This window comes from Hordeum vulgare, chromosome 3H (assembly GCF_904849725.1).
Source record: "Hordeum vulgare subsp. vulgare chromosome 3H, MorexV3_pseudomolecules_assembly, whole genome shotgun sequence".
Lineage (NCBI taxonomy): Eukaryota > Viridiplantae > Streptophyta > Magnoliopsida > Poales > Poaceae > Hordeum > Hordeum vulgare.
In genome coordinates this window covers 543,431,320-543,503,408 of record NC_058520.1, presented here as the reverse complement: position 1 = coordinate 543,503,408, position 72,089 = coordinate 543,431,320, and the positions used below count along the sequence as shown (strand labels likewise).

At 43.7% G+C, this 72,089-nt stretch overlaps 2 protein-coding genes across 2 annotated transcripts; one reads left to right on the top strand and one right to left on the bottom strand.

Annotated features, from left to right (window-relative positions):
* The first annotated feature begins 51,971 nt into the window (after window positions 1-51,971).
* On the top strand, window positions 51,972-58,847 carry LOC123444861 (auxin transporter-like protein 1). The gene is made up of 7 exons (XM_045121727.1): window positions 51,972-52,427; window positions 52,591-52,870; window positions 52,970-53,155; window positions 53,661-53,773; window positions 53,902-54,183; window positions 56,093-56,558; window positions 58,229-58,847. The coding sequence occupies exons 2-7, from the start codon at window positions 52,670-52,672 to the stop codon at window positions 58,457-58,459; spliced, it is 1,479 nt and encodes a 492-aa protein (XP_044977662.1). The 5' UTR covers window positions 51,972-52,427; window positions 52,591-52,669; the 3' UTR covers window positions 58,460-58,847.
* Window positions 58,848-60,549: 1,702 nt separating this feature from the next.
* On the bottom strand, window positions 60,550-66,971 carry LOC123444860 (nuclear pore complex protein NUP62). Its single transcript, XM_045121726.1, has 9 exons — window positions 65,490-66,971; window positions 65,138-65,225; window positions 64,952-65,033; window positions 64,685-64,807; window positions 63,585-63,662; window positions 62,218-62,321; window positions 61,993-62,080; window positions 61,828-61,926; window positions 60,550-60,889 (listed from the first exon to the last, which is right to left on the bottom strand). The coding sequence occupies exons 1-9, from the start codon at window positions 66,883-66,885 to the stop codon at window positions 60,797-60,799; spliced, it is 2,151 nt and encodes a 716-aa protein (XP_044977661.1). The 5' UTR covers window positions 66,886-66,971; the 3' UTR covers window positions 60,550-60,796.
* Between the last annotated feature and the right edge of the window lie 5,118 nt (window positions 66,972-72,089).

Below are 72,089 nucleotides of genomic sequence, written 5' to 3'. Positions count from 1 at the left end.
TCAAATGACACCACTAAAGGAAGTAACAACATGCATATCATCAAAATATTGAACGGATACCAACTTTATATGATTAGTTATAATCATACTTCTCCCATGTCCTCACGAATAATAATAAATACTCACACCTCATCAACATGTTCAACATCACATATATAATAATAATAATTACGGATTTGAACATAATGTCTTCCACCAAGTAATCCAACGAGAATCAACTACAAGATGTAATTAACACAACTAGCAACCCACAGGTACCAATATGAGGTTTTGAGACAAAGATTGAATACACGAGATGAGCTAGGGTTGGAGATGAGATGGTGCTGATGAAGATGTTGATGAGGATTGGTCCTCCCACGAAGGAGGAAGAGTTGGTGATGACGATGGCTTCGATTTCCCCCTCTCGGAGAGGAATTCCTCCGGCAGAATCGCTTCGTCAGAGAGCAAAGGGGTCTCTGCCCAGGTTTCCGCCTTGAGACGGCGGCACTTCGTCTCAAAAGTTATCTCTTGATTATTTTTTCTAGGGTAAACCAAGCCATATAGGAGAAGAAGGGTGTCGCAGAGCCGACAGGGGCCCCACAAGCCATCAGGGCGCGGCCTAGGGGCGCCCTATTGGCTTGTGCCCAACTGGCTGCCCCTCTCCAGTTTATTTTTGGCCCAATAATTCTTATATATTCCAAAAAATCTCCGTGAAGTTTCAGGTCATTTGGAGCAACTTGATTTTGTGCCTTTTTCTCGGTTTCTTAGTCCAGAATTCCAGTTTTGAGATACTTCCCTCTCCATGATGTACCTTGCATATTCAGAGAGAAAAGGCATAAGAATTACATAATAACAAGGAATAATGAGACAATTATCAATAAAGATTCATGATGCAAAATGGACGTATCAAGGAGCCACGTAAAACTTGCAACAACAAAGTAGACGACGTCTAACTTGTTTATGCACGGTATGTTGTGATGTGATATGTCCAAGACGTGATTTGATATATGTGTTGTATGAGATGCTAATGTTTTGTAATAGTTATCACGACTTGCATGTCGATATGTACAGCGACCAGCACTAACCATAGGGTTGTCTTGAATTTATTTTATGCCATTTTCTTTACTTTATCGCTATGAGTTAGCAATAGTTGTTGAAAAAATAGTTGGCGTGATAACCACATGACGACATGATGATGGAGATCATGGTGTCATTCCATGCTTTGAAGATGGAGATCGAAAGCACAAGATGATGATGGCCATATCATGGCACTTATTTGATTTGCATGTGATTTTTTCTTTTATGCATCTTATTTTGCTTAGGAAGACTATGGCATTATAAGATAATCCATCACTTAATTTCAAGATAAAATTGTGTTCTCTCCAAGTATGCACCATTGCGAAAGTTCGTCATTTCGAATTTGCTCATGATGATCACGTCTGATAGATTCTGCGTTCACACACAACGGGTGTAAGCCAGTTTTGCACATGCAGAATACTTGGGTTAAACTTAACAAGCCTAGCATGAAGATACTTGTCCTCGGAACACAAGAGAACAAAAGGTCAAACATGAGTCATATAGGAGATATGATCAACATGGAGATGCTCACCATTGAAGCCACCTCATCTCACGTGATGATCGGACTTGTCTTGGTGAATTTGGATCATGTCACACCTAGACAACCTGAGGGATGTTGATTTAAGTGGGAGTTTGTTAGTAATTTGATTAACTGAACTCATTATCATGAACTTAGTCTAAAATTTTATTTGCAAACTATGTTGCAGATAGATGGCTCGCGCAGTAGCTCCCCTGAATTTTAACGTATTCCTAGAGAAAGCTTAGCTGAAAGATGATGCAAGTAACTATACGGATTGGGTCCGTAATATGAGGATCATCCTCACGGCAGCACAAAAGGCTTATGTCCTTGATGCACCGCTTGGTGCACCACCCCCTCCATCATTGTTTGCGGATGTTGTGAACGTCTCGCACGCATAGGCTAATGACTACTCTATAGTATAGTGTGCCATCTTGTACGACATACAACCGAGGCTCCAAAGACGTTTTGAGCACCATGGAGCATATGAGATGTTCCAAGAGATGAAACTGGTTTTCCAAGCTCATGCGTGGGTCGAGATGTATGAATCCTACGACAAGTTCTTTAGCTGCAAGATGGAGGAGAAAAACTCGGTTAGTGAGCATGTGCTCAGAATGTATGGGTATTATAACTACTTAAGCCAATTGGGAGTTCATATTCCGGATGAGGTAGTGATTGATAGAGTTCTCCAGTCACTACCACCTAGCTACAATAGTTTTGTGTTGAACTATAACATGCAATGGATGGAGAAGACGATCCTTGAATTGTTCACGATGCTTAAATCCATGGAGGTAGAAATCAGAAAGGTGCATCAAGTGTTGATGGTGAATGATACGTCTCCAACGTATCTATAATTTTTTATGGTTTCATGCTATTATCTTGTCATACTTTGGATGTTTTGCATGCCTTTTATATATTTTTGGGACTAACTTATTAACTCAGTGCCAAGTGCAAGTTCCTGTTTTTTCCATGTTTTTGACCCCTTTCGGAGGAGATTTTGAAACGGAGTCCAAACAGAATAAAATCCTCGAAAAGAATTTTTCTGTAACGGAAGAAGATCAGGAGGCTTGAGAGCCAAGGCAGGGGAGCCCCAGGGGCCCCACAAGCCCTCACCCCGTGGCCAGGGGTGAGGCCGCGGCCCACAGGCTTGTGGGCCCCCTGGACGCCCTTTGCCCTAGGGATTGCGCCTATATATTCCCTAAAAATCCCAAAAAATCAGGAGATCATCGGAAGTACTTTTCCTCCGCCGCAAGCTTCTGTCTCCGCAAGATCCCATCTGGGGCACGTTCTGGTGCCCTGCCAGAGGGGGGATTCGGATTCGGATATGGAGTTCTTCTTCATCAACACCATGACCTCTCCGATGATGCGTGAGTAGTTCACCATAGACCTACGGGTCCATAGCTAGTAACTAGATGGCTTCTTCTCTCTCTTGGATCTTCAATACAAAGTTCTCCATGATCTTCATGTTGATCTATCCGATGTAATCTTCTTTGGCGGTGTGTTTGTCGAGATCCGATGAATTGTGGATTTATGATCAGATTATCTATGAATCTTATTTGAGTTTCTTATGATCTCTCTTATGCATGATTTCATATCCTTGTAATTCTCTTCGAGTTGTGGGTTTCGTTTGGCCAACTAGATCTATGATTCTTGCAATGGGAGAAGTGCTTGGTTTTGGGTTCATACCATGCGGTTACCTCACCCAGTGACAGAAGGGGTAGCGAGGCACGCATCGTGTTGTTGCCATCAAGGGAAAAAAGATGGGGTTTTCATCATTGGTTTGAGATTATCCCTCTACATCATGTCATCTTGCTTAAGGCATTACTCTGTTCGTCATGAACTCAATACACTAGATGCATGCTGGATAGCGGTTGATGTGTGGAGTAATAGTAGTAGATGCAGAAAGTATCGGTCTACTTGTCTCGGACGTGATGCCTATATGCATGATCATTGCCTTAGATATCGTCATGACTTTGCGCGGTTCTATCAATTGCTCGACAGTAATTTGTTCACCCACCGTAATACTTGCTATTTTGAGAGAAGCCTCTAGTGAACACTATGGCCCCGGGGTCTAATCCACACCATATTTTCAGCCTTACACTTTTTACTTCGTTGCACTTTCCGCCTTCACATCTCACTTTCCAAACAATCTTGAAGGGATTGACAACCCCTTTGAAGCGTTGGGTGCAAGCTTGTTTGTGTTTGGGCAGGTACTCTGGACTTGACGAGACCCTCCTTCTGGTTCGATACCTTGGTTCTCAAACTGAGAGAAATACTTACTGCTCTTGTGCTGCATCACCCTTTCCGCTTCAAGGGAAAAACCAACGCAAGCCCAGCCTCCGTCAACGTGTCAATTTCTGGCGCTGTTGTCTGTTGCCGTAGCAGTGAACAAGACCACTAGTTTCAAGAAAGGCAAGGGCAAGGAGGGAAACTTCTATAAGAACAACAAGCCAATTGCTACTCCCGTGAAGAAACCCAAGGTTGGACCGAAGCCTGAGATTGAGTGCTTCTACTGCAAGGGAACTGGCCACTCCAAACGGAACTATCCGAAGTACGTAGCTGATAAGAAGGCTCGCAAAATCAACAAAGGTATATTTGATATATATGTTATTGATGTGTACCTTACTATCTCTCGTAGTAATGCCTGGGTATTTGATACCGGTTCGGTTGCTAATATTTGTAATCGAAACAGGAACTACAAAATAAACAAAGGCTGGCAAAGGATGAGGTGAAGATGCACGTCGAAAATGGCTCCAAGGTTGATGTGATCATCGTCGGCACGCTCGCTCTTCGATTACCATAGGGACTAGTTTTGAACCTAAATAATTGTTACTTGGTGACTGTGTTGAGCATGAACATTATATATGGATCTTGTTTATTGCGGGATGGTTATTCATTTAAATCACAAAATAATGGTTGTTGTAAATCTTTTATGGTCACGAACCCAATGTGAATGGTCTATTCTTGTTGAATTTTCATCGTAATGATACACATGTTCATAACATTGATGCCAAAAGATGCAAAATTAATGATGATAGGGCCACTTACTTGTGGCACTGCCGCTTAGGTCATATTGGTGCAAAATGCATCAACAAATTCCATGTTGATGGACTTTTAGAATCACTCGATTTTGAATCACTTGATACGTGTGAATCATGCCTCATGGACAAGATAACTAAAACCCCGTTTTCTAGCATAGTGGAGCGGGCAAGTGACTTATTGGAAATAATACATACTGATGTATGCAGTCCAATGAGTGTTGAGGTGCGCGGTGGATATTGTTATTTGCTTACCTTCACTGATGACTTAAGTAGATATGGGTATATTTACTTGATGAAACACAGGCCTGAAACTTTTGAAAAGTTCAAGCAATTTTAGAGTGAAGTAGAAAATCATCATAACAAGAAGATAAAATTTGTGCGATCTGATCGTGGTGGTGAATATCAGAGTTATGAGTTTGGCACATAGTTGAGACGATGTGGAATCGTTTCACGACTCATGCCACATGGAACACCAGAGCGTAATGGTGTGTACAAACATCATAATCATAGTCTATTGGATATGGTGCGATCTATGATGTCTCTTACGATTTGCCACTATCATTTTGGGGTTATGCATTAGAGACAACTGCACTCACTTTAAATAGGGAACCATAAAAATCCGTTGAGACGACGTTGTATGAGTTATGGTTTGGCAAAAACCTAAGTTGTTGTTTCTTCAAGTTTGGGGATGCAATGCTTATGTACAAAGCCTTCAACCTAAGAAGCTTGAACACAAAGCAGAGAAGTGAGTCTTCATAGGATACCCTAAGGAAACAATTAGGTACCGTCGGGGAACATTGCATGGGAAACAAAAAAAATCCTACGCACACCCAATATCTATCTATGGAGATGTATAGCTACGGGAGGGGGAGTGCATCTACATACCCTTGTGGATCGCAAAGCAAAAGTGTTAAGAAACATGGTTGATGTAGCTGAACATCTTCGTGATCTAGTCCTGATCTAGCGCCAAACGGATGGCACCTCTGTGTTCAGCACATGCACGGCTTGAAGACGTCTCCACCTCCTCGATCCGTCAAGCGTTGGTGGGGTAGTAGCTGAATTCTCAGGCAGCACGACGATGTGGTGACGGTGGTGGTGGGGCGATCTCGGCAGGGCTTCGCCAAGCATCATCGCGACGCGATGGAGGAGAAAAACTACTAGAGAGAGAGGGAGGGCGTTGCCATGGATTGGTGTGTTGGTTGCCTCCCTCTACTCTCATATATATATATATAGGGGGGAGTATGAAGGTGTGGCTGCCCTAGGGTTAGGGCGGTGGCCAAGGGGGCTGCCTTGGCCCCCAAAGAGAGGGGAGGACGGCCATCCATGGGACAACACAAGCGCTTGGCCGCATGTGCATTTGGTGGAAGGGGCGGCCAGCGCACCAGGGGTTGGTGCACCACCACCGTCAGCCCATGGTGCCCTCCGGGGCAGGTTGTGTTGGGGAACGTCGCATGGGAAACAAAATCTTCGTACGCGCACGAAGACCTATCATGGTGATGTCCATCTATGAGAGGGGATGAGTGATCTACGTACCCTTGTAGATCGTACAGCAGAAGCGTTAGTGAACGCGGTTGATGTAGTGGAACGTCCTCACGTCCCTCGATCCGCCCCGCGAACAATCCCGCGATCAGTCCCACGATCTAGTACCGAACGGACGGCACCTCCGCGTTCAGCACACGTACAGCTCGACGATGATCTCGGCCTTCTTGATCCAGCAAGAGAGACGGAGAGGTAGAAGAGTTCTCCGGCAGCGTGACGGCGCTCCGGAGGTTGGTGATGACCTTGTCTCAGCAGGGCTCCGCCCGAGCTCCGCAGAAACGCGATCTAGAGGAAAAACCGTGGAGGTATGTGGTCGGGCTGCCGTGGAAAAGTCGTCTCAAATCAGCCCTAAAACCTCCGTATATATAGGTGGGAGGGAGGGGAGGAGGCAGCCTCAAAACCTAAAGGTTTGGCCGAAATTGGAGGTGGAGGAGTCCTACTCCAATCCTACTTGGAGTAGGATTCCACCTTCCCACTTGGAAACTCTTTCCACCTTGTGTTTTTCCTTCTCAAACCTTATGGGCCTTAGTGGGAACTTATTCCAGCCCACTAGGGGCTGGTTTATCTCTTCACATAGCCCATGAGACCCCTTGGGGCGTGACACCCCTCTCGATGGTCCCCGGCACCCCTCCCGGCACTCCCGGTACACTACCGATGAGCCCGAAACTTTTCCGGTAATGCACGAAAACCTTCCGGTAACCAAATGTGGTCATCCTATATATCAATCCTCGTTTCCGGACCATTCCGGAAACCCTCGTGACGTCCGTGATCTCATCCGGGACTCCGAACAACATTCGGTAACCAACCATATAACTCAAATACGCATAAAACAACGTCGAACCTTAAGTGTGCAGACCCTGCGGGTTCGAGAACTATGTAGACATGACCCGAGAGACTCCTCGGTCAATATCCAATAGCGGGACCTGGATGCCCATATTGGATCCTACATATTCTACGAAGATCTTATCGTTTGAACCTTAGTGCCAAGGATTCATATAATCCCGTATGTCATTCCCTTTGTCCTTCGGTATGTTACTTGCCCGAGATTCGATCGTTAGCATCCGCATACCTATTTCAATCTCGTTTACCGGCAAGTCTCTTTACTCGTTCCGTAATACAAGATCCCGCAACTTACATTAAGTTACATTGCTTGCAAGGCTTGTGTGTGATGTTGTATTACCGAGTGGGCCCCGAGATACCTCTCCGTCACACGGAGTGACAAATCCCAGTCTCGATCCATACTAACTCAACGAACACCTTCGGAGATACCTGTAGAGCATCTTTATAGTCACCCAGTTACGTTGCGACGTTTGATACACACAAAGCATTCCTCCGGTGTCCGTGAGTTATATGATCTCATGGTCATAGGAACAAATACTTGACACGCAGAAAACAGTAGCAACAAAATGACACGATCAACATGCTACGTCTATTAGTTTGGGTCTCGTCCATCACATGATTCTCCTAATGATGTGATCCGGTTATCAAGTGCCAGGAAACCTTGGCCATCTTTGATCAACGAACTAGTCAACTAGAGGCTTACTAGGGACAGTGTTTTGTCTATGTATCCACACAAGTATTGTGTTTCCAATCAATACAATTATAGCATGGATAATAAACGATTATCATGAACTAAGAAATATAATAATAACTAATTTATTATTGCCTCTAGGGCATATTTCCAACAGTCTCCCACTTGCACTAGAGTCAATAATCTAGTTCACATCACCATGTGATTCCAACGAATCCAACACCCATATGGGGTCTGATCACGTCTTGCTCGTGAGAGAGGTTTTAGTCAACGGTTCTGAAACTTTCAGATCCGTGCGTTCTTTACAAATCTTTATGTCATCTTATAGATGCTGCTACTACGTGCTATTCGGAAATACTCCAAATATCTACTCTACTATACGAATCCGTTTCACTACTCATAGTTATTCGGATTAGTGTCAAAGCTTGCATCGACGTAACCCTTTACGACGAACTCTTTAACCACCTCCATAATCGAGAAAAATTCCTTAGTCTATTTAGTTACCAAGGACAACTTTGACCGCTGATCAGTGATTCAATCATGGATCCCTCTGTGTACCTCTTAACAGACTTGCTGCAAGGCACACATCAGGTGCGGTACTCAGCATGGCATACTTTAGATTCTACGGCTAAGGCATAGAAGACGACCTTCGTCTATTCTCTTTATTCTGCCGTGGTCGGGTTTTGAATCTTACTCAAATTCACACCTCACAACGCAACCAAGAACTCTTTCTTCACTGATCTATTTTGAACTCCTTCAAAAACTTGTCAAGGCATGCATTTTATTGAAACTTTCATTAAGCGCTTTTGATCTATCTCCATAGATCTTTGATGCTCAACGTTCAAGTAGCGCAATCCAGGTATTCCTTTGAAAACTCCTTTCAAACAACCTTATATGCTTTACAGAGATTCTACATCACTTCTGATCCACAATATGTCAACCACATATACTTATCAGAAATTCTATAGTGCTCCCACTCACTTCTTTGGAAATACAAGTTTCTCATAAACCTTGTACAAACCCAAAATCTTTGATCATCTCATCAAAGTGTATATTCCAACTCCGAGATGCTTGCACCAGTCCATTGAAGGATCACTAGAGCTTGCATACTTGCTAGTACCTTTAGGATCGACAAAACCTTCTGGTTGTATCACATACAATGTTTGCTCAAGGAAACCGTCGAGAAAACAATGTTTTGACATCCTACGTGCAATATTTCATAAATAATGCATCAACAACTAACATAATTCTAACAGACTTTTAGCATCGCTACGAGTGAGAAAGTCTCATCATAGTCAACTGCTTGATCTTATCGAAAACATCTTTGCGACAAGTCGAGCTTTTCTTAATAGTGACTTATCACCATCATCGTTTGTTTTCCTTTAAAGATCCATCTTTACTCAATAGTCCTCTGACCATCAAGTAGTTCTTCCAAAGTCTACACTTTGTTTTCATACATGGATCCTCTCTCGGATTTCATGGCTTCCAGCCATTTGTCGGAATCCGGGCCCACCATCGCTATCTCGATAACTCGTAGGTTCACTGTTGCTCGACAACATGACCTCCAAGACAGGGTTACTGTACCACTCTGTAGTAGTACGCGACCTTGTCAACCTACGAGACTTGTAGTAACTTGATCCGATGCTCGATGATCACCATCATCAGCTTCCACTTCAATTGGTGTAGGCGCCACAGGAACAACTTCCTGCACCCTGCTACACACTGGTTGAAGTGATGGTTCAATAACCTCATCATGTTCTACTACCCTCCCACTCAATTCTTTCGAGAGAAACCTTTCCTCGAGAAAGGATCCGTTTCTAGAAACAAACACTTTGCTTTCGGATCTGAGATAGGAGATGTACCCAACTGTTTTGGATATCCTATGAAGATGCATTTATCCGCTTTGGGTTCGAGCTTATCAGACTGAAACTTTTTCACATAAGTGTCGAAGCCCCAAACTTTCAAGAAACGACAGTTTAGATTTCTCTAAACCTCAGTCTATCCTGTGTCATCTCAACGGAAATACGTGGTGCCCTATTTAAAGTGAATGCGGTTGTCTCTAATGCATAACCCATAAACGATAGTGGTAATTCGATAAGAGACATCATAGTATGCACCATACCAAATAGTGTGTGGCTATGACGTTCACACACATCATCACACTATGATGTTCCAGGTGGCATGAACTGCGAAACAATTTCCACATTGTCTTAACTGCGTACCAAAACTCGTAACTCAGATATTCATTTCTATGATCATATCGTAGACAGTTTATCCTCTTGTTACGACGAACTTCACTCGAAACAGAATTGAACTTTTCAATATTTCAGACTTGTGATTCATTAAGTAAATACTCTAGTATCTACTCAAATCATCATTGAAGTAAGAACATAATGATATCCACTGCGTGCCTCAGCACCCATTGGACTGCATACATCAAAATGTATCACTTCCAACAAGTTACTATCTTGTTTCATCTCAATGAAAACAAGGCCTTGCTCATGTGGTATGATTTGCATGTCACTAGAGATTCGAAATCAGGTGAGTACAAAGATCCATCAGCATGGAGCCTCTTCATGCAATTTATACTAACATGACTCAAGCGGCAGTGCCACAAGTAAGTGGTACTATCATCATTAACTTGTATCTTTTGGCACCAATATCATGAACATGTGTAACACTACGATTGAGATTCAATAAACCATTGAAGGTGATTATTCAAGCAAATAGAGTAACCATTATTCTCTTTAAATGAATAATCGTATTGCAATAAACACGATCCAATCATGTTCATGCTTAACGCAAGCACCAAATAACGATTATTTAGGTTTAACACCAATCCCGATGGTAGAGGGAGCGTGCGACGTTTGATCATATCAACCTTGGAAACACTTCCAACACGTATCGTCACCACGCCTTTAGCTAGTCTCCATTTATGCCGTAGCTTTCATTTCGTGTTACTAATCACTTAGCAACCGAACCGGTATCCAATACCCTTATGCTACTAGGAGTACTAGTAAAGTACACATCAACATCATGTATATCAAATATACTTCTTTCGACTTTTGCCAGCCCACTTATCTACCAAGTATCTAGAGTTGCTCCGCCTTAGTGACTGTTCCCCTCATTACAGAAGCACTTAGTCTCGGGTTTGGGTTTAATCTTGGGTCTCTTCATTAGCGCAGCAACTGTTTTCCCGTTTCACGAAGTATCCCTTCTAGCCCTCGCCTTTCTTGAAACCTAGTAGTTTTACTAACCATCAACTATTGATGCTCCTTCTTGATTTCTACTTTCGCAGTGTCAAACATTGCGAATCGCTCAAGGATCATTGTATCTATCCTTGATATGTTATAGTTCATCACGAAGCTCTCACAGCTTGGTGGAAGTGACTTTGGAGAACCATCACTATCTCATCTGGAAGATTAACTCCCACTTGATTCAAGTGATTGTCGTACTCAGACAATCTGAGCACACGCTCAACGATTGAGCCTTTCTCCTTTACTTTGTGGACAAAGAATCTTGTTGGAGGTCTTGTACCTCTTAACAAGGGAACAAGCATGAAATCACAATTTCATCTCTTTAGAACATCACTTATGTTTCGTGACGTTTTACAACGTTTTCGGCGCCTTGCTTCTAAGCCATTAAGTATTTTTGTACTGAACTATCGTGTAGTCATCAGAAACGTGTATGTCGGATGTTCACAGCATCCACAGACGACGCTCGAGGTGCAGCACACCGAGTGGTGCATTAAGGACATAAGCCTTCTGTGCAGCAACGAGGACAATCCTCGGTTTTACAGACTCAGTCTGCAAAGTTTGCTACTATCAACTTTCAACTAAATTTTCTCTAGGAACATATAAAATAGTAGAGCTATAGCGCAAGCTACATCGTAATTCGCAAAGACCATTAGACTATGTTCATGACAATTAGTTCAATTAATCATATTACTTAAGAACTCCCACTCAAAAAGTACATCTCTCTAGTCATTTGAGTGGTACATGATCCAAATCCACTATCTCAAGTCCGATCATCACGTGAGTCGACAATAGTTTCAGTGGTAAGCATCTCTATGCTAATCATATCAACTATACGATTCATGCTCGACCTTTCGGTCTCATGTGTTCAGAGGCCATGTCTGCACATGCTAGGCTTGTCAAGCTTAACCCGAGTGTTCCGCGTGCGCAACTGTTTTGCACCCGTTGTATGTGAACGTTGAGTCTATCACACCCGATCATCACGTGGTGTCTCGAAACGACGAACTGTAGCAACGGTGCACAGTCGGGGAGAACACAATTTCGTCTTGAAATTTTAGTGAGAGATCACCTCATAATGCTACCGTCGTTCTAAGCAAAATAAGGTGCATAAAAGGATTAACATCACATGCAATTTATAAGTGACATGATATGGCCATCATCACGTGCTTCTTGATCTCCATCACCAAAGCACCGGCATGATCTTCTTGTCACCGGCGTCACACCATGATCTCCATCATCATGATCTCCATCAAAGTGTCTCCATCGGGGTTGTCGTGCTACTCATGCTATTACTACTAAAGCTACGTCCTAGCAAAATAGTAAACGCATCTGCAAGCACAAACGTTAGTTATAAAGACAACCCTATGGCTCCTGCCGGTTGCCGTACCATCGACGTGCAAGTCGATATTATCTATTACAACATGATCATCTCATACATCCAATATATCACATCACATCGTTGGCCATATCACATCACAAGCATACCCTGCAAAAACAAGTTAGACGTCCTCTAATTTTGTTGTTGCATGTTTTACGTGGTGACCATGGGTATCTAGTAGGATCGCATCTTACTTACACAAACACCACAACGGAGATATATGAGTTGCTATTTAACCTCATCCAAGGACCTCCTCGGTCAAATGCGATTCAACTAAAGTTGGAGAAACCGACACTTGCCAGTCATCTTTGATCAACGGGGTTACTCGTAGCGATGAAACCAGTCTCTCGTAAGCGTACGAGTAATGTCGGTCCAAGCCGCTTCAATCCAACAATACCGCGGAATCAAGAAAGAGTAAGGAGGGCAGCAAAACGCACATCACCGCCCACAAAAACTTTTGTGTTCTACTCGAGAAGACATCTACGCATGAACCTAGCTCATGATGCCACTGTTGGGGAACGTCGCATGGGAAACAAAAATTTCCTACGCGCACGAAGACCTATCATGGTGATGTCCATCTACGAGAGGGGATGAGTGATCTACGTACCCTTGTAGATCGTACAGCAGAAGCGTTAGTGAACGCGGTTGATGTAGTGGAACGTCCTCACGTCCCTCGATCCGCCCCGCGAACAATCCCGCGATCAGTCCCACGATCTAGTACCGAACGGACGGCACCTCCGCGTTCAGCACACGTACAGCTCGACGATGATCTCGGCCTTCTTGATCCAGCAAGAGAGACGGAGAGGTAGAAGAGTTCTCCGGCAGCGTGACGGTGCTCCGGAGGTTGGTGATGACCTTGTCTCAGCAGGGCTCCGCCCGAGCTCCGCAGAAACGCGATCTAGAGGAAAAACCGTGGAGGTATGTGGTCGGGCTGCCGTGGAAAAGTCGTCTCAAATCAGCCCTAAAACCTCCGTATATATAGGTGGGAGGGAGGGGAGGAGGCAGACTCAAAACCTAAAGGTTTGGCCGAAATTGGAGGTGGAGGAGTCCTACTCCAATCCTACTTGGAGTAGGATTCCACCTTCCCACTTGGAAACTCTTTCCACCTTGTGTTTTTTCCTTCTCAAACCTTATGGGCCTTAGTGGGAACTTATTCTAGCCCACTAGGGGCTGGTTTATCTCTTCCCATAGCCCATGAGACCCCTTGGGGCGTGACACCCCTCCCGATGGTCCCCGGCACCCCTCCCGGCATTCCCGGTACACTACCGATGAGCCCGAAACTTTTCCGGTAATGCACGAAAACCTTCCGGTAACCAAATGAGGTCATCCTATATATCAATCTTCGTTTCCGGACCATTCCGGAAACCCTCGTGACGTCCGTGATCTCATCCGGGACTCCGAACAACATTCGGTAACCAACCATATAACTCAAATACGCATAAAACAACGTCGAACCTTAAGTGTGCAGACCCTGCGGGTTCGAGAACTATGTAGACATGACCCGAGAGACTCCTCGGTCAATATCCAATAGCGGGACCTGGATGCCCATATTGGATCCTACATATTCTACGAAGATCTTATCGTTTGAACCTCAGTGCCAAGGATTCATATAATCCCGTATGTCATTCCCTTTGTCCTTCGGTATGTTACTTGCCCGAGATTCGATCGTTAGCATCCGCATACCTATTTCAATCTCGTTTACCGGCAAGTCTCTTTACTCGTTCCGTAATACAAGATCCCGCAACTTACATTAAGTTACATTGCTTGCAAGGCTTGTGTGTGATGTTGTATTACCGAGTGGGCCCCGAGATACCTCTTCGTCACACGGAGTGACAAATCCCAGTCTCGATCCATACTAACTCAACGAACACCTTCGGAGATACCTGTAGAGCATCTTTATAGTCACCCAGTTACGTTGCGACGTTTGATACACACAAAGCATTCCTCCGGTGTCTCTGAGTTATATGATCTCATGGTCATAGGAACAAATACTTGACACGTAGAAAACAGTAGCAACAAAATGACACGATCAACATGCTACGTCTATTAGTTTGGGTCTAGTCCATCACATGATTCTCCTAATGATGTGATCCCGTTATCAAGTGACAACACTTGCCTATGGCCAGGAAACCTTGACCATCTTTGATCAACGAGCTAGTCAACTAGAGGCTTACTAGGGACAGTGTTTTGTCTATGTATCCACACAAGTATTGTGTTTCCAATCAATACAATTATAGCATGGATAATAAACAATTATCATGAACTAAGAAATATAATAATAACTAATTTATTATTGCCTCTAGGGCATATTTCCAACAGGTTGACCCTCCCGATGGACCCCCGAAACTCCTTTTGCCACTTATGAAGTAATCTCGCAAAATACGAAACTATTCTAGAATCCGAATACCAACTTCCCATATATGAATCTTTACCTCCACACAATTTCAGAGCTCCCTGTAATGTTCGGGATCTCATCCGGGACTCTGAACAACCTTCAGTCACCAACATACTTAACTCAACAATATTATCTCGTCGTCGAACATTAACCATGCGAACCGTGTGGGTTCGAGAACTATGCAGACATGACCGAGACGCCTCTATGGTCAATAACCAATAGCGGGACCTCGATGCCCATATTGGTTCCTACATATTCCATGAACATCTTTATCGGTCGAACAACGATGCCAAGGATTCAATCAATCTCATATTTAGTTCCCTATGTTCAGCGGGATGTTACTTGCCCGAGATTCGATTGTTGGTATCTACATACCTAGTTCAATCTCGTTACCGGCAAGTCTCTTTACTCGTTCTGTAATACAAGATCATGTGACTAAATATTTAGTCACATTGCTTGCAAGCTTCTTGTGATGTTATATTACCTACTGGGGCCATAGATACCTCTCAGTCATACAGAGTGACAAATCCCAGTCTCAATCCATGCCAACCTAACAAACACCCTCGGAGATACATGCACAACATCTTTATGATCACCTAGTCACGTTGTGATGTTTGATACTATTGGGGAGCATTGCATGGGAAACATAAATATTCCTACGCTCACCAAGATCAATCTAGGGGATTCACATCTACGAGAGGATAGATTATATCTACATACCCTTGTAAATCACTAAGAGGAAGCGTTAAAGAACGTGGTTGATGTAGTGGAACGTCTTCGCGATCCAATCACGATCCATCCTACGAATACCCGATCGAGTGTCGAACGGACGGCACCTCCGTGTTCAGCACACGTGCATCTCGATGACATCTCCGCCTCCTTGATCCAGGAAGTGAGGGCGGAGTGGTATATGAGTTCCTCGGTAGCATGACAACGTGATAGTAGTGGTGGTGGAGCTATCCCGGCACGGCTTCGCCAAGCACTACCAAAACAATCTAGAGGAGATAAACGATCTAGAGGGAGAGGGAGATGCTACGCCATGGCTTATGGTACTGCAGCCCTCCCTCCCCTCTCATGTATATAGGAGGAGAGGACGGGCCGGTCAGCCTAGGGTTCCCCCCTAGGGGGCACTGGCCAAGGGGAGGGGCGGCGGTCCTAGAGATGCCTTACCACCCAAGGCAAGGGTGGTCGGCCCCCCTTGTGGGATTAACCTGCCACCTCATGCCGCATGGACCTTCGTGGGAGGAGCGGATGATTGGCACTCTCTGGCAATGGCTACACGAATGATATTCTCGATTGCTCAACAATTAGAAATTGTCTTGCAATAACCCACCAGCGCGTGGGATCGAGGCAGTTTTCGAGGGTAGAGTATTCAACCCAAATTTGTTGATTCGCCGGACAGGAAGTGAGAGTATACTCTCAAGTATTAGCAGCTGAATGTCTCAGATTCAACCACACCTGAAAGATTAATATCTGCAAGCAAAGTATCAACAGCAAAGTAGTAGCAGGGCGAGTAACAGCAGCGGCAACAGTAGCAAGTAATAGCAGTAGCGAGTAGCAACAGTAGCAAGTAACAGCAGCAGAGCAAAACAAGTAACAACAGCAGTGGGACAAACTCGTAGGCAATGGATTGGTGATTTGTTTGGATGATATTCATCATGCAACAGTTATAACACGAAGAGATATGTCGCTAGCTCCCGTTCGTCAATGTGATGTAGGCATGCATTCCGTGTGTCGTCATACGTGCTTAGGGAAAAGAACTTGCATGACATCTATTGTCCATCCCTCCCGTGGCAGCGGGGTCCAAAAGGAAACTACGGGATATTAAGGTTCTCCTTTTAATAAAGAACCGGACCAACGCATTAGCACTTGGTGAACACATGAACTCCTCAACCTATGGTCATCACCGGGAGTGGTTCCGGTTATTGTCACTCCGGGGTTGCCGGGTCATAACACATAGTAGGTAACTACAACTTGCAAGACCGGATCTAAAACACACATAAATTGGTGGCAACATAATAATTTCAGATCTGAAATCATGGCACTCGGGCCATAGTGACAAGCATTAAGCATGGCAAAGTAGTAGCAACATCAACCTCAGAACATAGTGGATACTAGGGATCAATCCCCGTCAAAACTAACTCGATTACATGATAGATCTCATCCTACTCATCACCGCCCAGCGAGCCTACGAATAGATTACTCACGAACGACGAAGAGCTTCATGGAATTGGAGAGGGAAGAAGGTTGATGATGACGATGGGAACGATTTCCCCTCTCGGAAGCCCAAAACGGACTCCAGATCTGCCCTCCAGATGAAGAACGGGATGTGGCGGCGCCTCCGTATCGCAAACGTGACGAAATCTTCTCTCTTGATTTTTTTGGGACGAAAGTGAATTTATAGAGCTCAGATTGGGGCGGCAGAGCCACGTGGGCCCCACAAGCTTGCTAGCCGCCACCAGGTGGTGGCGGCTACAGGGCTTGTGGCCCAGGGGGCCATCCCCTCGGGTGGATCTTTGAGCAGGTATTTTTCATATTTTCCAAAATATTCTCCGTAAATTTTTAGGACATTTTGAGAACTTTCAATTCTGCACAAAAACAACACCAAGGCAATTCTACTGAAAACAGCGTCAGTCCAGGTTAGTTCCATTCAAATCATGCAAATTAGAGTCCAAAACCAGGGCAAAAGAGTTTGGAAAAGTAGATACGATGGAGACGTATCAACTCCCCCAAGCTTAAAACCTTGCTTGTCCTCAAGCAACTCAGTTGACAAACTGAGAGAGAAAGAAAAACTTTGACAAACTCTGTTTGATCTTGTTGTTGCAACTATGCCTAACTCATAACCACAATTTCAGCAAGATCACAAGTTAACCACATAAGCAAGTGACTCAAAGGTCTCACGGTAAACTAATATCAATGGCATAATCAGCTAACGAGCAAATAATAATGAGTTTCAAATACCAACACTTCAATCAAAACAAGCATGAAGCAATATGAATAGGTGGTATCTCGCTAGCTCTTTCTGAGACCGCAAAACATAAATGCAGAGCACTTTCAAAGATCAAGGGCTGACCAAACATTGTAATTCATAGCAAAGAAGATCCAGTCATAGTCATACTCAATATCAATCAAAAGCAAAGCATAAAAATGACAGAGGTGCTCTCTAATTGGTGCTCATAAAAGAAGAGGATGACTCAACAGGAAAATAAATAGACAGGCCCTTCGCACAGGGGAAGCATTGATTTGCAGAGGTGCCAGAGCTCAAGCTTTGAAAACAGAGATAATAATTTTTGGTGGCATGCTTTCATTGTCAACGCAATGACCAAGAGTTCTCAATATATTCCATGCTACTCATGCTATAGGCGGTTCCCAAACAGAAAAGTAAAGTTTTAACTCCCCCACCACCAATCAATCACACTCCACGGCTAGCCGAATCCTCGGGTACCGTCCATACTAACATCAACCTGAGGGGAGTCTTGTTTTATAATTATGTTTTGATTTAAGCGTGGAACTGGGAATTCCAATTACCGGTCCCTTTCCCGTGAATGACAGTGAATAAAAACATGTCGAGGATAACACTCCTAGCATGGACGATACCAATAGCCCCCTGTCACCACATGAGCGGTTCGGGCATGCAAAACAGATTATTTCTTGAAGGTTTAGAGAGTGGCACATGCAAATTTACTTGGAACGACAGGTAGATACCACAAATAGGTAGGTATGGTGGACTCTCATGGAAAAACTTTTGGGTTTATGGAAGTGGATGCACAAGCAGTATTCCGCTTAGTACAGGTGAAGGCTAGCAAAAGACTGGGAAGCCACCGACTAGAGAGCGACAACAGTCATCAAGATGCAATGAGTTTGACTAACATTGAATGCAAGCATGAACAAGATATAAATCACCATGAACATAACATCATAGAGGCTATGTTGATTTTGTTTCAACTACATGCATGAACATGCTCCAAGTCAAGCCACTTGAATCATTCAAAGGAGAATACCATCCTATCATACTACATCATAGTCATCTCAAAATCTATGTTGGCATTCAAGACAAACCATTATAAGCTCTCAGCTAGTTAAGCATGGCATCAGAAACTATGATCTCTAAGTTGTCATTGCAAACATGGTTCTCTCACAACAAAGCTGAATCAGGCATGACAAGCTAGTCATATTTACAAAAACAAAATAGATAGAGTTCATACCAGCTTTTCAGTCTCGGTCACTTCATCATGTATCATCATTATTGCCTTTCATTTGCACGATCAAACAATGTGAACAATAATAAGAGAGCTCGTGCAATGGACTAAGCTGAATCTGTAGGCAAACACAAAGGAGAAGACAAAGTAATATGGCTCTTTGAAAGCTAAACTAGTATGCATGCAAGAGCCACTAAACATTGTAACCAATATCTTCTACCTTGACCCAAAGAAAAATAAAATTATTTACACGGGAAAGCTCCCAACAAGCAAAAGAAGAAATAAAAATATTTTTGGGTTTTCTCAAGAGGACACAAAACAAGAAAACAAAAATAAACTAGCATGGATAATACAGTGGCAAAGTGTAAACACCGACTAACAAAGTGAAAGCATAAGCATGAATGTAAGGTTGGTGAGAACACATACTCCCCCAAGCTTAGGCTTTTGGCCTAGCTTGGTCTACTCCCATGAATGGTCCTGGCGAAACCCAAAATCATAATGGGTGTTATACGGGAGTGCTGCAGCCACTGCCTGAATAGCTGCCTCACGAAGTCGAGCAGCCGTCGCCTCCCTCTCATACTCCTCTGCCTCTCCTATGGTTATGTAGTATCTTCGTTTTACCTGAAAGTCAAAGAAAGCAGGAGCAGGAAGGGTAATATGGAAAACACGCTGCCGGTCAAATATCAAGCGGTATAGGAGGGATCCATGATCCTCTCAAGGAACTCGTAGCGTGTTAGAGCGACACGATCAAGGTAGGTTGTACGGAGAGGAGGGTCTTCTGAACGGATGGATACTCCAAGAAAATTTGCTAAGCGTGTAGCATAAATTACACCAAAGAAATCCCCCTCGATGGCATTATTATTCAGCCTCCTTGCTATTATAGCTCCCATATTGAAGCTCTTGTCACCTGTTACTGCGCTCTTAAGGATACTAAGGTCGGAAGCACATAGGTGACAGTGTGCACCCTTGCCGTTAATGCACCTACCTATGAAGAGGGCAAAGTAGTGCAAGCCAGGGAAATGAATGCTTCCTATGGTGGCTTGCGTGATATCTCTAGTTTCTCCAACAGTTATACTGGAGACAAAGTCTCTGACCGAAGACTTAGAAGGATCATTAATACTACCACCATTGGGTATCTTGCAAATCCTATTGAAATCCTCCAAATCCATGGCGCACGATTTATCATACAGATCAAATAGTATGGATGAGTCACGGCCAACTGAAAATTTAAATGTACGCACGAAAGAGGCAGTGAGCATAGCATAGTGTTCACATTTATCTGAGAGGAATTCTTCTAACCCGGCATTGTGGACAAGTGTATCAAACTCATCCTTGAAACCTGCTTCGATCATGAACTCATCGGAAGGCCATTCACATGGTTGTACCGGTGCGTCCCTTAGTTGATAAGGTTCGGGCTCCCGAAAAGAAAGACGGGTACCCTTCTTACTTGAGGAACCACCATGAAACTTCCTCCTGAACATAATTTCCTTTTGCTGAAATTTTTGAAGTTCAAGAGAAAAGTGAATGAAGGCCAACCACACCTTGTGGCAACTACTCCTACTAGTGCCTAGAGACCGTATCACGCGCTAAAACTACTTGGAACCAGCTAAAAACAACATTTCTAGCTCAAGAACAAGGTCACCAAGGTAGCAAGAATACGCGAAGGATAAAGCACTAGAGCAAAAACTAATTGGACCAATGGAGGAGTCACTTACCAAGGAGTAATTTCCCCAAAACGGTTCGGAGAATGATGCTTTGAGCAAGGAGATCGAAAATCACAGCCAAATGAGCAAGGAACACGGGTTTGAGCTGCGAAACAATTTTTTCTAGAGGTGGAAGAAGAGGATGGGAGCTGGAATGAGTGGAGGGGCTCCCTGTGGGCCCCACAAGCTTGCTAGCCGCCACCAGGGGGTGGCGGCTGCAGGGCTTGTGGCCCACTGGTCTGGGGGGCAGGCCATCTCTCAGGCCCAGTATTTTTCAAATATTCGAGAAAAAATCATACTAGATTTTCAGGACCATCGGAGAACTTTTATTTTCGGGATATTTTTCTCCGGGACGCTAAAACAGAGAACAAGAAAAATTAAACTAAATCTACCATTTTTATTCTAAGCAACCGAAAGTGAAAGCTTAAAACAGAGGTATGTGACTCTTTGATTCATCCATTTCATGGTCATCGAAAGAAATCCGTCAATGGGGTTGATCAAGTCCTCATGACAAAACCCTCTCGAATCGCAAGAGAGAACGGAGAATTTTCGAATAGCCACTAAGTCGCCTCAATGGGGATATGTATCTCCCCAACAATCAAATCATACTTCATCTTGACACGAGGAATAGTGCATTCAAAGCCCCCAATAAGAATCGATGAAGTCTTTTCGATAGCATTGATGCAATGTAATTGATATCGTTTCTGTGGAAAGTGCACTGTGTGCTCATTACCATTGACATGGAAAGTGACATTGCCTTTGTGGCAATCTATAACAGCCCCTACAGTGTTTAAAAAGGGTCTTCCGAGGATGACGGCCATGGCATCGTCCTCGAGAATATTCAAGATAACAAAGTCTGTTAAGATAGTGGTGTTAGCAACCACAACAGGCACATCCTTGCAAATGCCGATAGGGAAAGCAGTTGATTTGTCGGCCATTTGCAGAGAAATTTTGGTGGGTGTCAACTTATCCAATTCAAGTCTACGATAAAGAGAGAGCGGCATAACACTAACACCGGCTCCAAGGTCACATAAGGAAGTTCTTACGTAGTTTCCTTTAATGGAGCAAGGTATAGTGGGCACTCCGGGATCACCAAGTTTCTTAGGAGTTCCTCCTTTGAAAGTGTAATTGGCAAGCATGGTGGAGATCTCAAGATCTGGTATCTTTCGTTTATTAGTCACGATATCTTTCATGTACTTGGCATATGGAGACATCTTGAGCATATCAGTTAACCGCATCTGCAGAAAGATGGGTCTTATCATCTCAACGAAGCGCTCAAAATCCTCATCATCCTTTTTCTTGGATGGCTTAGGAGGAAAGGGTATAGGTCTATGAACCCATGGCTCCCTTTCTTTACCATGCTTCCTAGCAGCAAAGTCATTCTTATCATATCTCTTAGGTTGTGGGTTATCAGGATTAACCGTAGGTTCAATCTCCACATCCTCATCATTGCTAGGTTGAGCATTATTATGAACATCGCTGTCCATATTATCACCAGGTTCATGTTCATCACCAGATTGCGTTTCTGCATCAGACGCAGAAATATCATTAGGTCCTTCAGGCGTGACAGTATTTGGTGAACTGGCATGTAGGTTTCTATCTTCCTTCTTCTTCTCCTTAGGATGACTGGGTGTATCAGCATTAATTCCTTGAGTATCTTGATCAATTCTCTTAGGATGACCTTCAGGATACAAAGGTTCGTGAGTCATTTTGCCTCCTCTAGTAATGACTCTGACAGAGTTGTCATTTAATTCATTGAGCAAGTCATTGTGAGCTTTAAGTACTTGTTCTACCTGAGTAGTAATCATAGAGGCATGTTTACTCAGAAGCTTCAGATCATTGACATTTCTGTCTACACAAGCACTTAAATGGCTAAGCATACGAGTACTTTGTTCCAAATGCCTGCTAACATAATCATTGAAACTCTGTTGTTTGGAAACAAAGTTGTCAAATTCATCAAAGCGTAGGCTAGCAGGTTTGTCAAAAGTAATATCACTCTCATCAAACCTACGCAGAGATTTCACTTCTACTACTTCTATCGGGTTATCGAGACCATGGATCTCTTTGATAGATGGCAGATTTTTGACATCTTCAGATCTAATGCCTTTCTCTTGCATAGATTTCTTGGCTTCTTGCATATCTTCGGGACTAAGGAATAGAATACCTCTTTTCTTCGGAGTTGTCTTAGGAGGTGGTTCGGGAATAGTCCAAGCATTATCGTTGATCAAGATGTTATTCAGAAGGATCTCAGCTTGTTCTACAGTTCGTTCCCTAAAAACACAACCGGCACAACTATCTAGATGGTCTCTAGAAGCATCGGTAAGTCCGTTATAGAAGATATCAAGTATTTCGTTCTTCTTAATAGGGTGATGAGGCAAAGCATTTTGCAGCTGGACGAGCCTCCCCCAAGCTTGTGGGAGACTCTCTTCTTGGAGTTGAGCAAAGTTGTATATTGCTTGCAAGGCAGCTTGCTTCTTATGGGCAAGTAAATATTTCTCACAGAAGTAATAGACCATATCCTGGGGACTACTCACACATCCAGGAGCAAGAGAGGTGAACCAGGCTTTAGAGGCATCCTTTAGAGAGAAAGGAAACAACTTAAGGATATAATAGTGGCGGATCTTCTCCTCACTAGTGAAAAGGGTGGCTATATCGTGTAGTTTGGTAAGATGGGCTACGACCGTCTCAGACTCATAACCGTGGAAAGGATCAGATTCGACTAGAGAGATTATCTCAGGGTCGACAGAGAATTCATAATCCTTATCGGTGATAAATATAGGGGAAGTGGCAAACTTTGGGTCGTATTTCATCCTAGCTTTCAGAGATTTTTCCTTCCACTTGAGAAGTAATTTCTCAGCGTCATAGGCATCCTTACACGCAAGAAAATCCTCAGCTATCTCTCCTTCCATAACGTAACCCTCAGGTATATCAGGCAATTCATATCTAGGAGAGCTAGATCTAACAGGAGAAAAGGTAGGTTCTATCTCAATAGTATCGGCAGTTTCAGAAGCATCACGAGCATTGGCAGTAACTCTAGCAATATGAGCATCAAGGAATACCCCTAGTGGAACATCAGGCAAAGTAGTATCTCTAGCAGTATCAAGCATAGCATCATCAGGCAAAGCATCTCTAGCAATATCACGCATAGCATCTCTAGCAGTATCACGCAAAGCATCTCTAGCAGTATCAGGCATAGTAGTATCAGGCATAGCATCTCCAGCAGTATCAAGCATAGCATCTCTAGTAGTATGAGGCATAGCAGCATCATAAGCATCATCAAGCCCAGGCGACATATCAAGATTTCTAGCAGACGGTGATGTCGCAAACTTACTCATAACTGAAGGTGAATCAAGTGCAGAGCTAGATGGCAGTTCCTTACCTCCCCTCGTAGTTGAGGGCAAGACTTTGGTTTTCGGATCCTTCAGATTCTTCATAGTGATCAGCAGATATAAATCCCAAGTAACTCAGAGAATACAGCAATACCTCCCCAGCAACGGCGCTAGAAAAATGCTGATTGGCACTCTCTGGCAATGGCTAGACGAATGCTATTCTCGATTGCTCAACAATTAGAAATTGTCTTGCAATAACCCACCAGCGCGTGGGATCGAGGCAGTTTTCGAGGGTAGAGTATTCAACCCAAATTTGTTGATTCGCCGGACAGGAAGTGAGAGTATACTCTCAAGTATTAGCAGCTGAATGTGTCAGATTCAACCACACCTGAAAGATTAATATCTGCAAGCAAAGTATCAACAGCAAAGTAGTAGCAGAGCGAGTAACAGCAGCGGCAACAGTAGCAAGTAACATTAGTAGCGAGTAGCAACACTAGCAAGTAACAGCAGCAGAGCAAAACAAGTAACAGCAGCAATGGGACAAACTCGTAGGCAATGGGTCGGTGATTTGTTTGGATGATATTCATCATGCAACAGTTATAACATGGAGAGATATGTGGCTAGCTCTCGTTCGTCAATGTGATGTAGGCATGCATTCTGTGTGTCGTCGTACGTGCTTAGGGAAAAGAACTTGCATGGCATCTATTGTCCATCCCTCCCGTGGCAGCGGGGTCCAAAAGGAAACTACGGGATATTAAGGTTCTCCTTTTAATAAAGAACCGGACCAACGCATTAGCACTTGGTGAACACATGAACTCCTCAACCTATGGTCATCACCGGGAGTGGTTCCGGTTATTGTCACTCCGGGGTTGCCGGGTCATAACACATAGTAGGTAACTACAACTTGCAAGACCGGATCTAAAACACACATAAATTGGTGGCAACATAATAATTTCAGATCTGAAATCATGGCACTCGGGCCATAGTGACAAGCATTAAGCATGGCAAAGTAGTAGCAACATCAATCTCAGAACATAGTGGATACTAGCGATCAATCCCCGTCAAAACTAACTCGATTACATGATAGATCTCATCCTACTCATCATCGCCCAACGAGCCTACGAATAGATTACTCACGAACGACGAAGAGCTTCATGGAATTGGAGAGGGAAGAAGGTTGATGATGACGATGGCGACGATTTCCCCTCTCCGGAGCCCAAAATGGAATCCAGATCTGCCCTCCAGATGAAGAACAGGATGTGGCGGCGCCTCCGTATCGCAAACGCGACGAAATCTTCTCTCTTGATTTTTTCTCGGACGAAAGTGAATTTATAGAGCTGGATTGGGGGCGGCACAGAAACGTGGGCCCCACAAGCTTGCTAGCCGCCACCAGGGGGTGGCGGCTACAGGGCTTGTGGCCCACTGGCCCATCCCCTTCGGTGGATCTTTGCGCAGGTATTTTTCATATTTTGCAGAAATATTCTCCGTAAATTTTCAGGACGTTCTGAGAACTTTCATTTCTGCACAAAAACAACACCAAGGCAATTCTGCTGAAAACAGCGTCAGTCCAGGTTAGTTACATTCAAATCATGCAAATTAGAGTCCAAAACAAGGGCAAAAGTGTTTGGAAAAGTAGATACGATGGAGACGTATCAGCGGACAACCCACTAAAGGTTGGTGCAGTCCTTCTCACAGCCTATGAGGCCCTCCGGAGCAGGTGGACCCTCCCGGTGGACCCCCGGAACAATTCCAGCATTCGTGTCACAAAATCGACATGTTCCGGAACTTTTCCAAACCTCGAATACCAACTTCCCATATATCAATCTTTAACTCCGGACCATTCCAGAGCTCCTCGTGACGGCCGGGATCTCATCCGGGACTCCGAACAACTTTCAGTTACCATCACACATAACCCAATAATACCAAATTGTCATCAAACCTTAAGTGTGCATACCCTGCGTGTTCGAGAACTATGCAGACATGACCGTGACACTCTCCGGTCAATAACCAGGGACCTCGATGCCCATATTGTCTCCTACATATTCTTTGAAGATCGTTATCGGTCGAACCATGATGTCAAGGATTCAATCAATCTCGTATAGAGTTCCCTTTGACCATCGGTATGTTACTTGCCCGAGATTCGATCGACGGTATCTCCATACCTAGTTCAATCTCATTACCAGCAAGTCTCTTTACTCGTTCCATAATACAAGATCACGTGACTAACTCCTTAGTCACATTGCTTGCAAGCTCATTATTATTTTGTATTACCGAGTGGGCCGTGAGATACCTCTCCATCACACAGAGTAACAACAACGAGTCTTGATCCAGCAATCTCAATAGACACCCTCGGAGATACCTGTAGAGCATCTTTATAGTCACCCAATTATGTTGTGATGTTTGATACACCCTTGGAGATACAAACAATGTTGTCTATGTACACACACATGTATTTGAGTTTCCAATCAATACAATTCTAGCATTGATAATAAATGATTATCATAAACAAGTAAATATAATAATAACAACTTTATTATTGCCTCTAGGGCATATTTCCAAGAGTCTCCTACTTGCACTAGAGTCAATGATCAAGCTCACATCAGTATCTGATTTACATTGTAATGTATCTAACACCCATACAGTTCTGGTGTTGATCATGTTTCACTCATGGAAGAGGATTAGTCAATGGGTCTGTGACATTCAGATCCGTTTTAACTTTGCAAATATTTATGTCCTCCTCCTTGATGTAATTGCAGATGGAATTGAAGCGTTGCTTTATGTGTCTTGTCCTTTTGCGAAACCTGGGTTCCTTGGCTAGAGCAATGGCACTAGTGTTTTCACAAAAGAGGGTCACTGAATCCAGTGCACTGGGCACAACTCCAAGATCCGTCATGAAATACTTCATCCAGACACCTTCTTTAGCCGCCTCCAAGGAAACTATGTACTCTGCTTCGCATGTAGAATCAGCTACCACGATTTGCTTGCAACTGCACCAGGTTACCGCTCCCCAATTGAGAATATATATGTATGTGGTTTGAGACTTAGAGTCAACCAGATCAATGTCAAGCTTGCATCAACGTAACCCTTTACGAGGAGATCTTGATCACCGCCATAAACAAGAAACATTTCCTTAGTCCTTTTCAAGTACTTAAGGATATTCTTCACCGATGTCGAGTGTTCCATTCCTGGATCACTTTGAAACCTTCCGGCCGTACTTATGGCAAGGATGACAAGTGGGCTTGTGCACAAGATTGCATACATGATAGAGCCTATGGCTGAAGCACACGGGAGAACACTCACATTTACTTTGTCTTCTGTAGTCACTTGGCATTGTATCTTACTCAGTTTCACACCTTGCAATATAGTTAAGAACCCTTTCTAGGACTGATCCGTTTTAAACTTCTTCAAAACTTTGTCAAGGTATGTGCTCGGGTGAAAGTCCTATTAAGCATCTCGATCTATCTCTATATATCTTGATGTCTAATATGAAAATGGCTTCTCGTAAGTCCTTCATTGAAAAACCCTTGTTCAAATATTCCTCAATGCTTCCCAAAAATTCTATATTCTTTCCAATCAGCAATATGTCATCCGCATATAATGTTAGAAAAACGCTATAGAGCTCCCACTCACTTTCTTGTAAATACAAGCTTCTCCATAAACTTGTATAAACGCAAACGCTTTGATCACCTCATCAAAGCGCTGATTCCAACTCCGAGATGCTTGCACGAGTCCATAAATGGATCGCTCGAGCTTGCATAATTTGTTAGAATTCTTTGGATCAACAAAACCTTCTGGTTGCATCATATACAATTCTTCCTTAAGGAAACCATCAAGGAATTCTGTTTTGACATCCATCTACCAAATTTCATAATTGAAAAATGCATCTATTGCTAACATGATTCTCATGGACTTGAGCATCGCTACAGGTGAGAAAGTCTCATCATAGTCAACTCCTTGTACTTTTGAAAAACCTTTTGCCACAACTCGAGGTTTATAGACGGTGGCATTACCGTCCGCGACCGTCTTCTTCATAACAATCCATATCTTTTGAATGGCCTTTAGACCTTAAGGTAATACTTTGTTTTCATACATGGATCATATCTTGGATTTCATGGCCTCTAACCATTTGTTGGAATTCGGGCTAACCATTGCTTCTTCATAGCTCGTAGGTTCATTGGTGTCCAACAACATGATTGTTAAGACACGGTTACCATACCACTCAAGAGCTCTGCGTGCCCTTGTAGACCTACAGGTTTGATAGTAAATTGATCCGAAGCTCCATGATCATAATCATTATCTTCCTTTTCAACTCATGTAGGCTCCACAGAAACATCTTTTTGCCTTGTGCTACTCCCTGTTTGAAGTAAAGGTTCAACAACCTCTTCAAGTTTTATCTTCCTCTCACTCAATTCTTTCGATAGACATCATAGAACGCTCCATATCTAATAAGATTCGATTACGAAATTTGAACACACCATTACGGTGTGGTGTTCTAGGCAGTGTCAACTATGAAACAATTCCACATTGTCTTAGGTGAGTGCCAAACTCATAACTCATATATTCTCCTCCTCGATCAGGTCGTAGGAATTTAATCTTCTTGTTACGATGATTCTCAACTTCACTCTGGAATTGTTTGAACTTTTCAAACATTTCAGACTTGTGTTTCGTTAAGTAAATATACCCATATCTACTTAAGTCATCGGTGAAGGCGAGAAAATAACAATATCCACCATGCGCCTCAATGCTCATCGGACCGCACACATTAGTATGTATGATTTCCAGTAAGTCATTTGTGCACTCCATTGTTTCAGAGAATGGAGTCTTAGTCGTCTTGTCCATGAGACATGGTTCAAATGTGTCAAGTGATTCAAAATCAAGTGACTCCAAAATTCCATCAGCATGGAGCTTCTTCATGCGTTTTACACAAATATGACCTAAGGGGCACTGCCACAAGAAAGTGGTACTATCATTATTAACATTACATCTATTGGCATCAATCTTATGAACATGTGTGTTATCACTATTGAGATTCAATAAAAATAAACCCCTCACATTGGGTTCATGACCATAAAAGATATTACTCATATAAATAGAACAACCATTATTTTCTGATTTAAACGAGTAACCGTCTCGCATCAAACAAGATCCAGATATAATGTGCATGCTCAATGCATGCACTAAATAACAATTATTCAGGTTCATCAATAATCACGATGGTAATCGAGCGAGCATACCGAGAGCGATCACATCAACCTTGGAACCATTTCCCACGCGCATCGTCACTTCATCCTACACCAACCTCCATCTATTCCGTAGTTCCTGCTTTGAGTTGCAAATGTGAGCAACCGAACCGGTATCAAATACCCACGCACTACAACGAGAGTTGGTAAGGTACACATCAATAACATGTATATCATATATACCTTGTTTGGTGTTCGCCTCCATGACAGTTCCGCTTCCAGTGGCCAGTCCCCTTGCAATTAAAGCACCCAGTTTCTGGCTTTGGTCCAGCCTTGGGTTTCTTCACGGGAGGGGCAACCGATTTGTCACTCTTCTTGGAGTTACCCTTCTTCCCCTTGCCATTCTTCTTGAAACTAGTGGTTTTATTAACAATCAACACTTGATGCTCCTTGTGAATTTCTGACTTAGTGAATTTCAGTCGTACGATCTGTCTTGCAGGATGCATCTGAAAAGAAGGTTCAAGGATGTCAAATCACAGTGTGTGTAATATTTGATCAGAAGAACAATAGTAGATATTCTAGCTCCCCGGGTTGATGTGATTACGAGAACCTAATGTTAGAGTTATCAAAACCTTTAACCCGAAAGAGAAGAGAGATTAGAACCCACAGTATAGAAGAGGAGTAAAAAATACTAATACCACCCGATAGAGATGTGGGCCCGAAAGCCACACAACAATCTTAGTAAAGTTTTTTCCAAGTACTAGACTAAACTTCGGCCAAGGAGTTGGAAAGGGGGCTACCTACACGCAGTCGGCTCTGATACCAACTTGTGACACCCTGATATCTACTACGCAACCTTCTCCTTGTAGACGTTGTTGGGCCTCCAAGTGCAGAGGTTTGTAGAACAGTGGCAATTTTCCCTCAAGTGGGTGACCTAAGGTTTATCAATCTGCGGGAGGCGTAGGATGAAGATGGTCTCTCTCAAGCAACCCTGCAACCAAATAACAAAGAGTCTCTTGTGTCCCCAACACACCCAATACAATGGTAAGTTCTATAGGTGCACTAGTTCGGTGAAGAGAAGGTGAAACAAGTGCAATATGGATGGTAGATATAGGTTTTTGTAATCTGAAATTACAAAAACAGCAAGGTAACAATTAACAAAAGTGAGCACGAACGGTATTGCAATGCGTGGAAACAAGGCCTAGGGTTCATACTTTCACTAGTGAAGTTCTCTCAACAATGATAACATAATTGGATCATATAACTAGCCCTCAACATGCAACAAAGAGTCACTCCAAAGTCACTAATAGCGGGGAACAAACGAAGAGATTATTGTCCGGTACGAAACCACCACAAATTTATTCTTTCTGATCGATCTATTCAAGAGTCTGTAGTAAAATAACACGAAGCTATTCTTTTCGTTCGATCCATCATAGAGTCCATACTAGAATAACACCTTAAGATACATATCAACCAAGACCCTAATGTCACCTAGATACTCCATTGTCACCTCAAGTATCCGTGGGTATGATTGTACGATATGCATCACACAATCTCAGAATCATCTATTCAACCAACACATAGAACTTCAAAGAGTGCCCCAAAGTTTCTACCAGAGATTCAAAACGTGTTCCAACCCCTGTGCATAGGTTCCCAATGTCACAAACCCGCAAGTTGATCACCAAAACATACATCAAGTACTCACATGAATCCACGTGTGCCAACCCATATGCATAGGTTCCCAATTGTCACAAACCCGCAAGTTGATCACAGCAGATAGACACGCGCAAGACATACATCAAGTGTTCTCAAAGACTCAATCCGATAAGATAACTCCAAAGGGGAAACTCAATTCATTACAAGAAGGAGAGGAGGAAGAACATCATAAGATCCAACTATAGTAGCAAAGCCCATGGTACATCGAGATCAAGACATCTCAAGAACACGAGAGAGAGAGAGATCAAACACATAGCTACTGGTACATACCCTCAGCCCCGAGGGAGAACTACTCCCTCCTCATCATGGAGATCTCCGGGATGATGAAGATGGCCACCGGAGATGGATTCCCCCTCCGGCAGGGTGCCGGAACGGGCTCTAGATTGGTTTTTGGTGGCTACACAGGCTTGCGGCGACAGAACTCCCGATCTAGGTTTCTTTTTGGGGGTTTCTGAATTTATAGGAATTTGTGGCGGTGGAATTACGTCGGTTGGGCCCAATGGGAGGTCACAAGCCTGCCCTGCGCCACCTAGGGGGTGGTGGCAGCGTCAGGGCTTGTGACTCCCTCGTGGCTCTTCTGGCCTTCTTCCAAAGCTTCGGGGGTCTCTTTTGGTCCAAAAACAATCATCGTAAAGTTTCATTCCATTTGGACTCCGTCTGAAAATGGGCCAAAAACACGGAAAAAACAGAAACTGGCACTTGGCACTGAGTTAATAGGTTAGTCCCAAAAAAGATATAAAATAGCATATTCATGCATATAAAACATCCAAAGTTGACAAGATAATAGCATGGAACCATCAAAAATTATAGATACGCTGGAGACATATCAAGCATCCCCAAGCTTAACTCTTGCTCGTCCTCGAGTAGGGAAGTGATAAAGAATGAATTTTTGATGTTGCATGCTACCTAGCATAGTTGTCCTTTGTAACTTCTCTCACGTGACATGAATTTTCAGATCCGTTAGATTCAAAACAATAGTTTGCTATTGATGTGGAGACAATAATACTTCCAGCAAACTAGCAAGGTAATCATGAACTTTCAAAATAACAAGGCCAAAAGAAAGTTATCCCTACAAAATCATATAGTCTGGCTATGCTCTATCATCCTTGCACAACGAATTTAAATCATGCACAACCTCGGTATTGGCCAAGTAATTGTTTTCACACCTTTACTTTCTCAAACTTTTTCAACTCTCACGCAATACATGCGCGTGAGCCATGGTTATAGCACTATAGGTGGAATGGAGTGGTGGAGGTTGTGAGACAAAAAAGGAGAAGATGGTCACATTGACTAGGCATATCAATGAGCTATGGAGATGCTCATCAATAGATATCAATGTGAATGAGTAGGGATTGCCATACAAATGATGCACTAGAGCTAGGGGTATGTGAAAGCTCTTAAAGAAAACTAGTGGGTGTGCATCCAACTTGCTTGCTCACGAAGACCTAAGGCAATTTTGAGGAAGCCCATCATAGGAATATACAAGCGAAGTTATATAATAAAAATTTCCCACTAGCTATATGGTGGTGACAAAACGAGAGACTCTCAATCATGAAGATCATGGTGCTTAATATGCACAAGTGTGGAAAGGTGGTAGCATTGTCCCTTCTCTCTTTTTCTCTCATATTTTTTTATTTTTTCGTGGGCTCTTTGGCCTCTTTTTTTTATTTTATTTTTATTTTGGTGGGCATCTTTGGCCTCTTTTATTTCCTCACATGGGACAATGCTCCATAAATGATGATCATCACACTTTCAACTCAAAACTTAGAGCAACGATGACTCTATATGCAATGCCTTCGGTAGTGTACCGTGACAATGATCTAGCATGGCATAGACATTAATGGAAACATCATGCTAGCTATCTTACGATCATGCAATGGCAATGAAACGTGGTGGCACATGTCATGGTGGTAGTTGCATGGCAATATATCTCGGAATGACTTTGGAAAAGCCATAGTAGGTAGGTATGGTGGCTGTTTTGAGGGAGGCTAATGGTGGGTTTTGTGCACCGGCGAAAGTTGCACGGCACTAAGAAGATAGTGATGGTGGAAGGTGAAAGTGCATCTAAACCATGGACTCAACATTAGTCATGAAGAACTCATATACTTGTTGCAAAAGTTTTATTAGTAATTGATACAAAGCATTCAACGCATACTCCTAGGGGAAGGGTTGGTAGGCATAAACCATCGCGCGATCCCGACCGCCACGCAAAGGATGACAATCAATAGACTAATCATGCTCAGATTTCATCACATAGCGGTTCACCATACGTGCATGCTACGGGAATCACTAACTTCAACACAAGTATTTCTAGATCCACGACACCTTACTAGCATGACTTCAATATTATCAAAACCACAACTCAAAACTAATTGAGATGAATCAAACTTCTCTAAGTATTCAATGCACATGAAGGTGGAAGTTTTCGTATCCCTTTGGATAACCACCCCTTTTGAGACTACTTTCAAAGCATAGATCAACTACCAAGCCACGCACCGCTGTGCTCTAAAAGATATAAGTGAAGCACATAGAGCAAAAGTATCTAGCTCAAAAGATATAAGTGAAGCACATGTGAGCTGAAATATAAGTGAAGCTCGATAAAATCATGGTAAGTGCATGTCTCTCTCTATAAGTGTGCAGCAAGGATGATTGTGACACAACAAAAAATAAAAGACTCCTACGATACAAGACGCTCCAAGCAAACAACATAACATGTGGTGAATAAAAATATAGCCCAAGTAACGTTACCGATGGATTGAAGACGAAAGAGGGGATGCCTTCCCGGGGCATCCCCAAGCTTAGGCTTTTACGGCATCCTTGAATCCCTTGGGGTGCCTTGGGCATCCCCAAGCTTGAGCTCTTGCCACTCTTTATCTCTTTGTCCATAAGAACTTCAGCCAAAACTTGAAAACTTCACAACACGAAACTTAAACAGAAACTCGTGATATCGTTAGTATAAGAAAGCAAACCACCACTTCCTTAGGTACTGTAGCAAACTTAAATTCTACTTATTATGATGTTGGGTTACTGTATTTTCACTTTTACATGGCTAGTATCCTCCGATAATATCCATAGTTTCATCAAAATAAGCAACCAACTCAACAAAAACATAATCTGTTAACAGCAGACCAGTCTGTAGCAATACGTATACTTCGTATACTTATGGTACTTCAAAAACTGAAACATTACGACAGTCTGAAGAAATTGCATAGAAATCATCAGCAAAAAGAATCAACTCAAAAGCTCTTACAGAATAAAAATGAAAATTCTTTTCGTGAGCAGAAAGTTTCTGTCTTTTTCCAGCATGATCAAACAATCATCACCAAGACTAATCATAACGGTTTTGCTTGGCACAAACGCAAAAAGAAACACAAAAAACACAATCATAACAGAACTATGATGGTGTGGAGAAAACAAAAAAAAAAGCAAAAAAGCAAAGAAAAATGTATTCATTGGGTTGCCTCCCAACAAGCGCTATCGTTTAACGCCCTTAGCTAGGCATTGATTTCAATGATGCTCACATAAAAGGTAAGGATTGAAACACAACGAGAGCATCATGGAGCAAATGGCTAGCACATTTGAGTCTAACCCACTTCCTATGCATAGGGATTTTGTGATGAAACAATTTATTGGACCAAGAATCAACTAGCATAGGAAGGCAAAACAAGCATAGCTTCAAAAATTTCAACATATGGAGAGGAAGCTTGATACTATTGCAATAAGTAGAAGGATATGATCTTCTCTCATAGTAATTTTCAGTAGCATCATGAATGAATTCAACAATATAACCAGCACCTAAGGCTTTCTTTTCATGATCTACAAGCATAGAAATTTTACTACTCTCCACATAAAGAAATCTATTCTCAAGAATAGTAGTGGGAGTATCGTAAAAGACTTGAGCACTACAAATTGTGTCCACAATGAAAAAGCAAGGTTTAGCAAAGGGGTTCTCGAGAGTATGACAAGTTTTATCATCCCTATTCTTTAAAGCATTAGTATCCTCACAATAATCATCATAGATAGGGGAGCATGCTTTCATCAAAAAAAAATTATCATTCAAAGATTCAAAGTGGAAGAACTAAAAAGATCATCTTCATCAAATATAGCATCCCCAAGCTTGTGGCTTTGCATATCATTAGCATCATGGGTATTCATAGAATTCATGCTAACAACATTGCAATCATGCTCATCATTCAAATATTCTATGCCAAGCATTCTATGTAATTCTTCTTTCAGCACTTGAGCACAATTTTCCTTCCCATCATGCTCACGAAAGACATTGAAAACATGGAGCATATGAGGCATCCTCAATTCCATTTTTTTGTAGTTTTCTAGCGAAAGAACAAGAAGAAAAAATATTCAATTGCAAGATCTAAAGATATACCTGCAAGCGCTAACCTCCCCGGCAACGGCGCCAGAAAAGAGCTTGATGTCTACTACGCAACCTTCTCCTTGTAGACGTTGTTGGGCCTCCAAGTGCAGAGGTTTGTAAGACAGTAGCAATTTTCCCTCAAGTGGGTGACCTAAGGTTTATCAATCCGCTGGAAGCGTAGGATGAAGATGGTCTCTCTCAAGCAACCCTGCAACCAAATAACAAAGAGTCTCTTGTGTCCCCAACACACCCAATACAATGGTAAGTTGTATAGGTGCACTAGTTCGGTGAAGAGAAGGTGAAACAAGTGCAATATGGATGGTAGATATAGGTTTTTGTAATCTGAAATTACAAAAACAGCAAGGTAACAAGTAACAAAAGTGAGCACGACGGTATTGCAATGCGTGGAAACAAGGCCTAGGGTTCATACTTTCACTAGTGAAGTTCTCTCAACAATGATAACATAATTGGATCATATAACTAGCCCTCAACATGCAACAAAGAGTCACTCCAAAGTCACTAATAGTGGGGAACAAACTAAGAGATTATTGTCGGGTACGAAACCACCACAAAGTTATTCTTTCTGATCGATCAATTCAAGAGTCCATAGTAAAATAACACGAAGCTATTCTTTTCGTTCGATCCATCATAGAGTTCGTACTAGAATAACACCTTAAGATACATATCAACCAAGACCCTAATGTCACCTAGATACTCCATTGTCACCTGAAGTATCCGTGGGTATGATTATACGATATGCATCACACAATCTCAGAATCATCTATTCAACCAACACATAGAACTTCAAAGAGTGCCCCAAAGTTTCTACCAGAGAGTCAAAACATGTGCCAACCCCTGTGCATAGGTTCCCAATGTCACGAACCTGCAAGTTGATCACCAAAATATACATCAAGTACTCACATGAATCCACGTGTGCCAACCCATATGCATAGGTTCCCAATTGTCACAAACCCGCAAGTTGATCACAGCAGATAGACACGTGCAATACATACATCAAGTGTTCTCAAAGACTCAATCCGATAAGATAACTCCAAAGGGGAAACTCAATTCACTACAAGAAGGAGAGGGGGAAGAACATCATAAGATCCAACTATAGTAGCAAAGCCCATGGTACATCGAGATCAAGACATCTCAAGAACACGAGAGAGAGAGATCAAACACATAGCTACTGGTACATATCCTCAGCCCCGAGGGAGAACTACTCCCTCCTCGTCATGGAGATCGCTGGGATGATAAAGATGGCCACCGGAGATGGATTCCCCCTCCGACAGGGTGCCGGAACGGGCTCTAGATTGGGTTTTGGTGGCTATAGAGGCTTGCGGCGGCGGAAATCCCGATCTAGGTTTCTTTTGGGGGGTTTCTGAATTTATAGGAATTTATGACGGTGGAATTACGTCGGTTGGGCCCACGAGGAGATCACAAGCCTGCCCTGCGCCACCTTGGGGGTGGTGGCGGCGTCAGGGATTGTGACTCCCTCGTGACTCTTTTGGCCTTCTTCCAAAGCTTCGGGGGTCTCTTTTGGTCCAAAAAATCATCGTAAAGTTTCATTCCATTTGGACTCCGTCTGAAAATGGGCCAAAAACACGGAAAAAGCAGAAACTGACACTTGGCACTGAGTTAATAGGTTAGTCCCAAAAAAGATATAAAATAGCATATTCATGCATATAAAACATCCAAAGTTGACAACATAATAGCATGGAACCATCAAAAATTATAGATACGTTGGAGACGTATCACGCCCTCGATTTGATCTTATGCTAATCATACACGCAAATGCATACGACCAAGCTCAAGGACTCACGGGAAGATATCACAACACAACTCTAGACACAAATAAAAACATACAAGCTTCGTATTACAAGCCATGGACCTCAAGGGCCTGAATACAGAAGCTCGAGAAACACACGAGTCGGCGGAAGCAAACAAAATATCTGAGCACAACCATAAAATAAGGTAATGCCTTAGAGAAGGCTAGCACAAAAGATACATAGACCGAACGAGGTGAGGCCTCCTGCATGGGAGCCTCATGAACTACTCGTTCGCGGCGGCGGCCTCCATGTAATAGTAGGCACCCTCGGGGTAGTAGACGTTGGCGGCGGGATACACTATCTCCTAGGCTCCAACATCTGGTCGTGGCAATCGTATCAAGGGGAAAAGGGGAGCAAAGCAACGGTGAGTGCTCATCGAAAGTACTCGCAAGACTAACATTAGAACATGCTAAGCATGCATCAATATTAAAGGAATGGTGTTATATGTGGACTGACAGTAGCAATGCGATAATAGAGAGAAGGGACTAGTCCTATCAAAGACTAGCATCTTGAGGTCCTTGCAACAATAGACAAGAGTAGAGCAAGTAACACAAATATATAGTCATACTGTTGCAGCAAATTTAGTTAAGTCACGCCCAAAGATTCTTCCCGGATTCCGTGTGATAAAGAAACGTCGGAGCAAATATTCCGGTTAAGTAACAGTTCAAGTTGTATAAGATCCTGATACCATTCCAAGTCGTCTTGTAACTGTGGAAACGGTTATTCGAATAGTTAATTTTCTTCCATGGAGATGTGCACCACAGTACCCAACATGCTCGATCACACTGTCGCCGGACACACTTTCCTGGGTCATGCCCAGCCTTGGAAAATTGACACGTCGCAGCCCTACCTAGGCTCAACACAGAGGCCAGTCTGCTGGTCTAAATCCTAACCGCGCAGGGGTCACGGGCCCATCACCCTTTGCGCTCCTGCACGATGCGTGTGTTGGGGAACGTCGCAAGGGAAACAAAAATTTTCCTACGCGCACGAAGACCTATCATGGTGATGTCCATCTACGAGAGGGGATGAGTGATCTACGTACCCTCGTAGACCGTACAGCAGAAGCGTTAGAGAACGCGGTTGATGTAGTGGAACGTCCTCACGTCCCTCGATCCGCCCCGCGAACAATCCCGCGATCAGTCCCACGATCTAGTACCGAACGGACGGCACCTCCGCGTTCAGCACACGTACAGCTCGATGATGATCTCGGCCTTCTTGATCCAGCAAGAGAGACGGAGAGGTAGAAGAGTTCTCCGGCAGCGTGACGGCGCTCCGGAGGTTGGTGATGACCTTGTCTCAGCAGGGCTCCGCCCGAGCTCCGCAGAAACGCGATCTAGAGGAAAAACCGTGGAGGTATGTGGTCGGGCTGCCGTGGAAAAGTCGTCTCAAATCAGCCCTAAAACCTCCGTATATATAGGTGGGAGGGAGGGGGCCTTGCCTTGGGGTCCAAGGACCCTCAAGGGGGTCGGCCGAGCCAAGGGGGAGGACTCTCCCCCCCCCAAACCGAGTTGGACTAGGTTTGGTGGGAGGGAGTCCTCCTCCCTTCCCACCTCCTCCTTTTTTTTCCTCTTGATTTTTCTTCTCTTGGCGCATAGACCACTTGTGGGCTGTCCCACCAGCCCACTAAGGGCTGGTGTGTCTCCCCAAGGCCTATGAGCTTCCCCGGGGTGGGTTGCCCCCCTCCCCCCCGGTGAACTCCCGGAACCCATTCGTCATTCCCGGTACATTCCCGGTAACTCCGAAAACCTTCCGGTAATCAAATGAGGTCATCCTATATATCAACCTTCGTTTCTGGACCATTCCGGAAACCCTCGTGACGTCCGTGATCTCATCCGGGACTCCGAACAACATTCGGTAACCAACCATATAACTCAAATACGCATAAAACAACGTCGAACCTTAAGTTTGCAGACCCTGCGGGTTCGAGAACTATGTAGACATGACCCGAGAGACTCCTCGGTCAATATCCAATAGCGGGACCTGGATGCCCATATTGGATCCTACATATTCTACGAAGATCTTATCGTTTGAACCTCAGTGCCAAGGATTCATATAATCCCGTATGTCATTCCCTTTGTCCTTCGGTATGTTACTTGCCCGAGATTCGATCGTCAGTATACGCATACCTATTTCAATCTCGTTTACCGGCAAGTCTCTTTACTCGTTCCGTAATACAAGATCCTGCAACTTACACTAAGTTACATTGCTTGCAAGGCTTGTGTGTGATGTTGTATTACCGAGTGGGCCCCGAGATACCTCTCCGTCACACGGAGTGACAAATCCCAGTCTTGATCCATACTAACTCAACTAACACCTACGGAGATACCTGTAGAGCATCTTTATAGTCACCCAGTTACGTTGCGACGTTTGATACACACAAAGCATTCCTCCGGTGTCAATGAGTTATATGATCTCATGGTCATAGGAATAAATACTTGACACGCAGAAAACAGTAGCAACAAAATGACACGATCAACATGCTACGTCTATTAGTTTGGGTCCAGTCCATCACGTGATTCTCCCAATGACGTGATCCAGTTATCAAGCAACAACACCTTGTTCATAATCAGAAGACACTGACTATCATTGATCAACTGGCTAGCCAACTAGCGGCATGCTAGGGACGGTGTTTTGTCTATGTATCCACACATGTAAATGAGTCTTCATTCAATACAATTATAGCATGGATAATAAACTATTATCTTGATACAGGAATTATAATAATAACCATATTTATTATTGCCTCTAGGGCATAATTCCAACAGCGTGGGCGGCCAATGTCAGTCCTCACTCCTCTTATACAAGATGATGCTTAAGCGGACCATTAGGGTATGCGCCGCTTCATTGCTGACGTGTTAAGAGCTTCGGCTGATACCACGACGTCGAGTACCCATAACTTCTCCCACGTGGAGGTTAGTGCGAAAATGGTCTCCGACCAGCTCAGATCAAATACCCAAATCTCATTAGCATTTTAATTAACACTACGGCGACGATCATCAATCCATGATATGTGGTCCCGTCGCCCTATCTCAAGGATGTGTGGCAAGGGCCAAGAATGCCCGGCCACGCCTCGTCACAACCACGCGGGAATCCACCCGCAACACACCTCATCCTTTGAACATTAGAGTTGAGGCTTGCGAATTTACTTGGAACGGTGTTGAAATACCGCATATAGGTAGGTATGGTGGATTCATTTGACACAACTTTGGGTTTTCGGTTTGGATGCACAAGCATTATTCCCGCTTAGTACAAGTGAAGGCTAGCAAATAGATTGAGAAGCGACCAACCAAGGAACGAAAATCATCATAAGTGAACATTAAACATAACTAACGCCGAATAATACAACCCAAGTAGGATGTAATTTCATAGCATAATTATTGATTTCATGTGCATGCATAGGGAATCACAAACTTCAATATGAATATTCTTACTAAAGCATAATTACTCATCAACATAACTCACATATCACTATCTTCATATCGCAAAACTATTGCAAAGAATCAAGTTTAATATCCAATGATCTTCATGAAAGTTTTTATTATATATTTCGTGGACATTCATCACTTTGGGATTAATTTCATTGAAAGAAAATTTCCTTTTGAAATAACAAGCTCTCAAACAAATATAAATGGAGAACGGCAACACAAGTTTCTTTAAAATTTTCAACTCTCAAAATAATATAAGTGAAGCAAGAGAGGATTTCTTAAAAATTTCTACTACTCTCAAAATAATATAGGTGAATAATGAGAGAAAATTTCTTCAAAATAACAGAACCACCGTGCTCAAAAATATATAAGTGAAGAACTTGAGCAATTCCATGGCTCAAAAAATTTAAGTGAAGCATAAAGAGCGATTCTAACAAATCGTAGCATAATTTGGTTCTCTCAAATGGGTGTGTCCAGCAAGGTTTATTATGAAAAACTAACCAACAAAGAAATCAAAGACACAAATGATACAAGACGCTCCAAGCAAAAATCATGATATGTGACAAATAAAAATATAGCTTCAAGTAAAATTACCGATGGTCGTTAAAAGAAAGAGGGGCTGCCTTCCGGGGCATCCCTAAGCTTAGTTGCTTGTTACTCTATAGATATTACCTTGGGTGCCATGAGGCATCGCCAATCTTAGGCTTTTATCACTCCTTATTCCTTCATCCATCGTGATCTCACTCAAAACTTGAAAACTTCAACCACACAAAACTCAACAAATGTTTTGTGAGATCCGTTAGTACAAGAAAACCAAACTTTACTTTAGGTATTGTTGAAAACCTATTCCAATTTTGTTTTTTCATTATTCCTACTGTATTATAACTTTACCATGACTTATACCTACCGATACAAACCATACAATCATCAAAACAAGCACATAACGCAAAGAAAACGGAATCTGTTAAAAGCAGAATAGTGTGTAAAGACTCGAATTGTACTCATACTTCTCTAACTCCAATTTTTTATGAAAAAATAGGACAACGTAGGGAATTTGTATATCAATCTTGTGTAATCAATTCACACACTTTTGACGTTTATGTGATTTTTTGGATTTTTCTAATGGAGACAAATTTTTCTGTTTTTCGACAGGATTTAAGCAATTAACACCCCACATGATCCCAAAGGCTTTACTTGGCACAGACTCTAAATAAAACACACACAAAATGATTATAACAGTAGCATAATTATGAAAATAATAAAGAACAGAAAGAAAAAATGAAAATAAATTTTATTCATTGGGTTGCCTCCCAACAACCGCTATCATTTTAAGCCCCTAGCTAGGCATGTAGCATAGATTTTAAGTATTATCATCTTTAGTTTCCAACTCCACAATCACACATCCTTGATTTCTTAGAGATCTAGCATGCATATTCTTAAACATTACACTCCTAGGGATAAAGTTAAAGAGTTCATTCAAATGAGGAGGTTCATTCAAGTTGAAGTGGGCCCTGATCATCTTAAGATCTACGTTGTTGCTAGAAGAGGCACCCTTGTTCTTGGGAGTTTGGGTAGATTTCTTGCCAAGGAGAGTTTTCTCAATAGTTTCAACAGAAGAAAAAGATGTGCTCAAGTTACTGAAAGTTTCCTCTACTCTATCAATTCGAGCGGGGCTCCCTACTACCCTTTCATTAGTTACAGGTTGTTTCTCTTTTAGCATTTTAATAGCGTCTCCCATCTTTGAACAAATACGATTAACAAGATCTTGCACCCTTTTATCCAAATTCACAACATGCTCTTTGGTAGGAATTTTCTTTTCAATGCATCTATCCTTTGCATAACATGCTCAAGAGTTAAAAATGTTTCATTTATAATCATAGGTGGAGACCCCAATAGACTTCCCATGTCATTGAGAGCATCGGAGGATGGACAACTTACGAAATTTGCCTCGGTGATAGTGTTAAGAACAAACCTATACGAAGTAGTAATTCCCACATAAAAGTTTTGAAGAAGAACAATAGTAGATTGCTTGTGGATATATCTATAATGAGCATTGCAAATCTTATACCAAGCATCTTTCAGACTTTCCCCTCCCCTTTGCTTAAAATTGAGAACTTCAATCTTATGGGTGCTCATAGCGAGGGAAGGGTTTGCCATAGCAATAACTAAAAAAAGATCCGACAAACGGCAAACGGAAAGAAGGCAAATGAAAAGGTATTTTTTTGTGAAGTGGGGGAGAGGAAACGAGAGGCAAATGGAAGACACCAGGCCGCACCAGGGGTCCTAGGCACGCCCTGGTGTCTAGTGGGCCGCTTGAGCCTCGTCTGCTGCTCATTCTTGGCTACCAAGTTTCCTTCTGGTCCAAAAAAATCTCCGTAATGTTTCGAGGCATTTGGAATTCATCTGATATTGAATTTCTATGAAGGAAAAAACAGCAACTGGCACTAGGCACTATGTCAATAGCTTAGTCCCAAAAAATTATATAAAGTTGCTACAAAATGATCGTAAAAGATCCAAGAATGGTAATATAACAGCATGGAACAATAAAAAATTATAGATACGTTGGAGACGTATCATGCGGGAAGGAGTCTGGATGAAGCAGTTCATGACAAATCTTGGAGTTGTGGCCAGTGCACTGGATCCGATGACTCTCGTTTGTGACAACACTGGTGCCATTGCTCTAGCCAAGGAGCCCAGGTTTCACAAGAAGACCAGACATATAAAGCGTCACTTCAATTCCATCTGTGATTACATCGAGGAGAAGGACATGGACATTTGCAAAGTGCATATGTATCTAAATTTTGCATACCCGTTTCTTAAACCTCTCTCACTAGCAAATGATCAACACTAGAACTCTGTGGGTGATAGATTCATTACAATGTAAAGCTAGATTATTGACACTAGTGCAAGTGGGAGACTATTGGAAATATGCCCTAGAGGTAATAATAAATTGGTTATTATCATATTTCCTTGTCCATGATAATAATTTATTATCCATGTTATAATTGTATTGACCCGAAACTTAAATGCATGTGTGGGTATATAAACAACACAGTGTCCCTAATGAGCCTCTACTAGACTAGCTCGTTCATCAAAGATGGTTAAGGTTTCCTAACCATGGTCATGAGTTTTCATTTGATAACGGGATCACATCATTAGGAGAATGATGTGATGGACAAGACTTAGCCATAAGAAAAGCATTTGATCGTACCACTTAGTTTATTACTATTGATTTCATCATGTCAAGTATCTGTTCCTAAGACCATGAGATCATGCAACTCCTTGACATCGTAGGAATGCCTTGTGTGCATCGAACATCACTTCATAACTCGTTTATCATAAAGGTACTCTACAGGTATCTCCGAGGGTATTTGTTGGGTTGGCATGGATCAAGAGTAGAATTTGTCACTCTGTATGACGAAGAGGTATCTGTGGGCCCTCTCAATAATACAACATCACAAGAAACTTGCAAGCAATGTGACTAAGGAGTTAGTCATGGTATCTTGTATTACGGAACAAGTAAAGAGACTTACTAGTAACGACACTGAACTAGGTATGGAGATACCGATGACCGAATCTCGGGTAAGTAACATACCGATGGACCAAGGGGGTTGCATATAGGATTGATTGAATCCTTGACGTCGTGTTCCGACCGATAAAGATCTTCGTGGAATATGTAGGAACCCCGCTATTGGTTATTGACTGGAGAGTTGTCTTAGTCATGTCTGAATGATTCTTGAACCCGTTAAGTCAGCACGCTTAACGTTCGATGATGATATAGTATTATTGGGATATTTATATTGGTGACCGAATGTTGTTCGGAGTCCCAGATGAGATCACGGACATGACGAGGAGATTCATAATGGTCCGAAGGTAAATATTTATATATGGTAACTTGGTATTCTGGTTCTAGAACAGTTTCACGTTTTACCATTTTTTGTGGGGGATGCCGAAAGGGGTTCTGGGGGTCCACTGGGGAGGTCCACCTACCCTGGAGGGCCTAATGAGCTCAGAGAGGGGGCGCACAATCCCCTTTTGGGTTGTGCATTGCCCCTCCCAATGGACATGCGCCTAGGGTTTTAGGGGAAACCCTAAGGAGGGAGCCCTTGCCTTGGAGGTCAAACCTCCCCCCTAGTCCGCTGCCCCTCCCCTTGGAGGAGCCCCTAGGGTCGACGCACCTTCACCCTTCCCTGTATATATGTGTGGGGAGAGGGAGGGCAGCCGTACCACAAGCCTCGGCACAACCCTCCCCTCTCCCATGTTTTCTCCTTCTTTCGTGTTCCTCGTTGTGCTCGGCAAAGCCCTGTCGGGACAACACCACCACTATCGCCGCCATGATGTCGTGCTGCCAAAGATCCCATCTCCTTCTCCGCCGTCACTCGCTGGATCGAGGAGGCAGAGATGTAATAGAGTTGCACGTGTGTTGAACGCGGAGGTGTCATCCGTTCGGCATTTGATCGAGACGGATCACGATTGGGTTGTGAAGATTTACGGCTAAATCAACCGCGTTTTTAATGCTTCCGGTTAATGGTCTACAAGGGTGCTTTGACACACTCTCCCTCTCGTAGCTATGCATCTCCATGTATAGATATTGCGTGTGAGTAGGAGAATTTTTGTTTCCCATGCAACCTTATCAATCAATTATTAAATATTATGGATACAAAATATGCTAACCCTAGTTCAATTAAGTGGTTTATTTTATTACAAGATATTGATTTGCATCTTGTTGATAAAAGGGAGATACTAATCATGTAGGAGACAATTTGACTAGGATGGAAATATTCTTGATGCCCCAATTCCAGTGAATGGTAGTTTTGCTGACGAGCAGTTACCATTATAAATACTCCCTCTCGTGATAACCATTAGTATGTTGATCATGCTAATTACATTGTTGCTAGATATATAGCACCTAACTTTAAGTACCAACAAAAGAAAAAAATAATCTTGTTTGATTTAAGACTATACTTTGGGATGACCCATATCTATATAAAGGAGTAGATGGTATTATTAGACGTTGTATACGTGAACATGCATAGGAATAAATCTCGAGGAAATGCCACTACATCCCTTATGGAAGACACCATGCCTGAATAGAACTGCATTAAAGGTATTGCAATCTCGTTTTTATCGGCCCACTCTCTTCAAGGATGCACATAAGCTTATTCTTTCTTGTCATGAATGTCAAAAAGTTGGAAATGTTGGTAGATCCATGGAAATGCTTATGAATCATTCACTTGTTATTGAACCATTTGATGGTTGGAATTTTGATTATATGGGACTTTTTCCTTCCTCACATGGTTATACTCATATCCTAGTTGTTGTTGATTATGTCACTAAATGGGTAAAACATATTCCAACTAAAAGTGTTGATCATAATACTTCTATTAAAATGCTTAAAGATGATATTTTCCCGAGGTTCGGAGTCCACAAATGTATAATGCCTGATGGTGGTTCACATTTTATTCATGGTACTTTCACGAAAGTTTTAGCTAAGTATGATGTAAACCATAGAGTAGCCTCACCTTATCTTACTTAGACTAATGGTAAAGTTGAATTATCTAATATTAAATAAAATTGATCTTTGAAAAGACTCTTAATAGATCCCCATATAATATTGTTTATGCAAAATCATATCATTTACCTCTTGAATTAGAGCATAGGACTTTATATGCAATTAAAGATGTTAATTATAATTTCACACATGTTGGAGAAAATAGGTTATTTGATATGAGTTATTTATTTGAATGGATAAGTGAAGCATATGAAAGTGGTAGGTTATTTAAAGAACATGTTAAAAGATGGCATGATAAAAGAATTGAGAAATGAGAATTTGATATTGATGATAAAGTTCATTTGTACAAGTCTCGTTTTAGAACATTTTACAAACTTCTCTCCAAATGGGAAGGAACATATGTCATCGAAGAAGTTTACCATTCTCGAGCTATCAACCTAAATAACGCCGATGGAAATAAACCAAGGGTGATTAATGGGCAAAGACTTAAACATTATATTGCATGTCAACCAATTAACATAGATTCAGATGTTATTCAAGTAATTGCATGGGAAGAATACATAGAATAAAAAAATTGGAGGACTCTCGTCTTTCTTACTTTGATCTTTCATTATCTCGCAATTTAAAAAAGTATTGGTATGAGGTAGCAGTTTGCAAGTGTTTGTTTCGTCCTTGTGCTATCAATGTATCCATGCATGATAGTTTCTATAATAAAGATTAGTATTAGTATCCTTTACTTTTTATTATCATACATCACATTGTTGCAAAATAAATTGCATATTCTTATCTAATGGTAAGTAGTGACTTCACATGGGTGTAAAAAAATCTTTTGGAATATAATATGCATAGTATTGTTCATTCAAACAATTCATGAAAGAATAGTACAAGGAAGAGATATTTCAAATCCAAATATACTATCCTAGACATGTTTTATGATTGTGAACACTCAATAAATATTTTTACACTTGTCAAATAGTTGACGTTGGACAAGGAAGACAACATAATGAGTTATGTTCATTTATATTTGCATGGAAGTTATATTTCCATGTATCCTCCAACCTGTGGTATTTGTTTATGATTTATGGTAGCCAAAAACTTATGTACTAAGTAAATATACAACTTGGGCATCCAAAAAACTTTAAACTAGTTTCTTTTCATGAGAGTCCGTCATAACTACCTATTAATTAAATAAGATCCTTCATGTAAGGGGTATTTTCTACATGAAATAAAAAATGCACTAAATGTGTATGATCTTCTATTGGAAGGGAAATGAGATTTGTATAAACTTATGATGGTGGAATAATAAAAGCGTCAGACTGCTCAATGAAGGTCACTATCATAAGGGGCAATATAAAGTGGTGTTCCTTTACATTAAGATTTTGCACATTCAACTTAAAGCACTTGACAATCACTAGTTACCTCTCCGGAGGGCCTATTTTTACCATTTATGTTAAAGCTATACTTTTATGCATGAGTCAAAATATTTTCCAACATTCCAACCTCAAATATTCTCCACATGACAAAAACCATGTGGTGGGAAAAGATCCTTGCACATATATCTAGTTGAATATATATGATCATGAGTTATTATTGTTAACAATTATCCCTAAAATAAATAAGTTGGGAGGTGCACACTAAACCCCCATTGTATTTTCTATTCGATGGAAACTATTTGTTATAAATATATAATTTAAGTACCAACGATCATTAGAAGACCTTATGATAATTGAGTATGTGAAGTTTTCTAAATAAAAGCGCTTACATAGACTCTTCTAAAAAATATGAGGAATTGTAATTGTTTTAAGACTAAAGACATAGGTCGTTGAGTTTCAACAAAGTTTATGGCCACTTTAACATTGGAATAGATTGCTACTTCATCATGAGAAGTTTCATGAATAATAGTTGTTGTTCATGGCACGTTTATAGTTATAATCATGGTGCTGCTATGTATATATATTATTTACCGAGACATCTCTATATAAACTTATGGTCATGTTTACCGAGCTGGGTGTTCGCTTGAGGACAATCGGAGCCTAAGCTTCGGGGAGTTGGTACGTATATTTTGCATCATACTTTACTACTATTATTTTTCTTATTTTCAAGTTATATTTCGTATTATGATGCAATTATAATGTCCTTTCTCTCTTAAAATGCAAGATACGTCAAATGAGAGGATTAACGGTAACTAGAATTCTCACCTCAAAAAGCTACAACACATATAGCAATTCCCAATCTCAAAATAAAGTAAAGCTTTCTAGAGATTTATTTTGAAATGTATAAAAAATATTGATAGAAAGACGTATTAAAGAAGTGTCATGGTAGGCCCACAAGGGCAGCGGGTGCACCCACCCCTCTCCCCTAAGGCCGCGCCACCTGGTCTTGCGGGGACTATAAAGGTCCTCTCCCTTTGTTCTTCTCATATGTGGACCATTTAACCTAAAAATAATAATACTTATGTGACTTCCCACTCATGTCTCAAGGCGAAAACAGAGGAGCATTTTTTCCCTCACACGAAGTAATTCTATCGGGTAAACTTCCCTGTGGGAGGGCGAAATTGAAGATTTCATCATCACTAACACCCCTCTCATCGTGGAAATATTCATCTTCATCAACATCTTTACCAACACCATCCCACCTTCGAACCCTAGTTTATCTCTTGTGCTCAATATTTGTATCAAACCTCAGATTAGTACCTCGGGTGCAAGTAGTGTTGATTACAACTTGTAGTTGATACTAGTTGGTTTCTTGTTGGAAGAATATCATATTCAGTTTGTTAATCATATATTTATACCCACTAATCATGTTCAGTAATATGAGTTGTGCGTAGTTTTATTTGTACTTGAGAACATGGGAGAAGTCTTGTTATTAGTAATCATGTGAAGTTGATCATCGTTCGATGTTTTGATATTGTTTTATGTTGTTATTCCCTTGGTGGTGTTATGTGAACGTGGACTACATGAAACTTCACCATCTTTGGGCCTAGGGGAAGGCCTCATGGAATTATTTTTGTAGATGATGGGTTGCGGGAGTGATAGAAGCCTAAACTCCAGTTTATGAATTGTTCCTTGAGGGGTTGTTTTGGATCCACATATTTAATCTCATGGTTATATTTATCCTAATTACTTCATTTTTTGTGGATGCTTGAATGGAGGGTATAATCATAAGTATGTGTTTGTTCAAGTAAGAACAATACCTTACTTTGTTCAACCCACATGACACTTATCAAGGCAATGAACTCAAAGTCGATGAATTATGCTCAAAGTACCTTCAAGATATTCTCGTGTGTCCTCAAGAGTGCTTTAAACAGTATAATAAGTATCACCGACTTGTACTTAGCATAATAAATGATTGAGCCACTTGCTCCATCTTGATACTTTTGTTACTTATTACTTGTTACCAATTATCTTGCTATCAAACTATCTTACAACACCTGCATAAAAACCTTATTGAAAACCGCCTACCAATTCCTTGTGCTCCACGTTGAATTTGACACTCTTACTTATCAAAAGGACCATGATTGATCCCCTATAAGTGTGGGTCATCAAGATCCACACTCCACCATCACACTGAATCACGTGTGAGGGGATCCGATCACCCAAGAAGCGAGCAAAGACCCTCAACCTGGACGATCCTATTGGGAGGAGGCTCAGCCACTGATACACGTCACATGCTAGTGGATGACCACGCGGATCGAGCAAGGAGCCAACCACCGCCAACGCCTTTCCATCGCACCACATTACCAAAGAGTCTAGCTTGCCCACGGACAACCTACACTGCCATGAATGGAACACACTTATGAAAACATTGCCAAAGAGAGGCACACACCATCGCCGCCGAGCCCCACCTCGACGGCCCCATACACGCCTCGTGAGATGGCCAGAGCAAGCCAACGACGGTTCTAGGAGAGACCCCAAACCCACAGCACAGAACCATTCTTGAGTTGCCACCGGGTGGCCGCCACACTGTTGGAGGAACGAGGGTTGTCGCCACCGCCACACACCAGGAAAAACTGTCTTGGCCATAGTGCATGAAGCCCTGCAAGACGTTAGACACCGCTGTCACATCCACTATTGCAAGCTGCAACCCGTGCCTCGAGCACGCACCAACACAACCACGCTTGCATGACCCTTCCCTCCATCGCACCACATCACCAAAGAATCTACCTTGCCCGAAGACAACCTGCACTGCCACAAATGGTACACACTTGCGACGACGCTGCCAAAGAAACGCCACCACTGCCCAGCTCCACCTCAAACGGCCACACACATGCATCATAACATGGCAAAAGTATGCCAAACCCACAACACAGAATCATCCTTCAGCCGCGACCGGATGGCTGCCACACAGCGAGAGGAATGAGGATTGTCACCATTGCCACACACCAGGAAACATCGTCGTGGCCACCGCGCATGAAGCCCTACAGGACGCCGGACACCGATGCCACATCCACTACCGCAAGCCGCGACCCCTGCCTCAAGCACGTACCACCACAACCACGCTCGCATGACACGACCGCACGAGCTGTCCCAAAGGCGACCTTGTGTCGTATGCACGACGACACAAGCAAGCACGCGGTCATGCCGCCGCAGCCACTAGGAGTCAATGACATATTGTTTATTCATCACTTAGAAATACATCATCTCCTAACGTGTTCTTTTAAAGATACAGTAGCCCTCTATAAATAAACGAATATAAGACATTTCATATGAGTAAGTTGAAGTAGATTTTAGAGAGCCCTATCCCTATGGACTCCACCTTGGTACAATAGACCCCACTAAACTAAGAGTATGCAAGTACAATTAGATGAAGAACAGCACAGCATGAAGGAAAATATGATGAATAGTATACTTAGGGCCTGTTTGGGACCGCTCTGCTTCATCAAAATCAGTTCCGCTTCATCAAATCGACATTAGAGCAGTTTTATATAGGAGTTGCAACCATTTCAAGAGAATGTTTGACTCTCATTTAGCTCCAGCTTCACGAATGGAAAAATTGGTGGAAATGATCTATTTGATTGGATGAGAGATAAGAAACGAAGGGGTGTCTACTTATTGGTGACGGTGGTGGGTAATTTTCTTCCAACTCCAGCTTCTATAATTTTATGAAGCACCTCCTAGAGAGCTTTACAAAAAACAAAGAGTTGGACCCCAGATTCTAGTTTTTTTCGAAGCAGTATATCGTGGAGCTACCCCGTTTGGCTTACGTTTTCTAGAGCGGAGCTGAATTTTCTGAAGTAGAGCAGTTCCAAACAAGGCTTTTAATGATGGTTTTTTTTCGTTGAAAATTTAATGGTCATCTGATGAACCAAATCCACTAACACTCATACCCCGTATTATTACCGAAGAACGGACGTACGGCCTGCGCTGTCCAAGCAAGCCAGGCTCGTACACCACATCATATGATCCCCTGCCGGCGGCCGGGCCCCGGGCTCACCCACCCACCCACCCACCGGGAGATGCGCGAAATTCAATCCAGCGTCAGTCAGCCATGAGTAGTTTCAGTACACACACAACACAAAACCGTCAGATGTTCTTCTTTCGCACTCCCATCTCTGAGCAAAATAAAAATAAAGGAAGGGATCCAGCAGCAGGCAAGGAGGGAGGGAGCGGAGACTTTTGACACGATGCCAGCAGTTAATACGGCCTCTCCTCACAGCGGCAGCCTCTGTTCCTGCCGTTGCTTCCAACGCTGCTACACTCCTTCTCCCCCCTCGGCGAGGTGAGTTTTTTAATCCCATCAAGTCACCGCCATAAAGAAGACCCACGTCGGTCGACCGAGATTTTATTACCGCTCCCACCCACACTCCCCTCTTTCCACTGCACCCACGCAGAGGGGAGGAGGAGAAGAAGAAGAAGAAGAAGAAATTAAAGAAAGAATAGACAAAATGGAAGAGAAGGGCAAAATGCAAAAGGGGGGTGAGAAAATCAGGGGGGAAAGTGGGGCGTTGGAAACGAACGCCGGGCCGGGCCGAGCAGAGTTGTTATAAAGCCGCAACTTGTTCCCTTCCCCCTCCCTCCCCATCTGCCTGCGCTCCTCCTCACTCTCTCTCTCTCCGCCCCGCCGGATCGCCCGCCGGCCGACCTCTCACTCTGTCTACACCATCACCTACGAGCTAGGGGTGGTAGGCTACGAGCCCGCAACCCTGCTCCGTGTAGCACACCATTACTTGCTCCATCATAAAGGAAGCAGAGAGCAGGGGAGGGGAGACGGAAGAAGCAGGGAGAGCTCTGCGGCCGTACCTTCACCCGGGCGGCGCGGCGGCCACCACCCCCACGCTCCTAGCTAGCTACCCAGCCACTGTAGCTGCGAGCGAGCAGAGAGGCAGAGAGGAGGCCACTCCCTCATCAATCGCACAGTAAATTCCTGGGCACCCTGCATTCACTCACTGCCCCGTCCGTCCGGCCGGCCGCGATCTCCACATCTTCTCTCCTCCTCCACCCCGCCAGAAAAGGTTCGTCTCCCTTCTCTTCTCTCCTCTTGGTGGTGCCGGTGTTTGAGAGGCCGCCGCCCCCGTTTCGTTTTTATATATATTGGCCTCTCGCGCTCGTATTGGGCGGAAGAGTCCGTGTGTGTGTGCTCTGCCGTGCCGTCCTCCTGGATCTTGATCCAACCAGGCCTCTGCCCTGCTTCGTCCGTACACAGCACATCGCAGCCGCGTGGTGGTGAGAGAGAGAGAACGGGAGAGAGGCGAGGATGGTGCCGCGCGAGCATGGGGAGGAGGCGATCGTGGCGGACGGGCACGGCAAGGAGGAGGAGGTCGGGGTGATGGGCGTGAGCAGCGGCGGCGCGGACGGCGACGAGGAGCAGCACGGCGGCGGCAAGTTCAGCGTCACCAGCTTCCTCTGGCACGGCGGCTCCGTCTGGGACGCCTGGTTCAGCTGCGCCTCCAACCAGGTACGTACGTACGTCTTTCCGAGCATCGATCGGCATGATGGCGAAGAAGACGACGATGGCGATGATGATGGTTTACTGACGAACGGAAACGGGTTGCAGGTGGCTCAGGTGCTGCTGACGCTGCCCTACTCCTTCTCGCAGCTGGGGATGCTCTCGGGCATCCTGCTGCAGCTCTTCTACGGCTTCCTGGGCAGCTGGACCGCCTACCTCATCAGCGTCCTCTACGTCGAGTACCGCTCCCGCAAGGAGAAGGAGGGCGTCAGCTTCAAGAACCACGTCATCCAGGTACGCACCCCTCTTCCTTCATCCCTAATAACGGATTGCAGTTTCCGGCTTCACCAAGCGGCCACGCCTTTCACTTCTCTTCTCTTCTCTTCTCTTCTCTTCTGTCGGCCCTGGCTGCAAAAACACGAAAAAAATGCTCTCCTTTCCCTTTTCCCCGAATGAGAAAACAAAGCAGAAAACCTCCTCGGGTTGCTTGCGGAACGGAAAGTGTGAACCGCATCCTTAATCCTTCCCTTTTAGTCGCAAAACCGGAACCGCATTTGCTCCCAACTAAACTAATTATGCTTAATGAATGATGTATATACAGTACAGTACATGTACATGTACTAGTAGAAACATACGTACATGATGGATGGAGTGAGTGAGTGAGTAGCAAGTAGCAACTGTGGGCGGTTGATTAATGGCCAAGAAAGAGAGAGAGAGATAGATACTAGGAAGAAGAATCACTACTACCGGACTGGAGTAGTAGTACTAACGAAATGAAGCTGCGGTGTTGATTGCGCAGTGGTTCGAGGTGCTCGACGGGCTGCTGGGCCCGTACTGGAAGGCGGCCGGGCTGGCCTTCAACTGCACGTTCCTCCTCTTCGGCACCGTCATCCAGCTGATCGCCTGCGCCAGGTCAGTCAGCCGCTCCATCCATCCATCCATCCATCACCCTCATCGTCCTACTACTCACTGTGCCAGCACCACCAGTCCAGCCGCTGAGATGAGATGAAAAATGAATTTATTTTTACATGTACATGCAGCAACATCTACTACATCAACGACCGGCTGGACAAGCGGACGTGGACATACATCTTCGGCGCGTGCTGCGCGACGACGGTGTTCATCCCGTCGTTCCACAACTACCGGATCTGGTCCTTCCTGGGGCTGGGCATGACCACCTACACCGCCTGGTACCTCGCCATCGCCGCGCTCATCAACGGCCAGGTCGAGGGCGTCACCCACACCGGACCAAACAAGCTCGTCCTCTACTTCACCGGCGCCACCAACATCCTCTACACCTTCGGCGGCCACGCCGTCACAGTGTAAGCACCCACACACTATTCTCTTACTGTTTACCTCCACTTATCTCTTCAGCAAGTAAATTACTACTCTAGTAAGACACGTCTGGATGAAGAAGGGTGGTGAACTTTCCGCCGGGCTGCAGCTTTTGCCGGCCGATCGGGCCGGAGGACATGTCTGGATTGGAAACCCGGTTCTAGTTTCCATTCCAATGGTCCCCCGGCCATGGCCCTCTGCCCAGACCGGTCCATGGTACTTGCGGCAGCAGCAGCAGTACCACACTAACAGTAGCACTGTATGCAGTACCAGTACGAGACTATTAGTTAATCTTGATTAGTAGTAGTAACTAAACAAAGATTGTAGCAGCATGTAGTACGTAGCTTCCGCTTTACATGTAGCTAGGCTAGCCCCATCCAACCCATGGGGCACAGATCCCAGCGCACAGTTAGGGGCACTTATAAAAACTTACACATAGCCCCCTTCTGGTTTAGCTTAGCTTAGCTTAGGTTAGCTAGCTTGCGGCCATTAGTCAGTCCAGTCCGATGGAAGCTCGGTGCGCTCATGTGCGGTGATGCATCCAAAAGGTCCTCCTCCCTACCAGTACTAGCACCCACACACACACACACACACACACACACATGCATGATACAGTCTAGTCTAGAGGAGAAAAGAATCGAAGGCGCGGTATATTTTACATCACCGGCCACCATGCATGCATTAGACTAGAGCCCTTTATTCCCATTGCTCATCTGCCGCGATTAGTTATTAACTAGTAATCCAGTGCTCGGGTCACCGGTGTCTCCTGCTAGCCAGCTAGCTTAGCCATGATTTCAGGCCATGCGGATGCGGGGGGCGAATAATTAGCTTCGTCCCCTTCAGTGAGTGAGTTAGTGCGGTGTTCAAACACGCTGGTCGCTCGCTAGTGGCCGCCGTTGGGCCGGAGATATTTGAACCATTTTTATACCTTGTAAAATAAGATCTCATATCGTAACCTCGGCGACCGGAGCACTACTACTGTTACTATCAGTACAGTACTCCATTATTAAGTAGCAGCACAGTGGTAGTTGCTAATGCATGCTGCAGCCAGTGGTGGCGTGAAACGAGAGAGTGCTTGGTGTGGATGGAAGTGAAAGAAAACGACGGGCCCTGGCTGGTTCCATTGAACTCGACTCGGCTGGATTGAATTGAATTCAGCTAGTGCGGAGCTCACATCAAGATATGCTATGCAATTCCGTCGTCCTGGCTGGACCGACCGGGACATGCATGAATGCTGTGACATTGCATATCATATCATCATCTCTTGGGCGATTATTCCCTTCCGTTCATCTTGCCATCGTGATGTCTTAATTAGCCCGGTGGGGTGAGGGGGACACTGGCTGCTGCCTTTAAGAGTTGCATCCTAAAGAGAAAGATCATCTCCTTACACTCGAAGGTGAATGTCATTGTTCACCTTGGAGGCTTGGATGGATGACGTTCTGCCACTCGCCCGTTTTCTCATCTCCGACAAGTTGGAAGCCCGGTTAGGTGGTTACTGCAACTGGTTCCGAGTGGAGTGGCATGATAATGTTAGATTGATTGATCACTAGGCGATTATATATAGTATTGTGTACACAATTTGCAACGGGCTTATTTGGCCGTATTTGTCGGGATCCTCTATTATTTGACCCGGAGGATTGAGGTAGCGCGTGCACGCATGTGTTGTTGAGTGAGAGAGCTCGTCCGCGATCGAGATTCCCCCTGCCTGCCTGCCGCCACCATCGATCTTGTTGGTGTTTGCATCCCAACTCAAGTCTATGCATGCATCATCTATCATTGACCCGCTTGCATGTGCAGAGGCCGTTTTCTCCGTTAATTTGCTTGCTCGTTCCCTCTCCGATTAATGATTACAAACCCTTGTTAACAATGATGGTGATGATTAATAATGCTTGCCAGGGAGATCATGCACGCGATGTGGAAGCCGGCCAAGTTCAAGTACATCTACCTGCTGGCGACGCTGTACGTGTTCACGCTGACGCTGCCGTCGGCGTCGGCCATGTACTGGGCGTACGGGGACGAGCTGCTGGCGCACGCCAACGCCTTCTCGCTGCTGCCCAAGACGGCGTGGCGGGACGCCGCCGTGATCCTCATGCTCATCCACCAGTTCATCACCTTCGGCTTCGCCTGCACGCCGCTCTACTTCGTGTGGGAGAAGGTGATCGGCATGCACGACACCAAGAGCGTCTGCCTCCGCGCCCTCGCCAGGCTCCCCATCGTCGTCCCCATCTGGTTCCTCGCCATCATCTTCCCCTTCTTCGGCCCCATCAACTCCGCCGTCGGCGCCCTCCTCGTCAGCTTCACCGTCTACATCATCCCCGCCCTCGCCCACATCCTCACCTACCGATCCGCATCCGCACGCGCCGTAAGTTTCCTTCCTCCCTTCCTTCTTCATTCGTTTACCTTTCTCTGTCTATACATATACATGCGTTGCATTGCATTGCATTTCTTTTTTGCGTCGAGGAGCTAGGATCATGCTGTGCTGGCTTTGAGAAGAAGATTAACGAGCATGTTCTTGCTTGCTAGTAAATGCTTGATGCTGCCCTGCGCCTAATTTCCTTCTCATCACTGTGTAGGAAGAGAGTACCACAGCTGCTTTTTCTTTCTTTATTAGATTGGAGATCCGACCAGCTTACCCAATCATTGCCAGTAGGATCGATGATTAAGGAGGATGGGATGAGTGAGGCCGTGCATCGCCAGCTCCAGCTGCATGCATGCATGCATGCACGGCCCGGTTCGCTTCATCCATCCATCCATCCATCCATCCCTTTGCTCTTCTTGTTAGCACAGTACCACATCCATGGTCCATGACGTACCAACAGTGGCCCGACTCATCCATGGTCCATGACGTACCAATAGAATAGACAGTGGAGATCCGTGCACGTACCGCATGCACTGCTGACTGCACGGCCAGGGGCAGCAGTACCCCTACATCGATCTACATTGGCGAGCGATCGGGGGAATCGCCAATCATTGAGTCCAGCCAACGACCACATTAATCCGCCCCCGACAACGATATGGATCCTCGATCCCTCTCCTCCATCCCCAGCGTCCTTCCTTCCGTCCGTCCGTTGGTTCGTTCGGCCGTCGCTGCTAGATAGATAGATGTAGTAGCTGCTACGGCAATGGCATGGCGAATGGCGCTTTGCCATCGGCCATCACCGCTTGTGTGTGTGTGCGCGCGCGTGTCACTTCCAAGGGTTGGTGTCCCGAATTAGGAGGTTTCTCCTAGGCTTAGTACCATCCTACATATGGTCCATCTTTTAGGTGAGCCTGCACCTGCACTGGTCCCTTCCAGGGCCCCGGCCGCACAGGAGCAGAGGGGAAGCATCCAAGCCGTCCCTCCCTCCCTAGCAGTGACTTCAGCGCCACGGGACGGGATCGATCGTGGGCTCGCCGCCGGCGGGGATGGATAGCAACCGCTGACATGGATCGGTCTCCTATTTCTTTGCTTTTGGGCCGTTGCCGTTGCCGTTGCCGATGGATGGATGACACGTGAGAACCGGGAGGAGGCGCTGATGGCACTGCCACGAGCCCCCGGAAGCCAGCCGAGCTACGGCGGCGCCGGCCGGCCGGTCGCCGTCGCGGCGTCTGGAGGACTCTCGCTGGCCTGCTGGCTGGCTGGCTTTTCGCACGGGTGTGGTGATTGATGGATGGATGGATGGATGGATACATGATAGCATGCGGCGCCGCTGGAGACGGACGTCGATCGACAGCGTGGGTTGCGGGGTCCCTGTCTTTCCTCTTTCCCGCTCGATTCCTCCTTCTTTTTCCCACCCCTTCCTCCAGCTTTGCGAAAGGAAAATCGGATGCGGTTTCGCTTGTACGGACGACAGATAGCTCTAGCTCGCCGGCGAGAATCTGTCAAGCAAAACATTCATTTACTTTTTTTTTGTGCAACAGTGCAGTGGCTCCATTTCATTCCGTTTAAGTGTTGCATCCATCGTCCATCTTGCTGTGCGCATATTGTTGTTGGCAGTGATCATGCTCTGTTTTTTTGCTGACGATTTTTGTGGTTTTGCGACGACTGAGCAGAACGCGGCGGAGAAGCCGCCCTTCTTCCTGCCGAGCTGGACGGGGATGTTCGTGCTCAACGCCTTCATCGTGGTGTGGGTGCTGGTGGTGGGCTTCGGGCTGGGCGGCTGGGCCAGCATGGTCAACTTCATCCGCCAGATCAACACCTTCGGCCTCTTCGCCAAGTGCTACCAGTGCCCCAAGCCCGGCGCCGCCGCCGTCGCCCCGGGCCCCTCCTCGTTGCACCACTAGCTCCGTCGTCGTCGTCTCGCCGCCGGGACCTCATGCCACCGGCCGGCCGGCAAGGAGGAGGCAGCCGGCACGGCGGAACCAGTACTGTTGCTTGCTAGGTTTTGGTCGCCTTGTAACATACAAGCCTCTCCTCTCCTAGGGCTGTCCGTCAGTGTCACAACCGCACCGTAGTAGAAGAGGGTGGCCGGGTCCCTAAGACCTCGCGCCCGATCCGTCCATCGGTACGTACGTACGTGCGTGTCCTCAGTGTTTGTGTTTGGCTTGCCCCCGCCCAATATATATGTGATGGTATGGTCATCATGGCTTATAAGATTTGCATGCACCTCATGTGACATTCCGTATGACGATGAATTGAATTGATGATGATGATGGTAGTGTTAACATGCTATCCCGTAGGCTTCTCCGCCTGTTTCTTTTGTGTGTGTGTGTGTAATTTTTTTACTATAATCTTCAGAGCAAAGCTGGAAAACATCGAGAGAGAAAAAAACTCCAATCTTTAGGCTTGTAATGGAGACGCTCGATTTGATTCCTCTTGCTGGCTAAAGGCAAAACATTTAGGCCTTTGTTAATGGGGCGTTCATCGGTGTAAATGTGGCGACTCCTCGCTGTTGGCGGCTCGCCTTTTGGCCCGTGCTGCGTCGCTGCCTTTGGCCCCGGCCGGCCGAGCGATCATCATCAAACAAATCTTCCCGGCGAAATTCCGAAAGGGGCGTGGAGATACGGGGGTCGTGGGTCGGCGCGGGACATGATGATGGCGCGCACAACCTAAACCGAAAACTACTTGCTTGTAAAACGCCACGCTCGAGGGTTCTAAAGATGGTGCTTTGCGTTGTGTGACGCTGGGTCACCAGGAGGACGACGACGACGGCACTGATTAGCGGGCCGTCTTATCAGACCACACCCCCTCGTCGTACTACGCCGGTGGGTGCGGATTGGGATTGGACTCCACTCCACTACTGGCTGCCATTGTAGTACGAACCACGTACGTACATCACGCATTATCATTGTTATTATTGGCTTGTGCATCACAGCATCAAGATTGCAGGGGAGAGGAGAGAAGATTGCGCTTTAATTGGGCCATGTGAGGGAGGGAGAGCGCTTGCAAATTGGGGAGGGATTCTCTAATCACCTCGGGCATCAGGCTTCCATCCTTCACATGGCTGGCGGTGGGCATGTGCCATCTTGACTGGTACCCCGCTCCAGATTTCCTCCCCTTTCGCCAGTGGTATCTTCCGACCGTCCTTGAGACCGGGGGTTCAGCATGTGCTTTCTATCACTACTACTACTACTAGTTCACAACGCACATGTCTTAATCTAACGCCAAGTTGCCCTTATATCATACGGCATGCCGCAATTAATACTCTGCTTAGCCCTATTAATACCTGCCACTATTCGTTGAATGGAATCCCAGGCGAGAAAAGAATGCTCCCAGCAGCAACTGTGCCTGTCTACGGAGCTGTGCCTGGTGCGGGCTGCTGTTTGCGGCCAAACTGTAGGTGATGCCAACATATGCCCCGTATGACTGTGGCTGACGCGCCTGGTTTTGCGATCGCGTGTGCTGTCTGACTAATTTTACCAAGCCTTTCGCTTCGGGTAAAGGTGGGCGATAGCTTTCTTTTTAGGTGCAAATCTAGATTCCAAAGCACAGACCTGAAAACACAAACACCGTAGGCAAGCATAACGTCCATTATCCAAGCAAATAATCATGTCAGGGAGGAGAACCGGCTAAAACACATCCACGTCTTTCGCTCGCAGCAACAGGGGAAAGCGTCCTAGGATAGCAACAATGCATCTTTCCAAAAGCTCGTATGCTTTTGAACAACGAGAGTGTATCATTGCAGATCGCGTGTGAAAGCTCACAAGATATCTGATGGGCCTATAGTTGGCTACATACGCCAGTGCCCAGCCCAATGGTCAATACTGCAGATACTTCTTTTCTGGATGTCAAATACGGCAGATACCAAGGACAACTGACTCGTCATACGAAAGCTATATTTTGACTCAACTGATCTAAACACATTTGGAACCAATCGCAGGCAAAAAAAAAGGTACCTGTTTGCTCGTCTAATGAGGGCACAACCAAGCAACTGTTAACGATAGAGCATTTTTTTTTAATCTGTTATAATGAAGCAGAGTAGTTCGTCTAACAAGCAGTTTGAATTCCAATGAACAGCGTCAACACGGTAAATCATGTTAACAGACACATGTCACAGCAGTACTAGAATGAAGGGGAAAGCGGTGAAACTTCTACTTTGAAACAGCAGAAGTACCAACATACTGTATATAGCACGTTTTAATACCCACGAGTAGACCACCAAATCTCCATCCAAGACTGAATCAGCTTAACCAAAACCTTGGGATTCCTGAGTCGCGCTCAGCCGCAGTACTATTGTTGGGCAGTCTCTGTATTCTGTTCGAGAACTCGTTTGCCTGTGCACAATTGGGGAAAAGGAGAATCAATAATCATTTTGCATCAGCCCACCCGACCAACTAATCCCACCAAATAAGCACTGTTAAAAGAACATGCGCTTAGAACCTAACATCACAAGTGAAGAAAAAAAAATTGGGATCAAGTTTCTCTTATTCCATTCAAAGGCAAAAACCATGAAAGGATGTATTGGGGGAAAAGCAGGATTCCACGGAACAGTGCATGAAGATACAGGGATAAGCTTCCGGGACTTGCTCGGAGGCAACATTCTGTCAAACAGTGTATCAACACAGGAATCAAGTTCCTAAACTCAGCTCAACAGCAGGATTCTATTAGATCATAGCACACAATACTGGAAAAAACTATGCTGTGTCATATCAGCATTATTGGTAGCACCTATACTGTCAAAATGCAGGACCATAGGGATGCAGAAGGTATATATTGGAAAAATATAGTACGAATTAACAGAAACAATAGGCTGAGCACAATGCAAGATAACAACACCTTCAGTAACACATCAGAAATTACGGATAGAAAACAGGAAACATGGCACCATTTTTTCTGCTACCCCGAAATATAACTAGCATTTGCAAGCTTTGAAAATGTGTATGTGATGACAAAACATTTGAACTAGTCTAAAAAAATTAAGATAAAAAAAAAAAGATAACCCTCTGAACTTTCCAAACGAGATAATGGACCTTCAAACCCCTGAGATGGCTTTGCAACGCAGTTTGGACTTCCTAAAGTCTGTATTTTTTAATAAACATCCCCCAAAACCACCTCGAGTGGTTAAACTACCGGTTTTGAATGTTCATGAGGTTAGGTATCTGATTTCATAGTTTAAGCAGTTATGTAGGCCAAGCATCAACATTCAGGGGGTAATAATCTGGACTTTATCCAAAAAATAATGAACAAACAGTCATAAAAAGGGAACCCTGACCTTCTCGTCAATCCACATTAGGGAGCGCAGCTGATTATCCAGTATCCTGACAGCAACATCAAATGGTGCCATGGTATCTGTAGCCTCAAGCTCACCACCCTGCATTGGACAAGGAGACTCAAGCAATGCTCATCACAAGGCAAATGTTACAATCTGAATATTTACCTGAGTAGAATTCATGGTCTGAATGATGGATTTTACTTGTTCTGTCATACGCTGCAACTCATTCTCCACAACTTCACCTTGCTCGTACCTTTGCAATGCCAAAAAATGTGGTTAGAGATTTCGTTTCTGAAATAAGTTGTATTATTTGTTTACTGGAGATTAAAAAGTCAAACTAAACCCAAGACTAAAATAAGAAGCTAAAACAGCCAAATACATTGAACTAACATTATATCCCTTGCCGAGGCAGCCTCATCTTCACGAAGTAAGACCCGTTCATCCTGGAATATACGTTCGGCTTCCTCCTCCATGCTCTGCAGAGCCTTGTCCACCTGCAATTATAAAACATGTAGGTTGTAAATACAAAGCTGAATAATTAATCTCTGCGAGCTCACCCTATATGGATAAATCGCTAAAAAGACTAATCTGGAAGTCCGGTAGTCTTGGTGACCAGAAAATTCCAGCATATATGAACTCACAAAGCTCTATCAGGTTATCAATATTGTGCCTACGGAGTAATCTGTTTCCCTCCAAAATCATGCGACAGTCCAACATTATTATTGTACTCCCTCCGTTTCTTTTTACTCCGCGCATAAGATTTGGTCAAAGTCAAACAACATAAAGTTTGACCAAATTTACATCAAAAAATATAAATATCTACTATATTAAAATTATATAGTATGAAAATAAATCTCGTGGTGCATCTGATAATATTGATTTCATGTTGTGAATGTTGATATTTTTTAATATAAAGTTAGTCAAACTTTACAAAGCTTGACTTTGACCAAACCTTATATGCAGACTAAAAAGAAACGGAGGGAGTATATATTAGAAACATTTACTTCTTGAGCAGTGTGTATTAAATAATTTGATAGACAACCTAGCTATAAGTCAACTCAACATGTTCAGCTATCTGCAACGCAAATTATGAACAAGCATGACAATCATCACTCAACTGAACTTCCAATTGGTAAATTGACAGACACAAATGGACAATCAATTAAATGACTGTGTGATTGCTAACTAACATAGTAAGTAAATAACACATTTAACAGCAGGTCTAATTGATTATGCAATTAAATCATATGATGGGGGCTGTACCAAAAATCACAAGAAAATGTGCATCTAACCTACAACTCAGTGGCTCTGTCGTTGACATCATTTAAAAACCATCGACATGACTATAAAACATCAGAAATTTATTAGAAAGATGAACAAAATTCTTGGAAAGATAAAACCTCAATCTGGCAATTCTGTATCGTCTTTATTATAACTATAAACCACAAATCTTAGGCACAATCTATGAGATATTTAAACACAGAAGATTAGAAAGAGACCTCAGGCTATCAGGCATAAAAATATCGCTGGTCGGCATATATCTCAAACCAATTTTATCCAACGTAAGTCCATGATGTACTACAAAGAAGGAATGATCTCTCCCATAGCAGCTTATAAATAGTACAGTATATCATATAAAGGAAAGTAACTCAATGTCATTTAGAGATCAAGTAGAATGAGACGCAAACCAAACACAGACAAAACTAACTTATAGCTAATATATAAGCAGACAAGCAAAAGTTCACACCCCTACCCACCTCTTTCTGATGAGTTTCTATCAACTCAAGTTGCCTCTCCAAGCTTGTTTGTGTTTCAACGACTTTGGCCACGTCAGCCTGCAAGAGGTAAGAATTCAGGATGAAACATCACGATGAAATTACTGTGAACATCATGATTCAAGAGGAAATCTGATGTGTACTGATCTGAAACGCATCAAAAGGACTCTAGATAAATAATTAGAGTTGATTAAGTACTGGTTTTTATTCCTTTTCGTTTCTAATCAACTACTCCCTCCCATCCATATTAATTGTCGCTGATTTAGTACAATACTAAATCAATGACAATTAATATGGAACGGAGGGAGTACTGATATTTTAAGTTACTTATTTCAATGATGGAACTAATTGACTTATTAAGGCCCCATCTGTAGGTCTAAATACTTGTTACGTTAACTCATGGAACACAAAATAATGAAACTGCTACTGCTAATGTAGCACCATGCCATGTTTACCCTGGTTAATGATAAAACCATCACTGATTGGCATTGGTCCAATTGGAACAAGACAAGTGGTTGAAATTTTACCTACAAGGTGCATCCTGACAAGTACTGAAACAAGTCCAAGGAGCTGAAACAACAAATAAGTTGAACCGGTGGTAGCATTGACATAGGAACAATCAGATCGTCCTATAGTATGTAGGATATATGTTATCACGATTTAGGACTCCCTCATAAGTCATAACATCTGGCTAGAAACCTGGATAAGCCTGAATTGCATTACATGATACTCCCTACATCCTCAATGTAGGTCATTTTGTTCATCCTCGATGTAGTGCTTTTAACATAAAACGATGGAATGTGTTACATTTGTATTAACCACTATCTTCAACAAATGCATTAGTTGTCAAACTAAAAAATCAGCAACTATATGTACTCCCTCCGATCCAAATTATATATACTTTAAAGAGCTTCAGGTAGACCTAAAAGCAAAAGCTTGCATGAACTGAACTAGAAAACAAAACTGTAATGAAACATACTGTCTGTTCTCAGTTCATGTTATAATTCAGTAAGAGAGCCAGCACTCCAACACATTAACATTAATGAAAGTTTAATACATATAAAATTGGCCAGAAGACATACTTCAAGCCTTATAAGAACATTCCTGTTTTGCAGAATTCTCCTGTCCCATTCAGATATGGCAGTGGCATGCTTCCGGAACTTTGCAGTGCGGTCTTGAAGCCCATTGTTCCAGTCTCTAATAATCTATAATAGGTACTTCCATGAGACTTCAATACTAAAACATCACTAGCTTACTGCGCATCTAAGGTGAAGATGTTCAGAAAGCACAATAGAAGACCAATCCAGCCTGGAAGAAACGACAGTACTTGAAAAAGATAAGTGCAATACCTCCTCGACACATTTACCAACAATTTCTGACGGAAGCTTAGCTGCTTGAGATGCTGCTGGAGTGATAGCACTCGTACTAGCTCTGCAGAAAGAATACAAGAGGAACATTGTACCAAATGTTAAAACCTTGCTACTCAAGTTCAGTAACAAGTCATAGTAGAAATAAATTGAGGAGGGATGTACAACCCAGTGCTACTGGCTTGAACAGCTGAGGAAGTCGCCTGACTTGTGGTGGTGATGGTGGCTAGTGTGCTCGCACCTGTAGTAGAACCACCTGTGGAATACACACACTTAATACACTAAAGATTGCCTAAGTTGTCACTTATGAATTTATTAGTAGACATAGTGGAACAAAAACTGCCAAGGTTACAAAGAACTAAATGGGTACTGAATCCATATAGGTAGTTCAGGAAATGTATATTATGCGCTATTGAGACCTAATTGTTCGGCATAGTGTGTAGTATGCCTGAGCTAATCTTAAAACAAGACACCAAATTGTAAAAGGAAAAGGTACCGAGGCTGAAGAAATGTCTCTCACCAAGCAGTGTGGACTGAGTTGCCGAAGTTGAGGCAGAAGCTGGTGTGGCCGCTTGCAAGCTAAAACTAGGAAATGCAGTCGTTGTGGTAGAAGGAGTTGTGGCTGCAGAAGTAGTGATAGTGGTGGCAGTGGTTGTAACTGCTGCGGCTGATGAAGCCGGCGGTACTGTAAAGCTGAAACCGCTACCGGAGAACAATGATGACCCCGATGTTGCAGGGGCAGCCGTAGCTGATGGCACAGCGGATGCACTTGCTGAGGAAGCAGAAGCAAATGTTGGCGTGGGGGTAGCAAAAGATGCACCAAACGGGGAGCTAAGAGAGCTCGCTGAGGAGCTTGCAGCTGCAGCAGTATTAGAGAACAATGACGGAGCAGATGCAGCCTGCGAAGTTGCCAAGGAGAAACCACTGGCGGGCGCAGAGGCGGGCGTGGTGGGGGCAGCGGACGCACTGTTGGAGAACGAGAAGGCAGATGCTGAGGGAGCACTCGAGAACAAGGAAGGGGTGGTGCTGGCCGTCGTCGTGCTTCCTGATGCCGGCGTGAAACCAAACGACGGAGCAGAGGCAGTAGTTGCTGGCGCTAATGAAAAACCAAGGGATGGCGCGGTCGTGGCAGTGGTTGCAGGAGACGAGGCCGCGGTGCCGAACAACGGAGCGGTGGAGGTGGATCCAAACAAGGACGAACCAGTAGCCGAGGTAGTAGCGGTACTAGATGCGGCGGGCGCGCCGAAGCCGAATGACGGTGTGGAGGCGGTGGTGGAGCCTGATGCCGATGAGCCAAAGCCGAATCCCGTGGCGGCGCCAGAGAAAAGGCCAGGGGTGGACGCAGGGGAAGAGACGGCGCCGAATATACTGGGGGTGCTGGCGGCGGCGGTGGTCGCACCGAAGAGACCTGGTGTGGCCGCGGGGGGGGAGACGGCGCCGAAGAGGCTTGGGGTGGTGGCCGCAGACGAGGTGGCCGGTGCGCCGAAGGGGCTGGGGGTGGTCGTGGCGGCCCCAAATATGCTAGGCGTGGTTGCCGCGGCGGAGGTGGCGGGTGCGCCGAAGAGGGGTGAGGCGGGCGAGGTGGCCGCGGGCTGAGAGAACCCGAAACCAGTGGTGGCCCCGAAGCCGAAAGGGGACGGGGAGGAAGCGGTGGCGGTGGCCGGAGCGGACGCGGAGGCGGGGGCGGATCCAAAGAGGGATGAACCAAAAGCCGGAGCGGAGGAAGCGGTGGTCGCGGAGAAGGGGGACGAGCCGAATGCCGGGGCGGGGGACGAGCCGAACGCCGGGGCGGGGGACGAGCCGAACGCCGGGGCGGGGGACGAGCCGAAGGCGGATGGGGCGGTGGAGAAGGAGAAGGGGGAGGACGAGGTGGATCCCGCACCGCCGGAATTGCCGAACGCGAAGGAGGTCGCCATGGCTGCGACGGCGTGCGTGCGGTCGCCGATTTGGGGCGGATTTGCTAGGTTTTAGCGTGGTTTTGCCGCTGACCCCTCAGCGATGCGGCTTGCGGGATTTCCCTGTAGGTGCCTTTCGAAATATAGGTTTACGAGGGGGGAGAGGGCAAGTAGATTTTACTTATTTATTTTGAGTGGTGTTACCACGTTTTATATTCAACCAAAATGGAATTTTTTTTTCTTTGAACAAAGGATGGATTTTATTAACTTAAAATGAAGCATCAAGAAGATACATAACACAATGAGCATACAGTCGGTCTTTGCATAGTTAGGATGCGCAACCAACACCAACTCATGTGCACGTTAGAACAGCTCGCAACTATTAAAATCGTATAAGACTAAAGTTATGCGTAGGCAAGAAAAAAACCCTAAAACGATCAAATCTACTATTGACAAACTACACTAATCGGTTGTCGGTACTAAAACCGGCTGCTCTCGGGTAGGGGAGCCCGAATTGTGCATCTTGAATCGATGGTTAAGATGAGAGACGGGAGACGATGTTTACCCACTTTCGGGCCCTCTCGAAGAGGTAAAACCGTGTGTCCTGCTTGTTCGTATTGATGATGGGGTATCAAATACAGGATGATGATCTACCTCGAGATTGGTTGTGTAAACTCTAAACCCTAAGGTGTGTATAGATGCTCGCGGTACCTAGGTTTACATTAGGTCAGTTTCCAATATGCCGAATATGAAGGTTAATCTTGGAGTCCTTGTCAAGTCTTCGGCAGTTTCCAATTCTCTCACTGATGACCCACAACTATGTGGGATCAAACGCACTCCTTTCAATAAGTAAGAGTGTCCAAGTCAACGAGGAGCAGAAGGAAATGACAAGTGATTTTGAGCAATGTATTCTTTGCAAGTACTGAAAGTAGCGGTAACACATACTTCTGTAGCAAAGCAATTCGTAACAAGTAAAAAGTGGCAATAGTAACAAAGACGCAACAGGTGGCCCAGTCCTTTTATAGCAAAGGACAGGTAATAATATTCTCTTTTAGCAAGCAAAGAGTTCTTGAGGACACATGGGAATTCTCATCTAGTCACGTTCATCGTGTTTTGTTAATTCATGATCGTTATTTTGATGATTTGATATGTTGGTGGACCGGTGCTACGGTGTTGTTTTTACTTGAACAAGCAACCCTCTTATGACTAACCCCTCTTGCAAGCATCCGCAACTACAATAAACGAATTAAGATAAACGTAATCATAGCATGAAACATATGGATCCAAATTAGTCCTTACGAAATAACGCATAAACTAGGGTTTAAGCTTTTCCCACTCTCGCAACTCATCATCTACTTATTACTTCTCAATGCTTTCCTCATACATTCCAAAGTATCTATATTTTTTTATTGTTCCATGCTATTATATTATTATTCTATGATGTTTTAGGCATTTACTTGTTGTTTTATATTATTTTTCAACACTAACCTATTAACTCAGTGCCAAGTGTCATTTGTTGTTTTCTGCATGTTTTGGGTTTTTCAAGAATATTGTACCAAAATAAGGACCAGGAAGCTTTGAAAGGAGGTCGGAGCCCCATGAGGTGGCGCCAAGCCAACAGGTCGTGCCTAGGGGGTGATCATGTCCTGATGTCTCGGGGCCACCTTCCTTGGCCTCCGCTGCCCCTCTTTGTCCTATAAATTCTCAATTATCCCAAAAAATCCTAGGGAGACTCCTGAAACACTTTTTTTGCCGCCGCAAGTCTCTGTTCCATCGTGTGCTCATCTAGAGCCCTATTTCAGTGTTTTGTCGAAGGAGGGGTCAATCATGGAGGACCTCTACATCAACCTTGTTGCTCCCATGGTGATGGATGAGTAATTCACCACGGACCAACGGGTCCGTAGTTAGTACCTAGATGGCTATCTCTCTCTTTGTTCTTCCTTGCCATGATCACCGCGATTCTTGCGGTGATCTATCTTATGTAATCACTTTGTGCGGTGTATTTGTTGGGATGTGATGAATTGTGGGTTTATGTTCAGATTATTCACGAAATGTGTTTGAGTCTTCTCTGAATTATTATATGCATGATTATGATAGCTTCGTAATTCTCTCTGATCTATTGTTTTGGTTTGACCAACTAGATTGATCTATCTTCAGTGAGAGAGGTGCGTTGTAGTGGGTTCAATCTTGCGGTGCTCTATATCCCGGTGACAAAGTAGGGGACAAGACACGTATTTGTATTGTTGTCACTAAGGTAAAACCATGGGTTGATTCATATTAATTAGATTTTATTTGTTTACATCATGTCATTATTCTCCAAGCGTTACTCTGTTTACTTAATACTCTAGATGCATGTTGGATAGCAGTCGATGGGTGAAGTAATAGTATTAGATGCACGCAGTAGCCGATCTACTTGCTTACGGACGTGATGCCAATATGTAATGATCATTGCCATTAATAGATATTGCATAACTATGTGTTTTTCTATCAATTGCCCAACAATAATTTGTTTACCCATTGTATGCTTTCTATGAGAGAGAAGCCTCTAGCGAAAACTATAGCCCCCGGGTCTATTCACAAATATATTTACAAAAATACAGAATACCTCATTGCCTTTATTATTTGTGTTTACTTTTGTATTTAGTATATGTCAGCTATCTATCACAACGTATTGCTTGCAAGTAACGAGTTCAAGGGAATTGACAACCCTCTTGCCTGCGTTGTGTGCAAGTGTGTGCTCTTTTTTGTATAGGCGTTGAATACAGGAAATTGCATGGTTCTCCTATTGGTTTGATAACCTTGGTTCTCACCGAGGAAAATACTTGTCTATACTGTGTTGCATCATCCCCTCCTCTTAAGTGAAAAACCCAACGCAAATCACAAGTATCATTTCCTTAGGCCCAAATATGGTGAAGTCTCATGTAGTCGGCGTTCACATGAAACCACTAAGAGAAGGGCAACATACATATCATCAAAATATCGAACGAATACCAACTTCACATGATTACTTATATCAAGACTTCTCCCATGTCCTCGAGAACAAAAACAACTACTCACAAATAATATTCATGTTCAATATTAGAGGGGTATTGAATATGCTTAAGGATATGAACATATAATATTCCACCAAATAAACCAACTGGCATCAACTATGTGATGCAAGCAACACTACTAGCAACCCACATGTACCAATCTGAGGCTTTGAGACAAGGATTGAATACAGGAGATGAAATAGGGCTTGAGATGAGATGGTGCTGGTGAAGATGTTGATGAAGATTGGTCCTCCCATGATGGAGGAAGCATTGTTGATGACAATAGCTATGATTTGAGTAGCAATGATTCACAAAAAGTAGCTACTATCTCAGCGTCAAGTCCATATTTTCTACTAAACTTATGAAAAATATTGGTTTCCATAAAAGATTTAACGCACCCCTTTATTATTATTAGATGGATTACCATAATTATTAGAGGAATTATCATAGGAATTACCATACTTATTAGAGGAGTTACCATGATATGGTCTAGGATTGAAATTCCCTCTATAAGCATTATTGTTGAAATTACTTCTAGAAGCAAAATTCACATCAATAGCATCATTATTTTGATCAAGCAAAGTAGATAATGACACATCATTGGGATCAACACGAGCATTATTATTAGCAAACATATTCATAAGAGCATCCATTTTATCACTCAAGGTAGTGATTTCTTTGACAGAGTTTACCTTATTACCAGTTGAAGCTGGCTCGGCTTCCATTTTAGTCCCACATAGAAATTTTATATCATCATCCATAAACTTAAGCCATGAGTAGCACAATTTATAATCATTAATTTCATTCTTTCCCATGCTTGTGTGACATGCTCTTGGTCATGTTGCTTAAAGTTCATAATTTGTTTTTTGAGAGAAATAATCTTAGTAGGAGGAAAATAGTTGGCAATAAAAGCATCCTTACACTTATACCAAGTTCCAATACTATTACGAGGCAAGGATGAAAAGCAAGTTTTGGCTTTATCTCTTGGTGAGAAGGGAAATAATTTCAACTTAAGCACATCCTTTTTCTTTTGCATATCACATAATTCAACAAAGGTATTAAGATGTGAAGTAGCATCCTCATTGGGACTTCCAGCAAATTGTTCTTTCATAACAAGATTTAGCACTACATCATTTATATCATAATACTCCACACTAGTGACGGATGGTATTGGAGAACTAGTAAAATCATTATAATTAGTATTCGAAAAGTCAAACGAATTGGTATTTTGTAGAGACATAGCGACAAAGCAAGTGAACTAACAAGCAAAACAAGTAAACTAACAAATATAAATATTTTTGTGTTTTTTATATTTTAATCAAGCAAATATAAAGTAGAACAAGTAATTGAAAATTTTTGTCGAGGAACCTGGTGAGAATTTGATGATGTCTCTCCGGCAACGGCAATAGAAATTCTTCCTGGTACTTGTAAACTATGTTGAGGTTTCCCCCAAAGTGAAGGGTTGAAGTAGTATAGTAGAGATAAGTATTTCCCTCAGTGAAAACCGAGGTTATCAAACCAATAGGAGAATAAAGCAAACACTTGTCATCAGCACCTACGCACACAAAACCAAACACTTGCACCCAACGCAGGCAAGAGGGTTGTCAAGCCCCTTAAATTCATTACTTGCGAGGACTAATTCTGATAGATAGATAATATAAATAGAAAAAGTAAATAAATAAAAGTAAAAGTGCAACAAGATATTTTTGGTTTTAGCAATAGGATTAAGTATACCTGGTGGCCATATTTTTCACTAGAGGCTTCTCTCTCGAACATAGCACATGGTGTGTAAACAGATTACTGTTGGGCAATTGACACAATAGCGCATAGTTATGACATGTTATTCACGATAATGATTATGTGTACGTAGGCATCACGCCCATAAACAAGTAGACCAAAATGATCTTGCATCTACTACTATTAATGTACTTTGAGAGCGCTTCTATGCTTGTCTCTCTAGGTATTAAGTTCGTGATAAACAGAGTAATGCTTGTACCAAGATGACATGATGCAGACAAAGTAAGACAAGAAATATGTCTAGACCTCATCATTTTATCGTTAGTGGCAAAAATAGAAAAATGTGTATGCTCCCTTCATTCCCTGGGATGTAGAGCACTGCAAGATTGAACCCACTACAACGCACCAGTCCCACTCAAGATAAATCAATCTAGTTGGTCAAACCAAATGGATAGA

Bases quoted from the DNA above. Each gene is read 5' to 3' on its own strand.
- LOC123444861 (XM_045121727.1), top strand. From the start codon at position 52,670: ATGGTGCCGCGCGAGCATGGGGAGGAGGCGATCGTGGCGGACGGGCAC. The intron at 52,871-52,969 runs GTACGTACGTAC...AACGGGTTGCAG, and splicing joins TCAGCTGCGCCTCCAACCAG to GTGGCTCAGGTGCTGCTGAC. The intron at 54,184-56,092 runs GTAAGCACCCAC...AATGCTTGCCAG, and splicing joins GGCGGCCACGCCGTCACAGT to GGAGATCATGCACGCGATGT.
- LOC123444860 (XM_045121726.1), bottom strand. From the start codon at position 66,885: ATGGCGACCTCCTTCGCGTTCGGCAATTCCGGCGGTGCGGGATCCACC. The intron at 65,226-65,489 runs GTGAGAGACATT...TGTATTCCACAG, and splicing joins AACTCAGTCCACACTGCTTG to GTGGTTCTACTACAGGTGCG. The intron at 64,808-64,951 runs GTATTGCACTTA...TACCTATTATAG, and splicing joins TTGGTAAATGTGTCGAGGAG to ATTATTAGAGACTGGAACAA.